Consider the following 72,089-nt stretch of genomic DNA (forward strand, 5'->3'; position numbering starts at 1 on the left):
ATTGGAATGTTCATGTACAAATTGGGGTCAGAGGACCTCTTTAAACACAACATTGGAAGTAATTACACTATCATCTATTCATACTTGTTAAGCGTTTTCCTTAATATTTACAAGTATATTTTGAAAATACCTTACCCTAGAGAATGCTACATAAAGTTGGCCATGAGAGAATACAGGGTCAGGCAGGAATTAAGCAAGCTCTTTGCAAAGTCTGACCCTGAGCCTTGTTAATAGTCATCACTGTATTCTTGGGATGAAGACAATCTCTCCGGAAACGATTTTCTACAAATCGATTACTTTTTTTTACTTTTTTTAAAAACCAATTTTAGGAAACAATAGCAAAATTTAGGAAGTTAGATATGCCGTCCCATGTTCTTTGATAAATTCTGTGCATTTTGGTACCTCTTTTGTGGAGCTTGGTTGCGTATAAGTTGAGAAAAAGGTATCTATACAGTAGAAATAATCTAAAAGATTGTTGATCAGCTCAATGAAGTCCGCAGTAGCGGTAGCAGATGATAGTGTCAGCTCTGAGGTGGAGTGACTCGCACGGATTGAGGTGGTGACGGACAAACTGAATACTTTAGTAGGCAGCTTCACTGACACCTTCGGAAAGGCATTTGGCCTTAAATGACCCGGTGTTTATTTCCACATCGCTCTTGTGGTTGAGCTCAAAGTGTCTCTCCTATAAACACAACGGATACTTGCAAAGGAAATTATTTTTCCATCGTCGACAAAGTCACTAGCATGCATGTTATTCCTTAAGGATTTGAAAAGATGAGGCACATCACCTATGCACTAATTTTGTCTATTTTTTATTTTGAAATAAGGTTTTTCAAATGAGACACCCATGTCTTCAAGTGCTTTTCTGTTTGAGCTTCCCTGATCACAAATAAAACATTGTGGACTTAATCCCACGTCCAAAATCTTTTTGATTAGATCATACAATATCCTTTTTAATTGGGTGCACCCAAGTCCCTTTTTCGGATGTTAAATATGCAACAGGTATTTTTCAGTTTTGTCCCTTACATGAAAGACTGATGCTTACTTCACAACATTTTTTGTCCTGCCAAGATGTCCCAGATGTTCAAATCCCTTGATTAGATCCATTGAGTTTGAATAATGAAAATATGCCATGAGGGACATCTCGCCAAATAAAATTATGCAAACTGCATTTTTGAGACATCACGGACACCTTGAGCGCTAGCTTTTGGGAAAATAACTCTTTAAACTCGGTCATATATTTGGATAAGCTAGCTACCCAGACCTTAAGAATTGAAACAGCTGGAATCGTGAGCTTTTCAAATGGGAATCTTTACACCGTAGGGGACTTAAAATTCAGAGATTTCGCAAAATTCTGTTCCTCCTTACTCCATGGACTGAACTTCTAGTGGCTCAATTGCATTTGTGTGAGGATGAAAGATTCCCTAGATTTGAATTTTCCCCCATTAATTTTAAGTTCATAGATTTCAAGGTTTTTGTTGCCCTCTTGGCTCTCCTTAACTGTGAAATATATGAGTGTTGTCTGGCAATAACTGTTTTACAATTATCCATGCGAGCTTTCAGCTTTTTCTTTTTATGAGTCTCAACAGCAGTAATGTTCATTGCAATTTGTCAAATGGGAGATACATTAGGCTTGAAAGGAGAAGAGGTATTTCATTATTGGCAACAAAATATTTGATGTTATGTATCTTAGGTATTTATTGCCTTTCGCAAATAATGTAGAGGAACGAAACAAATTTTTTGTAATTGATAACAAATTATTCATTACAATATTGATTTTCAACATTAGTATAGGAATTGTTTCAAGTGTGCAACGTAAAGTTTAAACTTCTAACTGCAAACGACCAGTTGACAAGCCTCTCCAGAGATGGCTTCCACTGAGTGGATGAAATGTCATCCATTAATAATATTCGCCAGGCAAAGACCTCATTTTCCTCCATTGTTATGGACTTATTTCCCTACGATTGAAAATTTATTAAGTGTTTTCAGATAGTGAAAAACTTCCACTAAGGGGAAACATTTGTGGAAATGTCTACTTGGTCGTTTACTTTAGAATTGGCCCAATAATGATGCCCTATTTTCAGTGTTCATCAAAAGCGCCTGTTTGCAGGAGAATGCTTGAGTTAATCGAATAGATTGAGATAGTGAATTATTTTGTGTGATTCTTTTCGCATGTTGTTGTGTACAAACATTTCCTTTTTTTATGCTCTTCACTCCTGATATAAGAAACTCCGAACAAAAGGCTCTTACTATCAGTGGCATAACTCTGAGGGCGTATTAGGGGGATAGATCCCCCTACCCGCGCCCCAAACCGTTAGAGAAATTAAAAAAATATTTAAAACTATGGACTAGTTTCACCATATAATAACTGCATCTGCTTAAAGTTCAGTTTTTAGTGCTAAAATGATGTAGAATGTATTTCCTGGCATGTCATTTTTCAAAATTTTCTTAAGGGGGTGTTGTCTTGCCTCCCCAGGCCATTCCATCGCCTCCCAATGCATATACCTAGTTACATCACTGCCTACTGCCATAAATTTGTCTCCACTTTTGCATCAACTTATCAGCATGGTATTATTCACGGACAATAATATTTCATTGCCTCATTTCATGGAGCACCGTGTAGCTTCACAAAGTGGCTTAGTATCATCTCTTCTGTAAAATTACTATTGGCGATATTATCTTTCAAATTTGCCTTCGTACCAGTACCGTATTTCGGAAGGTTGCAGAACTTCGTCAAAGGAATTATGTATTGAGTCATATATTGCTGAATATAAAACCATCAAGGCGCCCATTCGATATCCGTGCACATCTCTTCTCAAAATTTCATCAAAATCCCTGGAGGTCGTGTGGATGTATACTTCCGTGATGTTGTCTAACTTATAGCCTATTCATTTTGTTTGTGAATGTAGAACAAAATTTCCCAAGGGACTATGACCCAGAATGGTGAAGCATTCAGATTATTAAGAATCAATTCTATCAGAAGGATGGATTATATTCTTGCAGAAGCGGTGATAGATTTCAGATTAGATTACAAGGGTTGTTTTTGGAAAAATATGTGAGAAAACATGTAACCAGCATCGCAAATCATAAGATCACATTGTTGAAATAATGATAAAAAAAATACAAATTTTTGCCAATTGTCATTTTTTAAAAAAACGTTCAGCACGGAATGTGTTAGTATGAAAATTTATTTGGTACAGAGTGTAAATAGAAAGTATTAAAAAAATTATGCAAACTTTTGGCTGCTTGGTCAACTACAGAGATATAATTTCTATATTTCTGCCTTAATCGTGGGATTTAGGTCCCTAACTGCAGGTGAATATGGACAGAACTTAAGTCTTAATTTTTACAAATTTCACGAAGCATTTATCCTGAACTACACGCTGCACTACTTTGCACACATGCATTTGCCGGTTGCCTACTTTGTCCATATTTATTTTTGTCGAAGTCTGTAAAACGCAGCGGTTCCCAACCTTTTTTTATTCCCGTACCCCTTTCTAATTATTTAAGTATTTTTAGGCCGTTTTCACACGTACCGGCATCCCCGGGATCGGTGACCAGTTAAATTCTGGTCGTGTAAGAAGAAAGATGTGGTCTGAAGATAGGAGAGGTCATTTGATCTTGCTCTTTACCTTAGCGGAAATACAGGAGACGAGAATGATAGTCCTCCGTGCATCCACTTTTGAAAGTTGGATGTTTGGGAGGAAGTTTCTGTTCTACATATGAAAAACTTACAATGGACGACTCTTATTGTTATTTTTTTTGTATGAGTTTTCATACGAATGATTTTCTCTAATACACATAGGATAAGCTATTCAGTACCAAGATGCAGTAAATAGAGCATATACACTGCCGATATACACCACTGTAACGTTTAATTATAATAGGTACAGAGAAATATTTGATAAGGTTTTGTGAAAAAAAATATAAAAAAAACAAAAGTCCTCGAATTGAGGGGTTGGAAGGTTAGATTTAGAAGCGTGGAATGTGTAGAAGACGATATGAGCGGCACCCAGCTGCTGGTGTCACTCTTAAGATCAGGTAATGATAAAAAAAACCAATCGTAGCATATAAATGAAACACACTGGGATTGAAGAGGATATACATACCTTCCTGGAGTAGATCGAGGTTAATTTCTTCACCGTCCAAGTGCGTGTCACCATGACATCTTTTGTCAACAGAATTGGCTAAAGTCGACGCTGGGTTTCCCTCCTCGCTCTACACCTCCCTGCCCTTCCCTAATGTCACAAAAATCACCTCGGCTGCAGGTCGCCTCCTTCAAATATCATACCACAGCCACTAATATGCGTCCATCTAAGCGGTTGGGTTGTTTATCATATGCATTCATCTTGCTGGAAAAGGAACATTGAAAATTCTGTGAGAGGGAAAATTCAGAATTAGATGTGATACAAAATGTCTTAAACATTTTTCAGAGTGTCTCAGCTGTTTTGAACGGTTAACTCTCTCTCCAATAGTTACAATAATTTTTTGTTCTTGAAGTTCTTCCAATGGATTTATGCCAGAGTATTTACTCTGCTTGCAAAAAATAGTTTTCTTAAGTCAGCTGTTCACGTTTTGTACACACAATTTGGACAATCTGAGAAAGCTGTGTAACTGTTGAGATGACTTCTTCTTGAGTTTCCAACCGAGTAAGTTCTTCTGCTGTTGATGATTTAAATTGTAATATTTAAATTCTTCTCCTCCATTGGGATCTCTGTTGCTTCTTTTATTCTCCACCCCAATATCTTTCTACTGTACAGATAAATTATATTTTGTCAAAATAGGTACAGTGGTATTGACAGTTTTGCCGGCATTGCGGATAGCATCTTCAGGTGCAAAGTGTTTGATGCAGATTTTTTCCCACACTAAGTAGCCCTTGGTTTGGCTAGGTGTGTTCTGATTGGTCCGTTTGGGTAAGAGTCTCTTCCAGATGTTTGAGAGTGGATAGCTGTTCTCCCCGTTGGTATGTGGATGGTTTTGCTAATTTGACAGCCTCTTGTACGTATGCATGCGTAGCAGGGTTTTCGCGTTGACCTCCGCGTCGAATCATCTTCTAGACGACAGTTTCGCCGGCGTTGCAGCTAGCGTCTTCAGGGGGTCTATTCTCTAACTCGAAGCGCGGTAGCTTTCTGGTGGAAAGATGCTTAATTAAGCTACTTGCTCCCACTTGTATTCTCTAACGCTGAAGCTCCGGAGAAGGGAGCTTGCAGATGCTACCGGTAGCTTATTAGGCTCCAACCCTTATTCTCTATGGGATTTGAAGCTACTTCCGTAGCTTCAAACTAGCTACCACGGTAGCTTCGCGAAGCGCGCCCTCGAACCCCGCGCTTCAGCTAGCTACCATCAAAATACATAGGGAATTCCCATAGGGCCATGGGAATTCCTATGAACCGCCGTGAACCAAGTGGCGCGTGTCGCTAATCTTTTGTTCTATCCCATCAGTCTTTCTTGACACGGCTAGCGATTGAGTGGTAAACAAGAAAAGTGTTGACTATTTTTGTTGTTTTGCGTAATTATTTTCTTTAATGAGGTCCGGAATGCTGCGTAAATTATTTGAAGCCTTCAATTATTGTATTCTTAACAAAGTAGTGGGCATGAGTAACAAATTTCGTGACTAAACATATATGTTTCGGAGTGAACTATCGATCGCGTTAACTAGTTGATTTCATTATTTGGAGAAGAAAAATGTTGCTTTCAATCATTTTATATCACGTGAAATCTTATTTTGCATGAAGTCATTACTAGTGAGAAGAAAAACCCCGAAAACAGTGATTATTATTGATGTTGCGAGAGACTGTTGTAGTGACGGTACAAATTGATGCGTTGAAATCATTACCAATGCCTATGTATCCACTGCACAGAGATGGATGTCTTATTTTTGCAAGTGTTTATACATTTATGATTAACCTTACCGTGCATTATTAGCAACGATCTTTGTTGTGAAGTGATTGTGTGAAGAGAGTTTAGTGTTGCATAGATGCAGACCGTAGAGAGGTGGATATATTATTGTGTTATAATGCAATGTAAGGTGTTTCATGATAGTTATTATTAAATTTTTTGCTCTTCCAATGAATAAATGTGTTCATGATATCATTCTGCTTTCATTTGTGTGTCTTTGGCCGTATATACGCATTTCATTTTAGTGCCGGTACCCTGTCGATTTCTGTAACAATAAAGTCTGTTCATTGTCTGTCAGTTGGCTGTTCGTTCCCTGTTCCCTGACCAAGAGAGAACAGGCAGGCTACTGTTCGTAGAATGTAAATTGGAACGCCTTGTCTGTTCCTTGTCTGTGAAAAAAGGGTTACTTGCCTGTTCCCTCCCTGTTAAGAAAGCGGCATTCTCTGTTCCTTACCTGTTGGACCACAGACAATGAACAGGCAGGGGACTGTGCGCTGTCAGTTCATTGCCTGTTTTCTTAGGTTGTTTGTTCCCTGTTCCTTGACCAAGAGAGAACAGGCAGGCGACTGTTCGTAGAATGTAAATTGGAACGCCTTGTCTGTTCCTTGTCTGTGACAATGTGGAAAGACGGTTATTTGTCTGTTCTCTCCCTATGCGCATACTTTGTTCCTTAACTGTTCGCTGTTGCTAAGTTGGACATAATAGAGATAGAGATAATTTATGTTAAAATGGAATTAAAAGTTGAAATTCATTTGAATGATTGTAAGAAAAACTTTTATTGTGCTTTTCAACATATTCCATTGGGTATAAAAATCTTGAATAGTTGCAGAAAAGCAAGCTTTGTCATCATTAACAGAACAACCACTACACCAACAAATATTTCACATGCCTTCATCAAAGAAATATGTACTTCCTTAAATTAATACAACTCGGATTCTGCACTATGTCAATATAATACGTGTGATTTTAAAAGAGAAACACGCCTTTAAAGAATATTTATGAACACGATGATTTCACTTCTCACAAACAAACCTACAAGAAAGACAGTCCTCTGACAATGTTTGTCGGTTCTTATTGGCGACGTAACGCACATACGCATAATACAAATCTCAGTACTTGCTCAAAAACTTAAAGAGACACAATAAATTATTAAATAAAAACACTCAAAAACAAATATCACTTCACGACTTTCACTATCACTGAATGGATGCACGAATTACTTAATTCGTCACTGCGGGCATTTAGCACAGGTTAAATAATACTCAAATAAATAACAGTTTTCTCCGCAACCAACAACTTCACCACAACACAGTCGACCATGTGCTCGTAAACTGTCCGGATAACGGTATCGGTCATAGAGCATCTGGAGAGGGCGTTAGGTGAAAAAAGTGAAGCCAGCAGAAAGCTGTTTACCCGATGCGCTTTTGTACGTCCGCCATATTCCGTTACCTCGCTCGCTCGTTTTCCCATAAAGGTACGTGTTAAGAAAATCACCTGATTTTCAGTATACCGAGGCTGCTGAAGCATTCTGAAGGTATGCTGATCTTCTAGAATTCATCTTAATACTGGTATATTATTATCTCCTTTAAAAAGTGAGTATTCAATCTAGAAAACGACATGTTTATTCAACCTTCGCAGATGGTTTGCTGCGCGGCTTACGGGTGCAGTAATTGCCCCGGTAAAAAGATACGTGGACTCACATTCCACCGGTAAGTTGCAAAATAGTCAATCATTAGTAATATCTATATCATTGGCTTGAAGTGCATGGTCAACCTTGTTAATTGTCTATGTATGTGCCGCGTGCAGCAGGTGGACTCATGTGCGGCAGTGTACTGGTTATTTGTTACTTATCCTTATCAGTGCTAAAATTGTATTATACTATGTTGAATTTTGTCATGAGTGATAATGCTTATCGTAATGAAGTAAGATATTAAAAAATATCCGTTCTTTTTCGGAACTCTTTTCATCCCTGCGTACCATCGCTGGTGAACATTTTTGTGTATTGACATAATGGTACAAAAATTTTTGTGCCAATTCGCGGTACAAGTTGTGCGATGTGAGTGAATTTTGTGCTTCATTGAACACTTGGTGTTCAGATATTAGGTCTATTTAGAGCGGAGATACGCATGGCACTCTTAGCCACCGAAATTCGACATTAGTTAAAAATCATAACACATGTACAGGAATTTGTGGTTCTCAACCAAGCATTGGCAAATTAATGTTGTTTTCTACAAATTGTGGAAATTAGATCTAAAATGCAAAATTGTTAAGTTATTATACTGGCCTTACGTCTGGACTGGCGTCTCATGTTGTGAAAGGAATGCTTAGCAATAATTCAATTATCGACCGAAAAGTTATTATGATCATTAGCGATGACCAGTAACAGCACTTACTCAGCAAAAAAAGAACACGAACTTCTTCCTCTGTTGATGGGTTGACATACACCTTAATTGATCTTATTAAGAAATAAAATGCTTAGTCATAAAAATATTGTTGTAAAAGCATAAGTTGATGTGTATTAATGAACCACTTTACATGCCCAGAATATGTTTTTTCTTGTTTCATAGCCCATTCATGTCAACTAATCTCTTAGAAAGTGGAGGGAACATTCTAATTAGTTTTTGCTGAGTTACAGAAATCTCTAGTTAATATCATTTTTCATTTTGCTCTTGTTCATTTTTTTTGCTCGTAGGTGTTTTTTATATTTGTTTTTGTGATTACAACTTTGCTGAAGCAACAGCTCCTTGCTATGCTGTGATCATGCTATGATCTATGCTATGATCAAGTTGGTGCCTCTTTCATTTTTTTTCAAGTTAGTGCCCCTTTCATTGCTTCTTTGTGAATGTATTCATCATGATCAATCATGTGTTCGTCTTTTTTGCAATTTGAAAAAAATAAGTAATTACCCTGTATAAGGCGATGAAAGTTTGTGGCACATATGGTGGTTTCCTACTAACTACTCGCCCAGAACTCATGATCTGTCAATGAATTTCCCCCTTTGACTCAACATATCTGTCTTTCGTTACAATTATCACTTCAATTTTAATCAATGTGAATAACACTCATTAAGGTTATTGCATACGATACAATAAACAATCTATTTTAGGCTATATGTACACTAGGTGCACGCATATGTCACACCACTACAATACATAGCAAACAAAAGTATGCACCTATATTGTACCACACATGTGCACCATAATGTCAAGTTACTCAAATACTAGCTTGCAAAAATTCAATTTCATTACTTTCATTGTTTTGGCATTAAAGGGTGACAAAAAAATTGCATATTTTAGACAACATTAAATGGAATAGGATTATTTTGTATATGTGTAATAAATTGTTCCCAATTTGATAAGGACCAACTCTGTTTACCACCAGTGTGGAAGTGCGGTGGCCTAGTGGATAGACCATTGGGCTACTGCTTGAAGTGTGACACCTTTTGACACATCCAACAGAAATTCATGCATTTTGTGGTGGTCAAAGAAAGTAATCAGCCCTCCTATTCTGAATATCTTGCATTCAATCACTTGTTTAATTAGCGACGAACTTCAAATGAACTCGAAATTGAAATTTCTCATTCATTGTTCTCCTGATGAAGTAGAAACTTAAGTGATAGCATTTTTCATAAATATCTAGAGGTTTATCTTGATTGGTGATGCTAAGCATTTGATATATCACACAGATTCTGCCCATTGAAATTGTCAAATAATTCCTATTTAGGTTTAATATAGCTAAAGAATTTATGCATATTTTTAATTGCAGGTTCAGCTAATCCAGTAGCCGATGTAATTGAGGTTGTATGAATGTACAAACATTGGAAATAATCCCGGAGGTGTGGCGGCCTTCATCATGTATTCATAATTCTCTTGCCAATCTGAATATATCTTAATAGAATTTTACATCATTTCTGCCTGAGATTTATTGTGAATTTGGTTACTTTGCATTGATTGTATAAATAATCAGTTTCAATAGCATTGTTTAATCATTCTGCAAATCTGAAAATGTAACATTTGATGGGTGTGTACATTAGGGTGGGCCGAAAAAAGTTTTTTTTTCCTGATCAAATTCGCCCTATGCGGGAAAGGTGCGAAATGATATAAGGATCTCGCACACAAAGTTTTTTTCAAATCGGATAATATTAACCACTGCCGCCCGAGCTCTAAAGTTTAAAATTTTGCGAAAAATCAGGCTGATTTCAGAATCAAACGGCTATGAAGACGAATGTTATGAAAATATGGGATAATGGATAATATCAAAGAGTGGATACATGTTTATAGTTTATGAAAATGAAATTTGAAGTTTTTTTGACAAAATCTATAGTTACAAAAATGTCTATGAATTAACAACAAAATTGGAGTATAGACCACCCGCACAACACAACTCATTTTTGCCTACATTTCTAAAACTCCATTTTGGGGGCTAAATTGCAGGTAAAATAATATTTATTTCGATTGAATTTCATTTCTTATCAAATAAGTCACCATATGGTAGAAAATAATCCCACAAAAAGTAATAATAAGGTAAATTATTTGAAATTAAAAGCACATCAATTACTCTGAGAAAATTATTCTATTCTATTATTATTATTATTATTATTATTATCCATTTTATGAATGTTATTGAATATTATTTTTTGAATATTATTGAATGAATATTATTAATAACAGACAACTATTTTAACAATAGCTACAAAACTGTAAGAAATGTAACACACGATATAGGACTCCGAAGTACTAGAATATATAATGTACCTAGTTTCATCAACGCTCACGGGAAAAGAACCTTGGAACACGTAGTTCCTAAATTGTTTAATACGCTACCACAAAATTTGCAATCAATAGAAAATATTTCTCTACTAAAAACGCGTCTGAGACATTGGTTACTAGAGAAATATAATGATACCGATATATGAGAATTATGTTTGCTTATGTGATAATACATTTATTTCTTTGTCTTGTATGTATGTTAAAAATTTGTTATGTTATGTACACATGTTAAAAATTTAATGACATTATACTACTAAAAATGTTAAACATTGTTTTGTTAAAAACTAATCAAAATTTATGGTTTAAACATGTATAAAGAAAGATACATATATTTTGTCTTTATTTTGTCACATATATAATTTCTTTCTTCCAATACGAGAAATATCTCAAATGCAAACACGTTATATATTAAAAAAAAAAAATTTAATACATATATTCCTGTAATGTTAATGTGTATTTATGTATGTACTCTTGCTCCCTAATAATTTTATAATATGTTTTTGGCAATAGTGGAAACATTATTAGTGAGAATTCATGTTTGCTAATGTGATAATACATTTATTTTCTTTTTGCTTAAAGTTATAAGTTACTGTTACTACTCAGTTATATAAGTTTTATTATAACCTTTTCTGCTACCATTTCAAATCTCTGCCATTAAATTTCTTATATTATAAAAAAGTCTATTGTTAAAAAATTTTATTACATTATATTGCTAAAAATTTTAAACATTGTTTTGTTAAAAATTAACCTAAATTTATGGTTTATACAAGTATAAAGAAAGATACATATATTTTGTCTTTATTTTGTCATATATATTTTTTCTTTCTTCCAATACAAGAAATAGCTCCAATGCAATCACGTTATATATCAAAAAAAAATATTTAATACATATATTCCTGTAATGTTAATGTGTATTTATGTATGTACTCTTGCTTCCTAATAATTTTATAATATGTTTTTGGTAATAGTGGAAACATTATGAGATACACAATTTTAAAAGACAATGTACGACCACGAATAAAAAAAAAACTAATAGGCACCTGCTGACAAGCCTTGAAAGGCTTAGCGGGACCTAGACTTTTTTTTCACATTGTATTTCTTGTAAATGACATTTCATCTTTGATTAATGTTATCAATTTTTGTAAAATTTCTAATCTCTGCAATAAATATTATTATTATTAAAAAAAAAAAAAAAAATCCCTCTCTTATGCACGATAATGCCCATCCATGCCTGCGTTCTATACTGCACACGGATTTTGATGCTAACATTATCATTTGTACCACCCTTTCAACTGCTTGTGTATGGCAGGGAAAAGGTACTTCTAATACAGATCTTTCCGTAACAAGGTCTTCCAAGTTTTTGTTTGCCATCCCAGCTACTATTGGTGGTTGATTTACCTCAATTGGTTCACAGTCAACCAAGTCGATATAATTTTGAGCATCGAAGTTTAGAAAGATTTTGTGCTTTCCCGGCGAATGGACTGAGTGAAGAGTTCTCGGGATCGCCACCGGGTCAGGAACTCCATATCTGCCGACGTTTCGATTTCCGACTCGGTCATCGTCCTCAGGGCTGTGAAGTGTTCTTTTGATGGTTCTGAACGATAGTTCATTGCAATGATGCAGGCAAACAAACCAATGCAAAGGTCTTCTTAGGGCCATTTCCATTCTCCTGATTACTCCAGCATGGCTTCCGGTGTTAACCTCAGTTCCATCGCACACAATTGCTTGGAGTCCATCGATAATGATCAATCCCTCCCCTAGAAAATTCGTTATGGAATCTTAGAGCTTTGCTGACACATGGGGTGACATGCCATAAGTAGCGTGAACCGGGTTCTTGAACGAGAGTTACATGCTCCTCACCCATTGTTTTTCACTTTGATTGACTATAAATGAAAGCAGTCTTTCCTCTCGTCGAAGTAAAGAGCTTGCAGTTTAACAGTTCCCATATTCCTCCGAAGAGACGTGCGCAATCTTTCTCTTTCCCTTCTAACTTTGTACTTGTCAACAAAAAGTACATTGACTCCTTGAGTAACCAACCCGATATCTATTAGGTGCGCAGATGCAAGTGCTGCAGAGGTATGGTTTGACATGCAGAATTATTCACAGGATGATGCAAATCTTCGCAATTTCAAATTACTTACACTAACCTTTTTCCATGAAATCCTCTCCTTCACTTGCATCACATAACTCTCCGTTCAATGTCATTTCATCACCTGAGTCTTCCGAATAGAAGTGTTATGACAAAATAGGGTGGAACATTCGGGTGTTCCTTTCTTCCTTCTAACCTGCAAAGCCTCGTCTTCCTATTTTTGGTCTCCTGTACATCGATGTCGCCTATCTTCATTTTCCGTGGGATTATTTTCTACCATATGGTGACTTATTTGATAAGAAATGAAATTCAATCGAAATAAATATTATTTTACCTGCAATTTAGCCCCCAAAATGGAGTTTTAGAAATGTAGGCAAAAATGAGTTGTGTTGTGCGGGTGGTCTATACTCCAATTTTGTTGTTAATTCATAGACATTTTTGTAACTATAGATTTTGTCAAAAAAACATCAAATTTCATTTTTATAAACTATAAACATGTATCCACTCTTTGATATTATCCATTATCCCATATTTTCATAACGTTCGTCTTCATAGCCGTTTGATTCTGAAATCAGCCTGATTTTTCGCAAAATTTTAAACTTTAGAGCTCGGGCGGCAGTGGTTAATATTGTCCGATTTGAAAAAAACGTAGTAGGCGGAAAGTAGAGGTGGGAATTTCGGTTCATTTTGTGGATTCGGTTCATGGGATTTGATTCATGGCAATGATTCGGTTCTTTAAATCGTTCATAATGAACCGAATGAACCGTGTGAGTCTCGAATCCATGATTATCGAATCCATGATTCTCGAATCCATGATTATCGAATCCATGATTCTCGAATCCTTGTAAATCTGTCTACATTTCAAATCTTATGAGTGAATACTGTACTAAATCTGGGTGTCACAAAAAAATATTTTTCGTCATCACAAGATTTCATTCTCCTCAAAACTCCTTCCCCGAATCTCATATAAATACATTGTGATTATTCAATCGATTGGCTGTTATGAATTCTGCTTGATGAACATTTTCGCCGAGTATAAAAAGAAAGCAAGTCTAATCTGCAAGGACTGGTCATGTTATTTATCCTTCTTAAATAATAGTTGGCACTGCATTATACACGACATATTTCTGCTCAATATGATTAATTAATTAATTTTATTTTTCCGAATTTCAAATTTGTAAATAAGGACATTTAAACTTATTAAATGTCCTTATTTACAAAAATGAAAAAAAATTACCGAGCAATTAAAAGGATTTTTTTCTTTTTTATCTCTCAACATAACTCCACAAATAATTTTAGGTTTTATAGCGAGTAGTCCACTATAAAGACTATTTGATTCCTTTTTCATTTAATGCCATTACTGCATAGATGCATGAAGCAACGTTAACAGCTAGCACGCATCACCTGCATTCGAGTTTTCTGTTAACCGAGAATTAAAACTGGAATTTTTCTGGGAAATTACCGCCGCTCGAGCAATTTTGACCAAACGCTGAAGTCCTTACAGATCGCACTTTCTGAAAAGACGATCCTTATTGACTTCTGTATACATATATAATCCATTGCGATTACATATTAGGATTATTTTGGTAAGAGTATTGAGGCATCAAGTACTTAACTCTTTAGTATAGGTGATGAATAAGTGCCATTTATTGAGAAATATATAATAAATCAAATACGTTTATAGTTATTAGACAGGAATTCATGATCTTGAGTTTTTCCAGATGATGGATTCCAAAAGGAGAAGAAGCGAAGTATGGCATTACTTCCAAAAAATATCTGCAGAGTCAGCTGAATACTTGTTTTGTAAGCACCAGTACTCATTTAAGTCTGGATGCACCTCAAATTTATTCCGCCATATAAAATTGAAGCACCCATCTATCAGTCTTGATGGCAATGCCTCAAAAAGGACCTGCCATAGCTCCAATGAGAGTGGGGAGCAGGTATCACAAGTACCATCTACTTCAGCAGCCTCTGCGAGCTCCCTACCACAGCATCCTGATGTAAGCATTGATATTCCTCAAGGAAATTCCTCTGGCTCCACATTGCAAACAACAATGAAGCAGTATATTCACCGTCCATTAGCCTTGAAGACCAGCCAAAGTATTGATGAAGGGTTGGTGAAGTTAATTGTGTCCCAATATCTGCCATTTAGATTAGTTGAGCAGCCAGCATTTAAGTCATTCCTCCAGCTGTTGAACCCCAATTACCATCCACCATCCAGGAAAACTTTGGCCAATAATTATTTAGAGCTTCTGTACTCAAAAACAGCAATGGAACTTAAGGAAAAAATTAAAAAAGTAACTTTCTGTTCAATTACAGCAGATGGGTGGACTTCGGCTACAAATGATAGCTATTTGGCTGTAACAGCCCATTTTATTTGCAATGGGCAATTGCAATCGGCCCTGCTGGATTGCATCTATTTCACGGATAGGCATACAGCCACTAATATTGCAGATGAGATTCATCGCATTATTAGAAGCTGGGACTTGGACAGTAAAGTGGTGGCACTTATATCTGACAGTGCAGCAAACATGTTGGCTGCAGCTAAAATTCTAGGTTGGACACACATCCCATGTTTCGCTCACACCCTAAATTTAATAGTGCAAAATGCATTAGTAGAGGTCAAGGAACTCCAAAATAGGGTTAAGAAAGTGGTGGAATTTTTTAAGAGGAGTCCTGCTGCCCATCACAAACTTGTGCAAATGCAGTCTCCCCAAGGGAGCTACCCCACGTTGAAGCAGGAGGTGCCAACCAGGTGGAATTCCACGTACATCATGTTTCAATCCATTTTAAGAAACAAAGAGCCTCTATTATCCACCCTAGCTCTACTTAAAACAGAGGCAACATTAACACAAAAAGATTTTGAAATCACTGAAAAGTTATGTCATATTTTATTGCCATTCTACGAGGTTACCCTAGAAGTTAGCTCAGAAAAACATGTGACAGCATCAAAATTAATACCCCTCACTCAAGGCATGAAGAGGTACTTAGAGACCCTGAATTTTGATGATCAGGAAGAGGAGGTGTCAAAATTTTTGGCAAAAATTAAGAGTGAGATGGAGAGGAGGTTCTCGCATATTGAGGACATACCTCTGCTAGCCGAGGCATCCATGGTAGACCCTCGTTTCAAAAATATGGGCTTCGATAGTCATAAAGCTATCGAAAAAGCTAAAAATAATTTGATTAGAAAAGCAACAGCTGTTTCTCTCGTCGATGAAGCCCCAGGTACTAGCCAGGAAATTAGAATGGAGCTGGAAACATCTGGGTGTGTGTGGAAGCACTTAGATTCTCTTGTGCAACACAAAATCTGTGATAGGTCCCCAACTGCTGCTGCTATAACTGAATTGGATAAATATTTGAAGGAACCACATCTTCTACGACATGAAGATCCTCTTCAGTGGTGGTGCAAAAATCAAGGAACATTCCCAAGACTTTTCCTGGTGATGCAGAAAAGACTGTGCATAGTTGGTTCCTCTGTGCCATGCGAAAGAGTTTTCTCCAAGGCAGGAAACATCTTATCTGAAAGGAGGAGGAGCCTGAAACCTAACAAACTTTCAAAAATTTTATTCCTAAATTATAATCTCGATTAACCCTTTCCAGCCCAAGTTTTTTTAATCTATCAAAAAAAATTTTTTTTCAAATTTTTCGTTCACTTATACTCAAAGAATGATTTTATTTTAATTTGCACTATTTATCAGTATTATTAATAAAAATAAACACACGTTGCCTTTTGGCAACATTGGGCAATTGTGGTTATGTTTGCCTCCATGTTCCAAAAGTAGCCATATGGAAACATACTGTGATAATGGAATGGAATATAATATATTCTTACTGTTTATTGTAGTTTCTTACTTATTGCTGTTGTTTGTTAATTTACATTGGTTTAATTATGTATCCCCACCATACTTATCGAATTATTCTAATATTAATTAGAGTATAAGAAAATTACCTCTATTTTCTATGCTAATTGAGATGGCATTTAGAATCACATATAATTTAATTGAATCCATTTCCACATAAACAATACTTGGAATTTTACATGGCTACGCTACTGATTGTGTATATTATTGCTTTCCTTAGGGGACTTTTAAAGATTAGTTGTGTAGCGAAGGAGTGCCAAGGAAACACCAATAGATTCGGCGGATTTGAATCTTCGCCACAATTAATTCATTTTGAACGATTTGGATCCAATGGATTTGAATCTTCCTCACAATTCATTCATTTTGAACGATTTGGATTCAGTGGATTTGAATCTTCCTCACAATAGGGTAGTTTCCTTCATCAAAGAAAACGAAAGGCATTGATTGCGATTCGTTACCCACCATTAGTGTATTCATAATACACAAATTATTTGGTTTTTGAAATACCGGTTTAGACGAATGGCAAGGGTCAAATTTTATCCTCATTTGAAAAAGGCCAGATTGGCGCCCATGCGATTCCACTCCGCATGACGTCACAGGGACCTAGTTTCTACACGAGAGGATAGGAGTTATGCATCGTCTGAGGTTACCAATGCAAGCATGAGGCACAGAGCTCAGGGAAACATGTCTTAATAATCACCTATTAAAACTGGCTAATGTCGGAAAGTTTTCTTCGTTTGATAAGGTATTAATAAACCTTTTTTAAGCCAAGCGCTACCGTTCAGCAAGGTACTCAGCTATCCGCTAGCATCCTGCGACGTATCAGAGCTAAGCCTCGCCTCAAGGTCATCTCACCGGGCGGGAGGGGGAACCAGAAATACGACGTACGGAGATATTTCCCGACATTCATACTTAAGCGTCGCGTTTTCGCGCGCTTGAAAATTTTCACTTTTCATTTAATCGCGAAAAATAGATGTTGTCATTTAAAAATCTAAAAGCGCGAAATACGTACTCCAGGAGTAATAATCTTTCGATTAAGGCAATAAAAAAATAATAGGAAACCACCCTATTCATTCATTTTGAACGATTTGGATTCGGCGGATTTGAATCTTCAATCAAATCGTTCATTTTGAACGATTCGAGAGGAAAACGTGGATTCGATTCATTCGGTTCATGCCATTGAATCGTTCATTTTGAACGATTCATTCATGAACGACACAGCTCTAGCGGAAAGGCAGTAGTGTTTTTTTTTGTCAACAAGACCGCATGGGGAATGCTAAATCCATAGAGTTTATTTATGGCTAAATCATTACGTAAGTTTTATTTTCACCTCACCGGTTTATTTTTCTCAATGGTTTAAATCGTATAACTGTTAACTGAGTTCTAAATTGCAGTGTGTATATTGGAATGATTCAAATATGGTGTTGAAATAATTAATATATTAGTGTCTGTTTCATTTTGATGGTAAACATTTCTTTTTTCTGTCATACAGTCATTGGTGTCGATTCAATTAACAATCAGTAGTTTTCCAAGAGAAATATAGCTAAAGTTGCGGCTATCCTCTGAATTCCTTGATTAGCGATATTCTACATGGTAAGTACGTACTTCATCGGTGGTGGTAAATGTTTTTAATTTCCAGTTATACTTGACAGTATTTGATCATCTATCCGATTGTTATACTCAAAATATACTCCAATAATTAGTCTACGACAGCATTATCGTTCCTTACACCACTATTTATAACTTGATAGTGACCGTATTTATTATGCTAAAGTGTCAATTGATTATGGGTCCTTACTTTCTTAAACTGGCAATTTTGGAGAAAGGGGGGCACTATATCAATATTAATACGGTAATCGTGGATGTTTGAGTCCAAGTCTGTCCTTTATGTGAACATGATGTGTTCTTAGCTTCGGTGGTGGTTTTTTAATACTGTCTATTCTTTATTTCCTGAGTGTTATTGGCAATTTTCCAGATATAGTGACGATAGATGTGATAAAAGGCTCTGTCAACCAGTTCCCCTTTCTCTAGAGTTTTCGTGGAGCAGATGGTTTTCCCTCCCAAATTATCTTGAAAATCTTCTCCGACGGATTCATTGTTGTATGGGCCGCGTAAATGTTTCTCTCGTTTTGATAAATGATTTGCTTGAGGTATTAAAGTCGCATCGGAAGTTTTCTCTATTCCCTATCAATTGGGCACTGTTAAAAATGGTTGATAGTACTGCTCTCTGTTGGAATGGATGATGGTGACTGCATTAGGTAAATATGTTATCCTTGCTTCTAATCAGAATATCAGTGTATGGTTGGTTTACTGTGACGTCTACTTCCATTTTCAACTGGATTGTGGGATGTTGTTTGTTCGTGTGTTGAATTGTTGTTTGAATATCTGAGATACATGCTGCTTAATGAAAAATGTGTTGTGACATAACGATGAAAGTATTTCAGCTTCAGTTTAATGGAAGAAATTGCCTTTTCTCGAAATCTTACATTAAAATGTTTGTTGTTGTCAGCAAATGTGTGTGGATATAGCAAATTTGGTCTTAGTACCGTGGTTATGCATTATACTGAAAAGTATATAATCACAATAACCCATAAAAATGCTGTCGCTTAGTGTGTAGTGTATGTCCCTTTTATTCGAAATATCGTTTGCATGTGGCAGTAAAGATTTACAGTGCTATGGCCGGCTTCTTGTCCTAGAATTGTAGGCTATGGTCGGGTTGTATCGAATGATTAATTATCCACCGATCTTCACCAAATTTAGGATTCATGACTTATTTAACATTATAAACAATCTTAGCCATGGAAGAAAGCGCTAGCACAACTATTTAATTATGATACATACGGTACATATCTTGATTAAGAAGTGGCTACTTTTACGAGGAGGCAGTCATCTTGTTTTACAAAAGACGATCGTAAACAAAGAAGAGGCTTTTCAAACAATATTTGAACAATGAGTTTTGAGTTTGAATTTGAACAATGGAGATTTGAGAAGGATAAAAATAATGTTTTTTCACATTAGTGCCCAAACGGAGGATTGCCCGGGCGGGTTGGGTAGGACGGGTTGTACGAAAAGGAACGGGGAATCGTTTAATATCAATTGTATCGATAATCTTTTTTCGCAGGAGTACCCAAACGGAAGATTGCCCGGGCGGGTTGGGTAGGACGGGTTGTACAAAGAGGAACGGGGAATCGTTTTATCAATTGTATCAATAGTTTTTTCAATAATGTTTTGTTTACGATCGCCGTTTGCCCCCAGCTATCGGGATTTTCACCCTGCTAAGTGTGAGATTGTGCCACTTGCAGAATTGTTACCTTTTCCTGTCATTTTTAATTTGCGAGGTGGTTTTTAAAACTGTTTTTAGAAATACTTATTCCGTCTGGATCAATAAATTATGCATGAATATCTTAATAACAAGCATAAATATCATTGGTGAAAACAAGTGGTAAAATAAATTGTCACTATAAGTAAAAAATCTGAAGATTGTTTTGATAAAGCTCTCCTCAATCTGCTCTCCCGTCAACTAATCTCATTATATTTACCTGAGTACCTTACCCTGTGCGAGTCATTGAGGGCTTTAATTTGCTTTTCTTAGTGAATCTCACTTGTCTTCCTTAGGACTTCCCCATGTAATGATGTGGCTGAAATTATTCCATGTTTTCCTATTGGTTTTCAGAAGATTTCTCCTTTCTCCTAATCATCTTGTTACTTAGACATTATTTAACCTTTATTATTAATTTAATTCAGTTTAATGATGTCATATTCATTTTTTTATTTGGCACCACATTTTTGGTACAGTGAAACCTCGATATAACGACACCCCACGGTGCACTAATAAACACTCGCTATAGCGAATTGTCGCTTTACCGGAGGTGGAGCAAATAATAGCCAATATACCTGTTGCAAACAGATATACAGGAACAGGAGTGGTGCGGCGACAGATAAACATCTATCCGATAAACGTAAGCATAAATCCAGACAAAAGGCGATGTTTCTTTGCATCACTAAATTTCCTTACTCAAATAACGACTAACTATTCAAACAATTTATAAGCGCCACACCGAATAAAAATCATGCAAAGCATTGTTTCGTCAATCATTATTATTATCGAACGACAGTTTACCACATAAATTTGAGACTGAGCACTCCACTAACTTCATTTCTAACAGATCGCTAGCAATGACAGAGGTTAAGGAGTCTTGATGAAAGTCTTCCGGCGGTGAAACCCTCGCTATGGCGAGAGCCAACACCGAAAGGGTCTCGTAAAAACGAATTTTTTAACATGGTTATTATAGGGTCAATTGACGGTGCATCGGCTATCTCTCGTAATAGCGGGGGTGTCGCTATAGCCCGTACTCGCTTTAACGAGGTTCCACTGTACTTCTTATCTGGACTGTGCCTAGCTCTTGGTGCCCTGCCTAAAAAATTCTCATCTAACTCGAGTTATTTTCTTCATCTCTAGGTTGCCAGTTGTCCAGGAGTCTAGCCTGATCCAAAGTATATCAGAAGAACAGTTCCAAGTTCACTCCATATTGCAGCTGGCCTGGCGGTTTGGACCACAGAGAGGCTAACACAGGGTCTGCGCTGCGCGGAGTATTGTTGCAGTAAGATTTTTTCCTTCTCTACATTATTGCTTTTCAGTGGACAATTTAACCAAGGTTGCAACTTCCATTATGACTGGGATGATGGATGAGCAATAGCGGCTTATAATAATAATTATTGTATTCTACCAATTAAGGATTTTTTCCACAGAGTTCTTGGAAGCATTCTGAGAAAATCCTCTTTCTTCAAGCACTTCCCTCTTTAGTTCTCAATAGAGCCTACTCCCTTTCATTATATCTATTGTGATGGAACAGGAAACACCACATATTTTATAGGATGAGGTTTGTATCAATAATCCCGATTACTTTTGAGACACCAAAATATATTTTACACCTGCATGGCATACATGGATTTATCAAAATTAATTACACTGATAAAGACGAGGTGAACAAAAATGCAATAATAATATAGGGATGATATGACTCATTTATCCTCCCCTCCAAAAAAAGAACAATACGTGATAATATAGAGAATATGGTGGGCTAGGTTCACAATATGCCCAAATCAAGTCTATAGGCTGCTTGCGTTATCACACTGAGTAATATTTCTGACACTGAGTCAATAGTTTATCGAAAGATACGGCGCACCGGGACAGAGAGAGAGAACCGAAATTCTCGCTCCACAATAGGGAAGTGCACTAATTTTTTTTTATTGCTGAATTTGAAAGTTTAGCCTAAAAAAGAAACATTAGTATAGTCACTTTTATTTTCTGCATCTGGGGTATGCACTTTAAAACGTTTTGAAAGTCGGAAAATTTCATGTTGCGCTGAAACACAGTGCCTCCATCTTGATTGAGATGTGACGTCACAAGGCAGTAGTCACCAGTGGAGTATCGCTGTATTCTGTCGCCTTCTTTAGCGCGGCGAGAGTTTCCGGGAATCGGTGGAGTTTGCTTCCTAAAAATGCCGTCTAGTACCAAAAACATGAATTCAAAATAGAATTATAAAGGATTTTATGTTCCAAATTTCATCCTGACGTCGAAACAAAAGCCTGGAGAGATATTCATTCCCGTGCCTTAAGCACAAGCTATACAGAATAAATGGTTCAAGGCTGGTCCTGACTCTTACCTATCGATTATATTCTGTTTTGAAGATCATTTGAAGGTATTGTAAGATCAAATTGATATTTATATTATAATAATTTACTTAATAGGTACCTCAGTCACATTAGAAACTGTGTTGAGTCAAAATATAGCATCTTCCGCGTAGACCTACGTAATTTATAAACTGAAAGTAGTTTGGATAAGAATTATGGCGCGACTGTTTTTTTACACGACCGGGAAAAATGCGTACTTTGCCCATGATATGTGCATATATGATAACAAACGATTTTTGTTAAAATTTATCTTTATTTGTAGAAATTAGTACATTTATAGTTGATACAGATATAAAGGTACACGGCAGGTCGCGCGGCGTAATTTGTACTCCACTGGTGACGGGTTCATCTTGCTGATCTAAAAAATTAGCTACAATACCTCGAACTTTGAAAACTCGCAATATAGGCAGTCAAAGTACATTGTAAGAATACACGAGACCATTATAGCCCAGAATGTACGTACAATGTCGAAATCCTTGGTTTTCAAAGATTGATGTATTTTATACGCCAGCGCGCCCGGTCCGGGGTTATCAACTTTTATTTCATCCTATTTGTTAGTTGAAATTATATTTCAGAATGGTTCTTTTAGCACTGCTACTGAGGTAAACTGGTAGGTACTGAGTACAAGGTACTGAGGTATGTACTGAGTAAGTAAACTCCCTTTGGAGTAATGTGAATTACAAGTGTTCGAGATATATGGCATTTTATATTCGCTTTGTGTTCTTATTAATTATGCCTGTACGCATATTGTTGCTTGCCGCGAGCCTTTAATGGAATGTGCTCTTGAAAGAGTGGTTTTCATTTTTAATGTGGAAGTTGGTCAGTATAAGCAAAGAAAAAATTAACATTTTAGCGCACACCAACCCTTGTAGTCATCGTATCTCTGCGTTTGTTATGACACTGCTAAAATACCTAAACACCATAATGATGATAAACTTGATGCCGTATGATCATATGTAGACAACAAAAAATAACGCCATGACGTAGTCTTGAACCACGGTCCTTCGGGTGAGATCTTTCCTTTGAATCGTGCACGCTACCACTACCCCAACCGACCCATTAGGAAACTGCGGATATTTTAAATTTATATATATAACTTGTAAAAAGTAACGCATGAAAATTAATTAATTACAGCCTAACTAACGCCCTAACTGAAAAAGATGCAGCAAGGTACGCGGTCTCCCCTTGTTAGCCTTAACGTCTAGCATTTCTATGGAGCGTTGAACCTGTCCTCCTTATTCAAAAATTCAGTAACCATAAATACATCAAAGTTTGGTATACCATTTATAAGTCGTTGGAATTTTCCTTCTCCCAACCAAGATTATCTTTTCTTGAACCCATCCTGGACAGCGAACCATTGCAACAACCAGCCAGCTCGGAAATAAGGCTAACATCCCATGATTCTAGTTGCGAAGGGCGAACGTTCCGGCCGGCGTGAATACATACGCAACGAATAAGTCTTGCAGCAAACGTCTGAAATAGGTTTATTAGTTTGACTCGGTTCTTACAAAGAAGTTTTGGCATGATAAACGGCATTTTGCTAAAATATACCCAGCGAAAAATAAATGCCATCATGCATTTATTAAAGATTCAATGTGCTATTCGTACTACTCTTTCCAAACTTGAAGTTGACACTTAAATGAATATTAATATATTACGCAATGATGAAGTCGTTTACTCAAAAGAGAAGCAGCCACATATATATTCTGAAGATATTTTATGACAGCAAAAAACGGATACCCTCAAATTCTGTAATTTTTCTATGCAATAATAGTGGTAGAACTAAACGGTGTAGAAGCTGCCTTCTGCTACTGCCTTGTGACGTCACGGCCAATATTCAACATGGACACCCGTTTTAGCGGCCTTTGAATTTTTCCATATTTCAGACGGTCATCTCGAATCAAGTATTCACTATTAGGATTTAAACTGTGGTTTTACGACATTATGTTATTCTGAACTCCAATTTAAAAAATTAGTTTGGTGCATTTGAAACACTAGTGCACTTCCCTATTTGGGAAGTGAATAGGGGTCTTGGCGAACAAGCATGGGGACGGATCGCTAACTGCGACGTTCTTGCGGTTTCTGTAGGAGCAGTTAGCAGCAATCAATGAGGTGACGACTCGGACCCAAGTGTTGGCGGGATCGAGGGCTGTCTCCCTCCCGATCACTGGGTGTTGGTCTCGTCCGTTGCCCTTCTGCAATCACTCTCAGATTCAGGTGTACTTCAGAAGATTCTCGTCCTCCACCAGCAGTACTCCTGTGACTCCCAGGATGACAACAATCATGCACGTCACATCTCTCCCTTTCTCTCTCCATCGTCGACTTTGCTATCATTTCTCACCCCTAGGCTCTCTCTCACGGCGGCTATGTACCCATATGGAAGGGAATGACGCCCTAGGTGTGGGGTTTTAGTGCTGAGAGGGGGTTTCACTTCGCGTCTCACGTCGAGTGGGTCATCAAGTGGGTCTGCTTTGACCTGCATATCGCTCAGCAAAACACTTGTGAAGCACAGGTTCACAATGCCAAAGGCATGACATAATCTACCCACACTCACATTCATAGGCACGCACAGTCACATACGCGATCGTCTCCTGCTCGGATTATCGCACGATGAAAACAAAACACCAGACATATGGTCGGCATGTCACAATGCCCCCAACACGAATGAATTTTTCTTAGCGAGTGGTGAAGAGGATCACGCAAAGAAAAATGAATTCTTTTTGCTCGTAAGAAAGAAATTAAGAAAGAACAAATTTTGAAAGCAGTGGAACATAAACATATAGCGGATCCCTTTGCTCCTACAGTAAAACTTCGATTTTATGCACTTTGATTTTACATCAAATCTCGTTTTTATGCAGTGACACACAAATTCGGCCAGAAAGCATAGGGAATTGCAATGGTGAAACTTCGATTTTACATCTTTTCTTGATTTAATGCAGTTTTTCGATTTTGCGCAGCATAACTCCAGCCCCAAAGAGGTCGCTAATCTTGATTTTACGCAGTTATCTTTCGGCTTGTTTTGAAAATCCGGCTGGAGCAATATGAAGTTAGGTTATTATTTCGTCTCAATGAGTTGCAAAAATGAATACAGGAATGGTTGAAATGACGTCGCGCTGTTGAGCTTTAACACTAGGAATACCGGACTTGACACCCCTCCTAGAACTACCAAATGGAGTCATTTTGACTCCTACCTTATAATTGTTTATTTTTCCAGTTTATCTCTGTTTTTATTCATACATTGCCTTAGTTTATCGTTTTTGTTTTTATTGCAATATTTCAGATGTGGTTTTAATAAAAAATTATATTTTTTTAAAATGCGAGATTCGACAGTATTGCTTTGAAATTCTTTTTTCTTGCATTTTATGTTGTTTTAATATGATTTTCAGAGAGGAATTGGATAAAACAGCAAATATAGACATTTCAACACATATTATCATCATGTTTGAATGATCAAAAATATTACCTAAGCTACATGGAAGATGGGAAGATAATTAAATACAGAAAAAAATTGCATTTGATAAGCCACGCATTTGGCTAAGATGCTTTACAGTTCAAGCATTGTCGTTCATTTTAATTGCCCACACAAAGATTTTTGGCAGGTCATACAATTCCCAACAGATCGATTCTTTTTGCACTTTGGTTTTGCCTGGAAATATATTTTTTGCAGAATCCCGTTAGAAGAGCATTGGACACGCCACGCTTTTGTCGAGATCTAACATTAGTATCAGCCAACTCTGAATCGAGCTTTTTCAAAAGCGTCTTGCGCGAAATGTTTTAGGTACCTTGTCTCCTTGTACACTATCCATGAATACCTACTAAGGGCCGGTTGCAGGAATGATGCATATGTATTCAATAAAGTTATGGGACTCATAAGCCATAGCAACCAAACAATTTGCGTTGCAGGAACGTTCAACAACTTTATGAGTCCCATAAACCGTTTCATAACTTATCGGGCCGAATGAGCGGGGTTAAAATAGTTATGAGTTCCATAACTCTTGAAAATGGCGGACGACTAATCAGCTGGTTGGATGATTTCTGAGGTAAGAGTAGAATTTAGCAAGAGAAACTGATTTATAACATGCTCATAAAACCTCTAGCTATCATTATATTGCAGTGTTTTTTGCTTTTGATTGAGTTTTGTCATAATAGAAGGCGTGTGGCGTACAATTTGAAATAAATACTGTGAGAACTTCTTGTAACTTGCAATATTGCACTTGAATCTGCCGCGCTATGAAAAAAAGATAATCGACGAGTGCAAGCACAGATATATGTGAGTGCAAGAACGTATCAACTAGCATCGCCTGTTATTCGTCGTTTTTGTCGTCCGTGACACATGTGAAGGGATGTTATTTCCCTTAATTTAATTTAAACGGGTAATCTGTGTCCTGAATTGGAAATTCATTCTGTGGAATTGAGTTCTTTTGTATTGTACTTCGTCTGTTACCAGGTATGGGCAAGGCAAGGTTGCAGTATTTATCTAGCATTCCATCATTTTTAGATTTTAAAGATTATGATGTCACTCATCTTCTAATTGTAACGATATTACATATCCATGAGATCGTCACAGAGTTTTATGTTCACTTTATCGACTGTAAGTTTTACTATGAAGGAGAGCAAATAGTAAAATTCAGTCAGAGTGTAAACTTTGTGGTATGAAAGTTGTCGTATGTTTATTTTATGAACATTGAACATTAATTATCTGGGTCATCTCGAGTAAACTTGAAAAAGTGTATTTTAGAGTGTTCCTGGAGCAGAATTTTGTGATAGCGGTGTGTAATTGAGGGATTTCTTAATTTTATAGAAGCATTGAGGACAACACTGAAAACTTCCTTCATTATTTAAATTTGGTTTGTTTAAAATTCTTTTTTGGCCGATAAAGTTTACAATAGCAGAGTATGGAATTAATAATAAAATCATGAAAGAGTGATTAACCTGTAATAAACACGGTACAATTGGCATGAAATGTGACAACATATGTGATTATATATTTAGTCCCATCAGTAATTGCCTCAGCTACACGATAATAAAGTATTTTGTTTGGGCAGTGGCAAGTGCTAAGATGTAAGCAATCATATACTTATTTGAAGTAACTTAAATAGTAATAAATTCATATGTGTTTGACGGAGCAGCTACAATAATTCTGCTGTTAGAGAACCTGTGAGAACAGTGTACTGAAGGTGTATTTAGCGATTTTCAGCAAATTGGAATTCATTTGATTTCTATAGCTCCTGTGCTTAATAAAAAAATGATCATTACATAATTAGAAAGTAACCTTGTTTCATACTATCCATTGATGAAATTATCACAAATGTTCGAGGTCCTTAAATCAGCATTTCACTTTCAATTTAGTGTAATATACCAATGCCATGGTTGCATGGAACTTCTTCTCTTCAGAATAAAATAGCAATTATTATTGAATAATTGATTTTCTGTATAAGTTATAGTAATGTTGAGAGGTATTTTCAAACACCATGCCGAATTGTTGTGCATTCTGTTTTCGTCTTCCTTAAACTCTTCCTTAAAAGAAAAGTCAAACATATTTAAAAATACTCATGATGACTGGTAAAATCACATTCATCCAACAGGTTTGTAATGTTCCTTAGAATTTATCAGCACTTTTTCATGGTCTTCTAAAGATGATCATACAATTATATGTCTTAAGACATATAATTGTATGATCATGCAATTGCATTTAGCATTTATGATTGAAGGAAAAAAAGTTGCATAGAAGTTGGTGTACTACTATGAGGACATTAGTATTCATTCTTTTGAGTTGTAGCTACAACTGCTGCAATTTTGCCTGTGGACTTTCTTAATATTTTTAAGAGTAAATATTGTGATAACTTTTTATAATTTCAATTTTGGAGTGAATATCAGTAATAAACCACGTTAATGCCTCTTGAAATTGCTGTGATAGTTTATGGTTATGCTTCATGAATTTTCTGGTCGGAACATGTCACCCTAGTTACAGGATTTCATTTCCAAATATTTTCCCTCATAGCTTGTAATGCTGATTTAAAAAAAAATTAAAACATCTCCATAGCCATAAAAACACGGTTAACTATTGTTATCCCTTTATACCTATGTGCAATGGTGTAAGAGTCTTTAAGTATAAATTTACATACATAGCCTCAAATAAGTGGGCTGTGAATATGTAAGTAGGAAAGCTATCATGGAACCATAAGTGCTGACACGTAATATATTATAATGAACTCAATGATTCATCATCATAGATGTAATGGGGAGCCAATGTTGAGTTTCATGGGGAAACCAATGTAACCAGATGGGGTAGCCCATATTGTGTTTCGTGGGGTAGTCAATGTGGGGTTACAAGGAGTAGCCAACATTGGGCTATTATAGACTTTCATTGGCATTCCATGACCATTGAAAGCCAGCATTGCCATCTTGGTCCAACATCGGCCTAATGTGGTAGACTACTGGGGTATTACTAGAATTTTTGAGTCATGGATGCTACACATATTGGATCAGAAAAAATGAACAAGTTTCTTCAACTAGATAATTTAACACTAATGGACAAGTTTTTTCTCATTGAATATAGACATTGGAAAAAAATTTTAATACAAGCTTTTTTTAATTTAATTTAAAATTTGAATTTAAGCTGTTTTAGCACCTACATATTGTGACCTATGTTCATATAATAGTATATGGTAACATGTTTTTATGCTACTATGCATTGAATTTTATTGGAATATTCACTTCCTAAATATCTTATAATTTCATAGAATGGAGCGGAGAGTGAAGCATCCTCAACATCCTCTGATGAAGAAGTACTTAATATAGTGAGATTTGTACCAAGAATGAGAGTCATAAGGGAGCGACAAAATCCATTCCACCTCTACAATGATGAAGAATTTTGTGAAAGATTCAGATTGAATAAGAATTTGGTTATGGACATTCTGCAAAAAATTGAAAATAATTTAAAGCCACTGACTAGAAGAAGCAAGTCCATCACACCTCTCAACCAATTACTCATTACCCTAAGATTTTTTGCCACAGGAACTTTTCAAATAGTTGTAGGAGATACATTTAGAGTTCATAAATCAACAGTTTGCAGGATTATTAAGAAAGTAACACATCAATTGGCCCTCCTCCGTCCACAGTACATTTGTTTCCCTAAAAATGAAAATTTAGTTAATGTGAAAACAAAGTTTTTTAATGTTGCTGGGTTTCCTTCTGTGATTGGTTGCATTGATGGTACACACATACCAATTCAGTCTCCAGGGGGAGATAATGCAGAACTGTTCCGCAATAGAAAAGGCTATTTCTCCATCAACGTGCAGGTTGTTTGTGATGCAGACCTAAAAATCATCGATATTGTTTCCCGATGGCCTGGGTCCACACACGATAGTACAATTTTCAATGCTTCCTTTATTCATGCTCAATTAGAAGCTAAAGAGTTAGGTAGTGGTTATCTTTTGGGAGACAGTGCCTATCCTTGCAGGCCCTACCTAATGACACCCGTAGCTAATCCAGCCACAGCTGCAGAGCATCGATATAATTCTTCCCATATAAAAACAAGGAACATTGTTGAGAGGGCAATAGGGGTATGGAAAAGGAGGTTCCCCTGCTTATCACTTGGTCTAAGGACTACTATAAATACAACATTGTCTGTAATAGTTGCAACAGCCATTCTGAATAATTTGGCTATAATTCCTGATGATCATATTGATGATGTGGATGACTTTGGGGAGGCAGAAGATCAAGCTATTGAAGAAAACCCAAATGCTCTTGGGAATGCTATCAGATATACAATAATTGATACCTATTTTAATTAAACTTTGGTCGGACACCCCAAACTTACTTTCATAAATAAATGTTAACAGCCCAGTATATTGTATTTTGTTTGCTTATATTGCTTTGAATTAATTATATCACTACTGTTTGAGTTACATACTCATTTTCAGTAAAATAAATGACTGAAAATACATGAAGTTTACTTTTGCCATATGCAGAAAAAAATGAAAATCAATGATAAAATTACATGGGTTGTGTGCCAAGATGTACACTGGGCTAATTGCCTGGCAGAAAGGACCAAGCAATGAGTCTGACTAAAACGATTGCTAAATTTGTGTTTAGGAGTGCAGCATCTTTGTATTGGAGCCCCACCGATTCATGCTAAAGTTATAATGCAGCATATACCAAAGCGATATGAAAGCCCTCATTAGCATTCAAAATGCATTGCAATTGGTTGGCAAATAATGTTAAGGAGATATTGGGTTGGAATAGTCATGATTTATCATGGATAAGGATATTATAATTTGCAATTGAAAATGTCTGATAGTATTTTATTTTTAAAATCTATTCTAAAACATTGCTCCAAAAGTATGTAATGCATGCTTGATGAGGTGATCCACTCACAGCCCCATGTTCTAGCTCAGGAATAGGAAACTTTCATGAATTGACTGCTTGGCCCATAAACATTGAAGCAGGTAGGAAATATCCTCCACTCAAAGTGTATGGCACTAGATTAGTCCTTGGAACAATGATTCAAGTTATAACTCACATGGGCCACCCCTTAAAAGAGTAGGACACTTGTGATATTGAATGAAATTCAGTAGGAATTCAATAGAAAAATTTGTAGATAATGATTAGTGGCCTTTCTTTGAATTAAAATCAAATAATTTAGCACAAACAATTTCATTTAATACTTTTAAATATCAACCCTATATCAATGCAAAATTTGGAATAAAAATTTTACATATATTACAATGCTTAACTCTCTTCATGCTCACAGAATTCATGTAGACTTTTTGTTCTATTCAATTCCAAAATTTTCTTTTCCAGCTCAATTTCTTTGCACCTCAGTTCAACATGCTTTATTTCAATTTCCAAGTCCTTTAATTTTTCCTCCTTCTCCATCATTACTAATGTTCTTCTCGATATATCGTCTTTCATTCTCTACTCTGTGTCTAGAATTTTGCATTTTTTGGTATGTAATTCTTTATCAAATGAAGATTTGATTATTTTTCTCTTTTTAATAGTAGTACTTATTAATTTTAAGCTTGCAGCTGAAGTGTTTGCTCCTTTCTTTGTCTTATTTTGTGCTTTCTTTTGAGTTGTAGGGTTTCCTATTGAAGTTGCATGTGAAGCAGAATTATTTTTATTTTGGATCAACTCATGCATGCATGGCTCTTGGAAGTCTTGTTGACAATTTTCATTTTCCAAAACTTGGTCACTTTCCTCGGTAATTTCTTGTGAAGTCCCTGCACCCTCTAAAATATTAGAATTTTTATGATTGCAGGTTGTGTGCTATGGTTTATGTTAAGTAGAGACATAATTTGGTATACAATGAGCATCTGGCAAGTTAGGTTTTGTGAGGTGTAAGTATTCATAATAAAAGAATTTAATCATAAATGGAAAATTTATGAATCACCTTCTCCATAAAAAGTTGCATTTGAATCTTATGCATTTGCCAATGGTTTGAATTGGGGTGCCAGCATTGATATAATTTTCTCTCCTGTATTGTCGAGTTTTCTTGTAAAACTTCCTCCTCCAGTTTTATATAGTTCAATCTACTGAGGAACAATAACATTAGTAATGAGGAATAACTTTGCATAGAATAGCATACAATTTCAAGTAAAAGGAAATTGATAATAACCGGTCATCGTACTGACCACTTCGTGCCTTCTTCTTCAAAAACTCATAAAGGGTATGCAGCTGTTTTGGTTGTCCTTAACCCCGTTTGGCTTACGGCATTGTATTGCCTTGTTATTTCCTCCCAAGCTGCGATTTTTTCCTTTAGAAAAACGGCGTCTGTCCTTTTATTTTCTACTATGTCTTTCTTTTCACCGACCAGTTCGACAACTAGATTTCTCTCAAAATCGTTAAAGTTTTTCCCTTGCTTTGCCATTTCAGTTTATTTGAGTAGGCTTCGCTTCAGTGGCTTCTTCGCGTGTATATTTATTACTTTTCAAAATTCGCTCTTCAAATTTGTTTACGTTGCTATAGTTGCGATGGTAACGCCATCTGTTGGATTTCATAATAACTATGTGCTCGAAGCAATAACTATCGGGAGCTATGTTATGAGACCGATTGTTTCTTGCAACCCAAAATAAGTAATGAGTTCCATAGCTATCGAACCAATAGCGAAAGTTTCTTGCAACCGGCCATAAATCGGAAGTATTTTCCAACGAGTGGATAGGCCATCGCTGAGTATATGCTCTTGTGGTATATTTGTGATTTCATTTCTTTGGTACTTCTCTTCTATTTATTTAACTTTCCCACAATGCTAGTACCCTAGCTTTCTTGCTGTTCAGTGAGTTTGACTAAAGTAATGTAATTATCTACAGTAATATTTTGCCCTTTTTCATAAACGGTTGCATTATTTTCAGTATTACTAAACGGCAATCTGCATGAAGTAAATTATCTTTTCCATCATAAGGGAAGGCATTTCTAAGATATTTGCTACCCTTGTCAACAGCTAGCCAATATTCATGGCCGTATTTGTCGGGCTTAGAAGGAATGTACTGAGTGAAATACACCTGATTTTACTGGCGAAAATTTGTTCAACAACCGTGATGTACGGATCAGGTTTGTAACAATCAATGTAATTATCTGAGAATCTATCCTACACTATTGAAAATACGGCTAACTTGACAGCTTTGAGCTGCTGGCATCAATTAGATTTCTCATCAAATCTTAGACAGTGCAAAATTTTTACAAACCGGTTCCCAGTCGTTCATTTTAGAAAATGGTATTCCCCAGTCATTTGACCAAATACTTCCAATAGAGAGATCATTTGTACCTGATATTCCGCGGGCATAAAATATGGCTATACATACATCTAGCTCCCCATCGGAAAGAGTAAAATCTTCATAATTTTGCCTGCGTGCTTCCACAATTTTACGTCGCTTTATGTGAGTCAGTATAAACGAATCAATAAATAATCGTAGATAATATCTTTGTTTTGTAACTCCTTATGAAAGGGAAATTAAATGTAAATTGCTGCATATTCTTCGCACGTGTTTTGTCTGAATCTTCAGACTAGATAGAAACTTTTTGAGGGAAAAAAGCTTTGACTTTGTCAGAGACGAAATGATCTTCCTTTTCACATTCCGATTCACCTTCCGGTATAGAATGCAACATAGAAAGGACCCTGTAAACCATAATGGTTGCCACAACGTTGCAGCAACGTCTCACGGCAACCAACTGGGAGTTCCATGCAACGTTGTGACAACGTCTTATTTACTGCCAAACGTCCTCCGTACTACGTTTTCACAACGTCTTCACAACATCTTTGCAACGTGACACGTAACATGATTGCAACCTGCCTGCAACCTTCTGTAAACCATATAGGTTGCCACAACGTTGCAGCTACGTCTCACGTCAACCAATTTACTGCCAAAATTTAATCCTTACTACATTTTCACAAATCTTCGCCACCAGAAGCGTAACGTGATGCAACCTTTAATAAATAATACTTTAAATTGTGTCGTTTCAAAGAAAATTTTTTTATTATTCCTTATTTACAATTTGTTTTCCTTTCCTCCACCCTCTGATGCCTTGACTCAGCGTGCCTGAACCAGTCAATTGCCTTCTCCTTTATGTGCTTATGGCCATATTCCTTTAATGTGGGCTTGCAACGGAAAGCATCTGAAATTAAATTTTAGTAAGGATTTTAGACACAAGTAGTTTTATTGAACAGTTCCCATTTTGAAATAATATTATAAGCACAACATACCAATAATAAAGGCACACGTTCTGGTGGCACAGAACTGGATTTTTTTAGTGTTCATTTTGGAATGGCCGAAAAATGAAAATCTCCGACCAAGGTTATTGGTAAATAGGTGGTATAACATGCCGAAAACACCCTCAGTAATGTTATTCCGACCTCGTCTGCATAACTCTACAGTCTGAAAAATCAGAGGAATTTTTACAACACAAAAAAACTCACAAATAGCTACTTATAAAAGCCCATCAAACAAATGACACTCAAAAGTTTTATTTTACCAGAGCTGCGTGGAATGGCTTTTTGAGGAGTTCCACCTCCAGGGCATCAAATTCTTCCATTGTATCCATGGGGAATTTCCAGGTCAATAATAAGTCGTTGTCACTTTCATCTGGCATCTGGCAGTTCGACTTAGCTCTTTTCAAAGCCCGAATTTCCTTTAAAATTTCCAGCTGCGTCTTCTCAATTCTCTTTAAATACTGAAGAAGGTCTTCAGAAATAACTATGGGACCAGAAGAATTTTACATTACTAAAACATATGTATAATGTACTTTTCATCTTATTATAAAGGTGAGAAGTAAATTGACTATAATATAATTAAGACAGTAGTTTTTATAGGGCCATTTTTAAATAGATGCACATAACCAATTAGATGTGATGGTCAGCTGATGAAATCAGCAGGATTAGTATTGCACTTGCCACCTAGGTCAGAGCCCACAAATTTGGACTTTCTATGAGGCAAGAGTTGGCAAATTACTTCATATGAAATGACAAACAAGGGTTTGAGACACGAGCTTGGCTGCATATACTTAGTCATTTTCTTGAGCGATTCTATTATCATTACTGTCATTACATGAGATCTTGAAATGACCTCGATAATTAAGGCGTAAGCAGTTTATTTTCCCACAAAATCCACCTGATAAATTTAAGGCTGGAGAGTGGTTTCTTTACTTTAGAGAAATAAAAGTTTAGTCCAAATGTTAATGAAATAAGCAAGCACAACAATAATTGAATGTCATTCAAAGAAAACAGAAATTATCTCATGATATTTTTTAGAACAGCCAATCTTGAAAATCATAGGAATGGTAATAAAAATAATCGAATGCTAGGGTTGTATTGAAAGGGAGAGTACTAACTTTGAATACAACCCAAGAGACTAGAGAGCATAATTCAATCCTGGGCGCTGGACAGCACAAAATAACAAAAGTAATGTCCTTGCAAGAATTTCAACAAAATGCAAGGATGGATTGCTGATAGCTCTCAAGGAAAATACCTAAGCTACTGACTTATGTTGGTCTCATTGAAGTATTTAATTAATAGAAATTTGAAAACTTTACTTACAGCTTAGAGCCGAATGAATGTGTGTCTGTCCAAACTTTATGTTCCCTTTAAGGCCTTCCAATAAATAATATTTTGCAATATCATCTAAGAATGATGCTCTCAACCCACGCCTTGTTGCATCTGGTGGAGTAGAACCCCCAACTCTTTTCAAAAAATCAATCTGAAATAAAAATTATTATATTAGGGATAATTCATTGAACCAAAGGCTGTACACATCCACTATGACAATTTTACATGAAGAATACTGGGTGTCCCATTTATCTTGATCACCCGAAATAACTTTTTGTCCAGATGGAAATTCAAAAATGTGTCAAGCAAATGTTCATTAGCCGTCAGGGGGACATTAATTAGCATGATTGATTTCCTTGTAGCTTTATTATTTACAAAGATATGAACAGCGGTATGTCTTTTTAAAATGGCACCCTATATTTTTTTATTTGGCAGTTCATTTCCTCTCCTAAAGACTTATTCAAAAATGTAGCACAGTGGACCATTAACATAAACACAGTGTTATGAAAAATGTCTGACTCAATAGCACTAGTGCAGGTAGGCGGGTAGTGGAACTACTCCACCAGTCATTCATAAAAAATATAGGGTGTCATTTAAAAAAGACATACCACTCTTCAAATCTTTGTAGAAACAAAGATACAAGGAAGGCAGTCATGCTGATTAATGTCCCCCTGAGGGCTTATGAACATTTGCTTGACACATTTTTGAACTTCCATCTGAACAAAAAGTTATTTCGGGTGGTCAAGATAAATGGGATACCCTGCATAATTGGAATCAAGATCAAACAGTCTGCTTGCTTAGAAGAAAACAATATTAGGGAGCCAACGCATCTCAAAGTCTTTGATCACTCTATTGAAAAGTGCTTCAAGCAAACATAAAGGAAGATGAATCTAAACCATTTCCTATACTGGGCTGGGTATTAATAATATAACCACAGATAAACTGATATTCACTTTATCATTATGGCCCAATGGTTTTATCCCTGAGTAATGTGCACAAATAGACTTGCCTCCAACAAATCAAATCCCATTACTTATCCCCTCTTTAACAAAATCACAGTGACATCTTTAACTACAAAAAATTATCAAAAATGAGACACAAAATTGATTGAAATGTTTTCTTTTAATAACAATTACCTGATTGGAACTTTGATCCAAAACTTTTTACATCATCATGAAGATGTTTTTGACATGAAGCTACACTTAAACCCACTACACCTAAATGAAAAATAAACACTATAAAAAATGTTAATAACTTTAAATGACTCAATAAATAGTAAAGCCGAGAAGTTTTTCTTCATAATCCTCCCACACTACGGTGATGCAATGCGTCAAGCATTAAAATAAATTTAAGTTTATGCATATGCAATGTTTTTCAATCCACAGGAGATGGATTGACTGAGCTGTCTCAGGAAGTGTGAGAAGGTTGAAAATATTAAGAATATGCTTCATTTAAAATAAAAAATGTTGCAATAAGCAACACTTCTACTTACCCAGATTCTGATGAAGGAAGCAAAAGTAGAACTTCAGCGGTTGATAAACTTTTGTTGGAGAAGTTTCGCAAACATAACACTACAAAATTACGTAGTAACAGTAGATGATTGCCTAGGTGCTGGTGAAACAAGTAAAAGAAGAACTTAAGAGGCTGATATGCTTCGGCAGGATCAATTCCGCTCACGAAGAACACAACACAGTTCACGTAACATTATTAATGTGCACATGAATACGACAACGGCCATGGCCGTTGGCAGCCGTTGGATTCGGTTGGATTTGAAAGTGGTAATGCGCATGTGCGTATTTGTTTTTCCGACATCGCGGGCGGGAGTCTAAATCTTGGTAGGCGAAAAACTAAGTTTCGCCTTATGACTTGAGGAATAAATCCCACTGGGAAATATATCTTTTTTGTATCATCGCCTTAGTAGAGTAAAAAGCACGAGTGAAATCACATTTCGAAGAACATTCTACTTTATGAAACGAGGAAAACTTATCATGGCAGGATTTTTTTTACATCTTAAGGGAATTGATTGATTTTTTAATTAATCTGCATTTCGTAGCACCCCAGGTGAACGGCGTTCTTGGGTGTTCCGAAAAGAAATGATGAAACACACTGTAACAACTGTGACTCGGTTATTACATACACAAAAGCCTACTTTCAAAATATATACCGCGAATATCCCACAATGGTTCGCAATGTCTCTGGGACGAAATAGGAATATAAGGGATCAAAATAGGATATTCCACGAATATCCTCTGCTGTGTGGGTACCTATTCTTTTAGCTCAATATTTTCATATTTTAATGAATGAGGGAAAATTGTTGTAAGGACGTTGCAAAGCAACCTGTCTGCAACGTTGCAAAGAGACCTAAGTAGCTCTGCAACCTCGTGCAACCTGTCTGCAACGTTGCCAGGACGTTGCAAAGAGACCTCAACAGCCCTGCAACCTCTGCAACCTCGTGCAACCTGACTGCAACGTTGCTGCAACTCATTGTGTTTACAGGGGACTTCCTCACGCTTTAGCCTACTTCTTTTGGTCATACTTCCAGTCAGCCTTACTTCACAAGAGTTCTGCCGTCCACTCAAGTGTTCACTAAGCGAAGGACAGCGCACGGTTTTCCTGTACGACGCACGACAGCCATCGCTGTCAGAGCCGACAATGCTAGGACAATAACTTTATTTCATTCTACTGATTTATTTTCCTGGTTCATCATTATATCAATGGAAGGATACAAAGGTACTTTTTCAGGTTTGAAAATCAACTTCCAAGTAGTCAAGGCTGAAATATAAGCACTGCTGCGCAATACGGTGTATACAGTATTGTGCTGTGCGAGTCTTGCAGGTGGGGAGAAGGGGGGGGGGGGTAAGGGAGGATGGGCAGACATGACGGCTTCTAAACCCATGAATTTGAAGATACTCGATATGAATGGCATATTCACCACTTTATCGCAAGATAAAATGATATGAGGACATTCATACGGTTTGTAGTTCCAAACACGGATCCGTAAAATTAGAAATGCCTTCAAAGTCTCGAAAATATTGGCATAAAAGCGAAATAATAACATATTTAAGCCATCAATAGATTTGAATTAATAATTTACATAAGAAGAAATAAACTCTTGAACAATTATTACTATTTGGCGAAAAGACAAGCAAAATACATTAGGGAGTCAAAATGACTCCCTTTGGTAGTCAAAGGTAAATTTCGAAAAATGTGTACTATTTTACTTTATAGAACTATTTCGATTGCAAAGCCTTATTTTGTGTCAAAAATGAATAAAAGTCACAGAATTGCATGCCGGAATTCGGAAAATTTTAGTCAGGGGAGAGAAATAAAAATCGCGAGGAGTCAAAATGACTCCAATGGTAGTTCTAGTGTTAAACTAAAAACATTGCAAAACTAATTATGGCTTCCCTGTGCGCCCTCTCTGTAATATTTCAGGCTCCTTTACGAATGCAAATGTCGCTCTTAGTTCAAATTCGCCATAGAAGGATATCGAAACCTAAAACACACGGCAATCGCCGTGTATGCGTAACTACTTTTGAATAAGAAAGATGATCGCCGGAGGTATTAACATTATCACCTTTCGTTTATTATTCGACTTATTGATCAACACTGTTTATAACATATTTATTGTAATTACAGTAGATGGTTGTTAATCCAGAATTATGAGCTGCGGGATATCTATTCCTAAGGGAATGTTTTCTAGAATTTTTCCAAATCTATGTTTTCCGTTGCCCCAGTGAAATATAACAGCAAAATGAGTCATTATAAATCCTCCCGTGCCAAAATTTTGGCTTTCAAGGTGATCTAAAAAGGATAGTCGTACTTCTAGTATGGACGTAAGTCGATGGTGATTCAACACGATGGCAAAAGCAGCATGCATTGTCTCATTCCGCGGGCTAACAGGGTGTAAAGCCTTTGTGATGTAATAGCGAAATTTTGCTCCCTGTTAATGGAGTTAATTTGAATGACTATCCTCAGATATCTCATTTCTTCAATCTCCAATCTTTGTTTGTCTGCTGGTGGTTAAACAGATATCCTGAAAACTACTTTAAATGAGAATATTTTCGAAAATTAGTTTCTCTGTGAGCATTTAGTATCACCATTCCGAAATTTCTCCTGGGTAACAGAAGTAATCTTAGGGCCAGAAATGCTGGCAATTCAACCATTTTATTGAACCATGGGAAACATTTTTCAGCAATGCAACGTTGTTTCTCTTGAGGTAACACGTCATCTATGGTGTTGCTTGTGAGTAAATAAGACTATTAGACTTCATTTTCTTGCCTCAAAATGAGTAATTGAATCCGGGAAACATATATCTGAAGCGATTGAAAAGGATTTCATGCTCATTTACCGTAAAACCTCACACATGAGACTTATTCTGGTTCCGGTTCTGGCTCAAATCAGAACTATATGTACAAAAGTGTATGACTGAGCCTTCTAAAAATAATGACCAAGTGTTATCCTGAAAACTATACTCCTCCTCAATATCAAATCTTGATTTTACACACTTTAATCTTACACAGTGCTTCATAAGATGGCCGCCAGAGTGAAGACACGCGTTTCTTTCTCCCTCGTGTTTTTATATCTTTTTGGGTTAAGTTGACCTTTTCTAGTGGTTTTGCGCACCCATGCGAGTGATAATTTTCGTAGTGAATCGCCCCAATCAAAAGTGGTTCCGGTTCCCGTCACCAGCTTCAGTTACAGAAAATTTATATTTTCTGGCTTCGCGTCGTGTGGTTCGTCAGCGGCCTCCCTGCAGTACCCCATCACCTCGTCGCCAAGGTCCCGGCGAACCCCTGGCCTCTCCGCCGCAACCTCGACGCCGTACCCTGGAAACGGACTCATCCTCCTGCTTCTAGTGATCCTCTCTGGTGATGTGAGCGTAAACCCCGGCCCTTCCAGCTCTTCCCTAAGCATATACTATCAAAATGTGCGAAGTATCAAATACAAATTATCCGTTTGCAATTTCCACGATCATGAGCTCTCCCCCTTCGACATAATTGCTCTCTCAGAGACATGGCTGACTCCATCTGTCCATGACGATGAGCTACTTTTCTCGAGATCTCATTCTATCAATCGCAGAGATCGTCATTCGAGAGGAGGCGGAGTTCTACTCGCCATCAATTCTGTGCTCCCATCCAAACGAAGAAAATACTTAGAAACTGATTGTGAAATTTTGTGGAGTGAATTATCGCTACCTCGTGCGAAAGCTGCCAAGGCTACCAAAATACTCATTGGGTGTTTTTACCGTCCCCCCGCAAGTGACATAAGTGTTTTAGAAAAATGTCTTGAATCAGTGTTTCGAGCTATAAACCAGTGCCCTGTGATTCTAGTTGGTGACTTCAATCTATCCATTCGCTGGGAATCTCCCTCGAATGGCCATCCACTCAATCCCCATGATAGATATTTCATTGAACATTTTACCAATGCTCTCCAACTCCCCCAACATTGTCTTCAGAGCACCCGCAATACGGCAACCCTGGACTACTTGCTCTCAACCACGGCGCCCGAGGCAGTCATCCCCGGCCGAAATATTTTCGAGTCGGACCATGAATCCATTGATGCTCATTTCCTTTTCCGTGGCCCGTGGAAACCCCGTGGATCTCCCCCCTCCTCTCCAAAACCCTTTCCGTCGTGGTCGAAGGTTCATTGGGAGGACGTCAACCGTGCCCTAGACCTTATGCCTTGGGATTTATTATCCTCTTTGTCCCCCGAAGAAGGAGTGGACTTTCTCCACGGTGTCCTCGAGGCCGTTGTAAAAGATTTTGTTCCTGTAGTAAAACCGAAGACAAAAAAGTTCCCCCAATGGTTTAAACCGGACACCATTCACATTCTCGGGAACAAAAATCGCGCTTGGTACCTCCACAAGGCCGTCCAAAATGCGAAAACTCGCCGTTGTTTTGTTGACCTCCGCCGATACTCCAAATTTCTTATCCGGCGAGACTACGAAAATTACGCGCGGTCTGTTTCTTCAAACATATCTTCCAGTCCCAAAAAATTCTGGACCTTTATCAATCAACGCCGTAGCCGTCCGCAGATTCCTGAAGCAGTCTCCTACAATGCCACAAATGCCTTGGGCTCAGAGAGACCTAATCTCTTTCTCAAATTCTTTTCCGATTGTGTACAGCCTACTTCCTTCCAAAATGTAACCCCTCCTAGGTCCCTCCAACCGCTGTCTAGCGATTCCCTATCATCCGCGCAGACAGATTCCAGGAAAGTTTATAAATTCCTTTGTAAAATACTCCTTCACCGCTCACCCGGTCCTGATGGTCTCAGCCCTAAACTCATTCGCAACTGCGCCTCTTCTCTTGCACAACCTCTAACCCTTTTGTTTAATCGCTGCTTTTCATTAGGAACCTTCCCTCCTCAATGGAAATGCGCCAACGTTATCCCGATACTCAAAGCGGGAAGCAAAGCTGACGTCACAAACTATCGCCCCATATCTTTGCTTCCAATACTTTCTTCCGTCTGTGAGCGCATAATTCTCAATAGGATTTTCTACTTCACCTCTCCCTTTTTATCCCCCCAGCAGTATGGTTTCCTCCCTGGGAGATCATGCCAAACAAATCTTGCTGTCTTCCAGCACCACGCCGTCACTGCAATAGACAACTCTCGTCAACTCGATACCATCTTCCTTGACTTCTCCAAAGCTTTCGACACACTCCATCATCAACTCCTCCTTCATAAACTAAACCAGCAATTTGGCATACATGGTAAGTTCCTTAGCCTTCTCACAAGCTTTCTTTCCCACAGAACCCAGCGTGTAATACTCGCTGGTGGATCTTCTTCTTGGTCTCCTGTGACGTCAAGAGTCCCTCAGGGCAGTGTCCTAGGACCTTATCTTTTCAATTTATATATTAATGATCTTCCGTCCCACCTTCTGTCCTCCCAAACACAAACTCTTTTATATGCGGACGATTGCAAGATCTACAAGGAGATAAAAAACACCTCTGACTGCAGAGATCTCCAAATTGCCCTAAATAAAGCTTCCCTGTGGTGTGACACTTGGAAATTAATGCTCAACCCTAAAAAATGCAGCATCATGACTATTGCGTTAAAAACACAGCCCATCACTTTCAACTACACCATAAATTCATCTCCCTTGACCAGAGTTACGACGATGAAAGATTTGGGCGTTATAACCGACCCCAAACTAAACTACTCCGACCACATTCAGACTGTAAAAAAGAAAGCCATGTCTCTGTTAGGCCTTCTTTACCGCTTCACGGAAATTAAGGATCCCATTGCACTTCACTCCTTTTTCTCAACGATTGTCCTTCCCATAGTTTTGTATTGCTCTCCAATTTGGTCCATGTCAGCCCTGACTAACCTAAAATCCCTCGATTGCATCCCCCACTTCTTTGCCAAAATAGTTAGGCATAGAATCCCTCACTTACGCAATATGTCCTCTGATGCTGTATTGTCTTCTCTTTCCTTGTCTAATCTTCAGAATCTCAGACTTAAAACGGACTTCAACTTTCTACACAGCATATTGAACTCGACTTTAGACTGCCCTGAACTCCTCTCTCAGTTGAATTTTAGAATACCGACTCGTTCCACCCGCTCGCTCTCCCTACTCCACCTTCCTATTCCCAGAATCTCCCTGACCAAGCGCTCACCTTTATATCGCCTCTCCTCCCTTCTAAATTCGCTCCCGCCTTCCATAGATCCTTTTTACCTGTCACGCAAAAAATTCACCGCACAAGCTTTGACCCATATGTCTGCTAATTGAATGTTATACTTCCCTACTGGTTAATTCTTTGTTTGTTTTTATATTGTTATTGTATTGTGTCTAATTTATGTATGTCACTGTAAAAGTTTCACTGTAAATTGGCGTCACGGCTGTATGTGAAATTTACTTAAATAAATAAAAATAAATAAATAAATAAATATTTGGGTCCCTCCAACTGCTTTAAATCGAAGTTTTAACTGTATAAGGAATCAAAGAAAAAGCATTGTGGATGCCCAGTTCGGAATCATCTTCACGGGTTAACATAAAGGCATTGGGTCCCACCTTTTTAGATAACCTGAAAGGACCAGTAAATTAATGAAAAAATTTTTGTGGTACAAACTGAGCTTTGAATCGGACACTTGGAGTCCTCAGAAGTGCCTAATCCCCAATTTGGAATTTAGAATAAATTTTCCTTTGATGTTTATCCCTGCGTTCCACGGATCTCTTCAAGTTTTCCCCAATTAAATGATAATTGATTCCCTACCGAGTACCTTATCTTCCGTAACGGTCAATCCGCCAGGAAATCAATTCGGAGGTTTCTTTCCAAAATGTGCCTGTTTTGGAGTTATCTGAATAGACTCATGGACCACCTCATTAAACCACCGGTTCACGAACAGTATTACCTCTACTCAGCTTTGATGATTTCCATTGCAATATATACGAAAGACTCTTGACCACTCTTTCATTACCTTTCACTCAGATTCGATTGCGGATGACGTATGGATGAATACACCACTCCAATTCCCAACTCCCCCAACCAGTTTTTCCATTGATTACATGTAAACATAGTACTGTGATCCTAGAGAATATAAGTGGGAGTGCCACATTTTTAAAAATATTTATTTATCAGACAACTGAGGCAGGCTTTCGCCTTCAGTCGGTTTATAGGGTATACCTCCACATATTTTGAAAACACATCAATGCATAAGAAAACATATTTATTGCCCCCTTTGTTTTCGGCAGCGGTCCGTAGATATCTCCTGCCACGAGCTGACCTAACGCACTCGGAAGTGTGTTGGCCATAGAACCCTGAGAATCCCTTGTTGGGTACTTTGTCCTTTGACAAATATCACACTCGGCCACACGCTGCCTGATTTCGTGGTCCATGTTAGACCAAAAATATCTCGACCTGATTTCTGCAGCTGTTTTTGCACCGCCAAAGTGGGACTATTGCGAGTGCGCAACATATATGATGATTTCTCTGAGTCTGTTTGGAATCAATACTCCATAAATAACTCTCTTGTTCGGTGAAAGTACCTTCTTAAATAGAATTCCTCCCAGTAAAACAGCTATTACGCCAGCTTTCTGACTCGCGCTCCTACCATCTGATTCCAACCCGCATAAACCCCTTGTAACCACTCTATGACTGGCCTTGATGACGGTTCGTCATATTGAAATCGTCCGATATCCCTAAATTCGTCTTCGGGAAACGGTGTAAAATCTATCGCTCTCCCTAAAATCATTCGCGGCCATCCAATAATTTCCCAGTGTTTGTAATTACTCTGACAATTGATCTGGCGGATGTCTGATCAACCAGTCCGCCACTTTATTTTGTATTCCGGGTCGATATTCTATCTTGAAATGATATTCTTGGATCAACAACGCCCAACTAGTTAATCAACAATTATTGAAGTAGCACTTTGTCAAAAATGTGAGCGCTTTATGGTCGGTTATTATCACTATCTCTCTCCCTAACAACAACGTTATGAACTTAGTCAAAGTCCAGACAATAGCAAGAGCCTCCTTTTCTGTTGTCGAATACGCCAATTCCGGTCCCTTTAATGAATGACTTGCGAAGGATATAACTTGATCATGATTATCATAACTCCTCTGGAAAATGACAGCTCCCAACCCAGTATTGCTACTATCTGTTTGCACGTAAATCGTTTTAGAAAAATCCGGAAATTTCAACATCACCGTTTCTAAAAATCCCCTTTTCACCTTTTTGAATGCTTCGCGATGTTCTTCCGCCCAATTTCCAAGGGCTTCCCTTTTTCAATAACCGCTGTAGCGGTAACATCTGCCTCGCATACCCTCTTTGGAATTCATTATAGAAGTTGCACAATCCCATAAAACCTCTCAATTGCTTTACGTTTTTGGGTGGTGAGACTGCTTGGATTGCCTTAATTTTGTCAGGGTCGGTAGTGACACCATTTTCTGATATGATGTGTCCCACAAACGTAACCTCCTTTTGTCCGAAATGTGATTTCGCTAAAGTTATGGAAATATTTGCCCTCGCAAGCTTCTGGAAGAGGAGATCTAAGTGTTTCATGTGCTCACTAAAAGTTGACGAATAGATTATGATGTCGTCAACATATATGACCAAACAGTAATTTAGTTCCGTACCCAAGATTTCATCTAAGCACCGAATCAATGCGGACCCACTATTTTTTAATCCGAACGCCACGTGTTTGGAACACGTAACTACATGAATTAAACATAAAACCAGTCTATTTTTCGTCGTTCGGGTGCAATCCAATTTGCCAATACAAAGCCATAAAATATACACACGAAAAGTATTTGGCACCGCGAAAACTTTGTAGTATTTCATCTATTCTGGGTGGAACATTAATTTTTCCGGGATGGTAAGACTATTTAATCGTCTTGCATCAAGGCATAAACCAACGGTTCCATCCCTTTTTAGTGACAAACAGCTGGTTAATGTACACGGTGGTTTCCTTGCAGATAAATCCTGGTTTAACATTTCGTCAATTTTCTCTCGAACTTGCCCTCAATACGCATAAGGAATGGGGTACAATTTCTGAAGGCAAGGTTGGTCACTCGATAATTTAATTGTGTGTTGAAAGCCCAGCATTTGACTTGGGATAGTTGAAAACATTGTCTGGTATTTTATTAGGAGTTGGCGTAACTCCGTCTTTTCCCCGTTTGTCAACTGATTAGCAATTCGTATAGCCTTCTGTACTTCTTCCTCATGTGATAAGCCATTTACCACCAATATTTCGGTCGAATCAAGTGATTGATGAGTTTTTATTGGCAGCATTATCAAAGCAGAATCTGAGCGCAACACATTTCTACTGTATTTTGTTCAAAATTAATGACTATTTTGTGGTCTGTCAGGAAATCAATTCCCAAAATTAAAGGTTTAATAAAAAATTTACACCACAAAACAGACCACAGTTTCCCTCTTGAATTCAGGGTTTGGGAGTTTTTTGTTTCCTCTCAATACATTCACCTCCTCAAGGAGGAACTCCGAGAGGAAATCTGAGATCCTCCTCCGAGAGGGGAGAATAGGAGAAGGGAGAAAGTCCAAAAACTCTCACGAGTTTCTGAAGCCAGAATACTCCCTCCCGATCGAGGAAGAGGACATTTAGTCATGGAGGAAGAGCTATTTTGAGGATTATTTCAGGTAACCAAATGTTCTCCTCTTGTTAGAGCTATGCTGTGAGGACTCTGGGAGGAAATGAAAAGTGGGTCCCAACCGCCATTAGGGTCCCTCGGCGCGAGAGGTCCGACCCTTTCCTATTGTCCGTGTGGGGATTACCGCGGCCCATTCCGGCTCTGTGTCCCACTCAAGGAAGGGGCTCATGGTCACTTATTTGTTTATAAGTTAAAATAACTAAAAACTTTCATGTTGAATTTATTGAAAATCAATGCGAGGAATTAAATTCTGTATGTTCTGCTGATTGGTTCCAAATTTTAAACGGAATTCTAGCGTTCATATTAACGGAGTTGATCATCACCTAGAACAATTTTTGGAGACGCTAAGGTTAGATGTTTAATTATTATTTCTATAACTCACTAGCAAGTTTGTAGGAGCGATATTGTAATGATTTACATCTAAAAATATACGTTAATTTGTTAGCTCCATTCCAGATGTACATTTGCGGTGAAATTCGATAGAATATTCGATTTAACTTCTATGAAAAAAAGCCCTCGTAATGTAATAAAATATGATTCTCTCAGTTCTTTGTCGTGAGCCAAAATTACAGCGACTATTTTTAATAACCTCTTACCAACCTTTGAATTCAAAGGTATTATAAACGAATTTCGCTATAAATACTGATTAATGCATATCCTAAAAATTCGTAAATTTAATGTACGATAATGTATGATAAGGAATGTTTTACGTAGACACATGTTGTGAGAAGCATTCCATACCATTGGAGGAAAGACAACTGCTCTACCCAGGTAGTTACTCTCATATCTTGGATCTCTGGTCAGGTTGCACCTCACAGAGTTAGTTCGGGACACATTAGCGCATTGATGTTTTCTTGGAAAAACTTATTATCCTCCAACTGGAAGACCCAAGAGTATATTGGTGTAAGTATTCTCCTACTGAAATATGTACGTGGAAGGTGATAACCTCACTCTTCTCGGAATAGCTCATTTTCTTTTCAAAATTTTCTTGGCGTGTATTCAAATTTAGCCTCTGTACGCATTCCGCTACCTATACCAGGGATGGTTTTTGTGGAGCCCTGCTGTGCGATGCAGTCCATACCATGAATGAAAGAGAACTGCACCACCCAGGTAATTACACTCATATCTTGCTTCTCTGGTCAGGATCCAGGTGGTCTGCTTTGTGCCCCTCACGGGCTTATTTCGGGACACATTAGCGCGTTAATGTTTTCTAGGAAAAACTTATCATCCTCCAACTGGAAGACCCAAGAGTATATTGGTGTAAGTATTCTCCTACGGAAATATGTACGAGGAAGATGATAACCTCACTCTTCTCGGAAAAGCTCATTTTATTTTCAAAATTTTCTTGGCGTGTATTCAAATTTAACCGTAAATGTTCTGTATGCATTCCCCTTCCTCCTCCTGCAAGGATTTTTTTTCAAATGATGTTTCGGTGGAATTACATTTTTTCTTGGAATTATACAGCCAGGATTTTTTTCTTGAAGTGCCTTTCGTTTCGCTTTCGTTAGTTTTGCTTACGTTCTCGACCTGTTCGGAGTTGCTTGGCCGAGAGGAGCGTTAGGCAAATTTCCTGGACTTAACTTGCACTGGGAAAATGTCCCGGCTAGTAACGGATCAATCGATCCTGGAAATACTTACGCAAACAGACAGTGAAGACGAGGATGTGAAAATGAGGAGTGTGGATTTTGGCATCATGGATCTAAATTATGTTAATATCATAAATCGTAAATACCTAGAAGTAGGCTAGGAACATTGAAATATTTAATTCCCTTTAAAGTATTTGTTGGTCTATGATATAATGCCGTTTTGCTGAAAACCCTAAAAATAACCGTAGAACTTCGTTTAAAAGTTCTACAGGCATTGCAAAATGAAAGGAATACATTGATGAACTGACATTTAATGCAACAGTAACAATTAAAAAAAATTAAAATTGCACTGGTAACAATTAACTGACCGCAAAAGTACGCCGGGATGGGCTGCTCTCGGGGAAAAGGGTCGAGGATTATCCCCACTAGGAAAGGTCATTATGGGGAGGAAGCGACTACCTGGTCAGTCCCAAGCCGAAAAAAAACTCCGTACGGGGCGAAAAAGAAAATCTCAAACCCTTCGTAGAGCCAAAAACAAATTCCCGCGAAGGAGCATTTATTGTTAGTCATCGGAGAATTTCGCAGTTGTTCACAGCCCTGCGTGTCTATGCCAAAAATGTCTCCAAAAACTGTCCCATATGGCCCAAAAACTGCGCGGAATAATTTATAAGTGCTCTCCAAAAATGTTTCAAATATAGTTAAAGTTACTAGTCATTTTAAATTCAAAGTTTTGCCATTTCTATCACTTCTACAGTTAACTCTTTCGCTGCTGTTCAATCTCCGAAAATCTTCTCCTCACATGCTGCGAAAATGTTAAAATGCGTTTCGTGGCCCCATGGAGCAGGTACTTCCAGGATGGGTGTGGTGCACACTCCGAAGGGTCGCTAATCCGCGGCCCTATCCTCGACGAGCTCATCCACGCAGGACCGTCTCCTCGACCCTACCAGCGGGGGGCCTACCTCCCGAAAAATGACCACTCTGACTGCGATTTCTAATTCAATTACTCAATGTGATCATCAAAAGTAATTGTTTTCATCGCACTCCTGCCAATCAAGCAATCAAGTACGTCTTTGAACCGTGTTTCTACGATGAAAAATAACGATTTGGTTAACTTTTCTAGAAACGTGGCTGCGGACAACCGGAAAAATGGCCATTTCAGCAAAGTTAACAAAATCTTTATTTTTCATCGCAGAAACACGGTTCAAAGACGTACTTGATTGCATGATTTTCGGGAGTGCGATGAAAACAATCATTCTTTGATGATCGGATTGAGTAATTGATTTTCAACTTGCAGTCGGAGAGGTCACTTTTCGGGAGGTAGTCTGCCTGCTCGTAGGGTCGAGGAGACCTGCGTGGGTGAGCTGGTCGCGGATTAGCGACCCTTCGAAGTGCTTCGGCGTAAGTGCTGACCGCATGTCTCCACTCTGTCCAGAGCTTTGCCTCATGAGCCGTAAATACTTTTTTTGTATTGCTCTAGCTCATTTGGGAGGAAACTCTTTTCGGAGGAAAGCCTTTTCATTCTCCTCTTCACATATGTTGGAGGAGAAAAAAACTCTCAGAGTTTTTGTATTTCCTCTGAACAGAGTTCTCCTCCCAAGAGTTTCGGAGGTAAGGAGTTGGGAGGAATCCCTCCTGACTTTCCTCCAAGGAGGACTCCCAAACCCTGCTTGAATTCCCTCCCCTCTATTGGCATACATAACAACACTTGTCAGGTTAGTGGTAACGATTTTACTATCAGCACTGATAACACATGATCGATTTACGCAAAACATCGGTAGGTTGACCTTCGCCACTAATTCCTTTAAGAACTCTTCAGAAATGGCCGATATCTCACTTCCCGTATTCAGTAATGCTACGGTCGACACCTCCCGAATGGTAATGCAAATTTCCGGACATAATCGCTTTCCAGAGATAAGCCCTTCCTGTTTCAAACCGTCCTCGCTTTCTGGCGTCATTTCGCAAGTTGATATAAAATTACATATCACCTCCATTGTTACCTCATCACCCAGTTCACGGAGGGTGTTTGTCCCAGGCCTTTGGAGTTTGAAGGAACGGTTTCCTCTCTATCCTTAAGGTCGTCAGTGCTAACATGATTCATCGATTCACTCGCATTATCCCTCACAAATGACTCGCCCTGCCTACGCTCGGGATAGCGTTGCGATCCACGGCTTTACAGTGCTTTTTCCTCTGATTTCTGTATTGTGGTTGCCGTCTTGTATTAGCCGGTGCCATCTGCATTGAATACTTTGCATTACCGAACGCTACGGGGGCACATCAGAAAAGATTGCCAGAATGCTCAGAAAACACAATGTAATTACACGTTTCAATGCGTGGCAAAGATATCAGACATGCTATCCGGAGCGAAGGACAAACTCCCAATGGACCTTTATGAGGGTATATATCGAGTGCCTTGTTCATGTGGTAAATATTACAATGGCGAGACCTGCAGATCAATGAAAGTCCGATTGCAGGAACATCGGAGGGCTACAAAAAACAAGCAGCACCAACTCTCAGCCATATCTGAGCATGCTTGGAGTGAACCTGGGCATAACATCCTCTTTGAAGACGCCAGGATAATAGCTAAAGAGAATAAGTGCTTCCCTCGCTTGATCAGAGAAGCTATTGAGATAGCGAAAACGCCCGCAAATTTCAACAGAGATCAAGGCTACAGCTTGCATACTGCATGGAAGAGGATTCTCCGACCACCAACAATGAGAGATGGACAACCGGCCAATGAGAGAGCAGCAGCGGATCAGCAGCCGCCGCCGCCTATATGAGGCGAAAAATTTTATGCCTATAAAAGGCGGAAAAATTTTCCAAAAATTTTACCTTTGACCTGAAGACGCCGACTGTAACGCCGGCAAAACTGTTGTCTTTAAAATACAACAAACGCGGTGAAAAAACCGGAATAGAATGGAAAGATCAAGTGAATGATCTGTTGCCTAACAGTTGTCCCAGAAAAATCCCTGAACGGCATCTTTCACAATGAAAGAGAAATTCTCACCAAAGTCAAGTAAAATTATTACCTTATCGATATTCAATTCTTCTAAAAAATTTGGCCTGAGATACAGCAGTAAAATGATTAATTTTAAGGTCTTTCACCATATAGGCAAGCCGGTCTATATAATCATGTACAGTCACTTTCAAAAGTCGGTCCCCATACCTGGCGCAGCCGTCTTCGTTATTCTCCGAAGTCGACCTTCGCGTATTGCTTACACGTTCCTTGTCCACTGGGAATCTATTTCACTTGATCGGGTTGTGCAAATGGTGCAACTTGACTACTTTAACCGTCGTCAAGAGCCCCACGCACGATTTCAGAGGTAGGAAGGCCGCGTGAACCTCCTCCCCCCCCCACACAGCCACACAATTCCACCACCGAAGAAAGCGGAGAAGAATATATGGGTTTTTCCGGCAAGTAACCCATCGCACGAGGAAGAGAGGAGACATCTGTGTAGTTTGGTAAACTTATACAAAACATATTGTGCAAATAAATTTTCGGAGCATTTCGAGCATGTTACTCCAATATTTTTTCTTCACATCGCCTGGTGAAAAATACGTAAATATATACGCCTATGTAAATATTGTCATTTGCGTCACGGTTACCATCCGTCATCATGTTCATCCATACCGGCGGTTAAAGATTTTGAGACATTTTTTCAATGTTTACAAGTTAAATAGCAGTCACTCCCCAAGTAGTAGGTTATTCGGACTACAAGTAGTGCCTACATTTTGAATAAAGCAACTTATTCCCATACTGTGAATAGAAAATCAGAAGAAGTTTTTAAATTTTTACCGGTCAAAACTACCGGTACAGCAATTTTTTATGGGAGAAGATAATTTTGCATTTTTTTTCGAATAAGCAATTGGATTGTCTTTAAATTTTATTGAATTGCTTTTAAGGTAAACATAAATTTTCACTAAAAGAAGCAGCGAGATGTTTATTGTCATCAAGTGAAATGGCAGGCTGTTAGACCATAATGCGTCGTAGGAAGTGTTGTCCTTTTGTTTATGGGAAATACTCTTACATTAATATTGTTTATTTTTTTAAGAAAAACAGTACAAGCAACATGTGCGTGGAGTTATGATGATGAGTCAACCAGTTATGGTGGTCATAGAAAAACATCATTTACCTGCCCTTCTGAATTGAAGATTTTACGAATCACCGTGCCTGCGCCCCTCCCAACTTGAACTTACCCCTTTAATTAAAAGTGACGCCCATTCGCATTAGGCCCTTTCATTCTAACCATATCCTTACTTTCATCCTTCCCCTCCCCCCTTACCAAAAATCTCGACCATGGATAGCACTTCTTCTTTTTTCCTCTCCATCCTTCTCACCTTTTCCTTTCTTTTTTATACTCACATCTCGGACGCCTTCATTCTTTTCTTGTCCCTCTTTTGTCGTCGCCTAAGTCTCCACACTGTCAAACGCTACATCCCAAGCAGTATATTTGGCAGCTCATAAGTTTATTTGTATTAATAATGCAGAAATATTCATTAGGTACCCAACACGGTATATTTTTATCGGATGAATATTATGCGTGCGTAGTTTAGTGTCAGTAGGAATATGATCAGTATTTGTTCGCACGTAAGACTGACTCAAGGTATTCATTACATGAGTGTAATTTCTATTTATGATGTAAAACCACTTATACATAATAATGTGTAGGATATTGCCCTGCATGATATCAGCAGGCGCCAATTACGACTGGTTTTAGCAGAAAAAAAAGAAACGAAAAAGGGGGAAGACTTAGGTTAACCTCTCAATGAAGGGGCAAAGATAAAACATATAGTATTAATGTGCTTTTAAATGGTAAGAAATAGGCACAAAAGTCATGTAATTAATGCTTCCGTTGGTGTTTTCATTATAGAAAATATATTTATGGTAACTATTAAGACATTCGAACTTTCGATGAACATAAAGATGTCGGTTAATTACTTCCTGATACCTTGAATGTATAAAGCATTATTTAAATATTTGTTCATATAGGATATGTTAGTAACGACTGGAATAAATATGATACAGAATTAAACATTACAATTTAGCGCACATTAATATTTTTGATTTCTCGCGTGATGAGACACGTATAAAAATGTAGTATAAACCATGGTAAACATATGTATCCTAAGAAAATGGTTAGGAATAATGAATGCGCCAAACAGTGTGTTTGAAATACTTAAACATAGAGCAATATATATTGATGGTGTTGGTAATAATGTGTTAAAGGTATAATCTAGAAGGTTATTTTGTCGGAAACTTTTTGAATACTCTTTCAGACGTAAATTCCAATTTTCGTTTCTTCCTCATATGTGCGTTGCGACGCAGATACGTCTCGTTATTTTTTAGTGCAAGCCAGACTACTCGGAATATCCATCTCAGAATACTATCAGGGTGGGAATCCCATGACTGAGAACATATGCTTCGCCTTATGTTGTGGCACTGGGAGTCGGGGAAGTCGCGAAGAATTTAGGAATAGTGAAGAATGCCTCGGGAAGACTTGCGCGGACGGTGAGAGTAAGTCAAACTGGCCCGTTCAAGACACAGAAGGCATAGCCAATACCCGAAGTTCGACCTCCGAGAAAAACGTAGTTGCTCGCGCTGGCCGTGGGGACCTACTTTTGAAAGTGACTGTACATTAACTTGTATGTTCTCAGTTATTGTACGATCTGTATGTGTCCTCTGAAAATAAGTAAGAGTTAAATCATCTGATAACTACTTAGCTAAATGGTTACATAGCAATTCACGCAGCTGCTTTTTACCTGGGCACTGCTCACACCTGTGCAACATACACTGATTGTTACCAATGTCACAAACTATACACTTCATTGCATCTTTGTATTCCATTTTAACTGAAGGAAGTACATATAGCATAAGCGTAATATTCTGGTGTTCCATACAAAACACATACTGAATTTAAAATTTAATTACACCTATTTTGATATTATCAGCTAGCTGTTTTCCTTTTTTCCAGGTCACATCTGGAAGTATACCTTTCCTTTTCCTCAGATCTCGAGCTTGCTTTACTTGCTATTTAGTTACATTGCATACCTACTTAAGCAGTTTTTGATATAGACCATCTTGTTGGCACCCGTGTAAGAACTTACGACTGCTTTTCCCAGTTTGATTCTTCACATTTTTTGAGATCATCTATCATTGCATTGAAATAAGAACAATTATCACATTTAAACTCTCTGTCTTAATTATGAATACTATGCCCTGGTACATCAAAGCATGTGCTCACTTCTTCTTCCAAGAGGGAATTGACTTCTTGACAGGAGTGAATTTTTTTCCTGCTATAACTTCATCTGTTAGTCTTACTCAAATTTGAAATTTTGATTGGGGAACAGCTAAGACTTTCATAACTTGTATTAACATGCTTCAATGTATCATCATGCTTGATACAATGAGGTGGGCAGTATGCATCATCAACCTGAATGTCCTCAAAACTTGAAACCAAAGCTAAACTTTTGGGGCCGTATTTTTAAACAATACTCTGGAAACAAAACGCCGGAGTGGGATGAGATAGAGTTGTATCTCCATCTACTATTCGCAGTCAAGAACGTTCCTACAGCAACACCAAACTCTTCCTCTTCGAAGTAGTGGGTGTTGAGTTGATCGCTGAAATTCTCATGTCTACGTCATGCTTTGTGTGACGTTTGCTGCCCACAGTTCATTGCGGAAGGAACGCATCAACAAAAAGAAGGATCGCTTTCATTAATTAAAATGGAGGACACGAAGATGGCGAGACTAACAAGGGAAGAGACGAAGTTGTTGTTTGACATCATAAATAAGCGTCGGGAGGTTTTGGAGAGCAAGAAGACGGATGCATTATCGAATGCAAAGAAGGCGAGAGCCTGGTTGGATGTGCAGGACGAATTTAATTCGAATGAATTTGTCCGGAAGGTAAGTATGTTTGGAAGTATGATGGTGATAAATGCGTTGTTTGATTGTTGAAAAGATATTTGTTTCAATGAACGGTTTATTATGGGAAACGGTTACGGATTGATCGCTAACTATTTAACTTAGTCATTATTTTAAAACTATCGAGAAATTTGGAGACATTTTCACGAAGGGGCATTCTGCGAGCGCGACTATTTATGCTCCGCAGTTCGCCAGGTAGATTGCTCACTTTCAACGAAAATCTGACATAACTCGTGTAACTCTGTTGGTAACATGTACGTATTTTAAGTTGCTGGCAATCATTCATTGGTTATGGGGTTTTAAATCAGGAAAGTTTTTTAAAAATTCTTTGCAGAAATCCTCATAAAGTGCATTTGGGTGGTAGATTACAAAAAAACCTTCGTGATTATGTCTAGGCCAGAGATTTTCCATGAAACGTATTTCTCTTGATTCCATTACAAGATGAGACGTGATTTGCGCCATGCAATACAAGTAACTCTTATTTTCCTGCGCCGAAATTAAAAGTTTCACAACAACAAGTCCAAGTTTATGGAATGTTAATGGAATTATTGTTGTGAAGCTTTTGGTTTCGGCGTGGAATAGGTGGGGTAGCGGTAACAATTGCAACGACTCCGCAATGGTGGCGCAGTGGCTGTCATTGTTATTTCTGGGCAAAGTAGGTAAATTTTTGAATTTATCAATCAATCAATCAATCAAGCATTATCAACTGTGGCTGTAGTGATAGATATTCATTTTTTGCTTGTTTACAAGTCCAGCGATTTATTTTGTGTTGTAATTCTCAATGTTACGGATAACTTTTCTACCTTACAGCGCACCGCCAAGCAATTGAGGAAGAGTTGGGATAATCTCAAGATGAGAAAGCGGAAAGAGCTGGCTAATGAAAGGCAGGAGAGGATGAAGACTGGTGGCGGGCCAATGCCGTCCACTAGCAGGGAGGATTTCCCCCTCGAAATGGAAATAGCCGTGCCGTCAGTCTCCTACTCACCGCCGAATGCGGGGGACTGTGATGAGTTCGCGGTCCCTAGCGTTTCTCCGGTGGGTAGGGATGGGACCCCGGAGTGTTTGCTTCCTCACAATATTTCTGAAATATCAGGCAAGTTTATTAAAAATAGTGGTTATGTACCTATCATTAGTGAACGGAATTCCATAGTGTCATACTGAGATTATTATGAATCAAAAGAGATTATTATGAATCAAAATCTGTCAGTCAAAAATTATTAATGTTGTACACTGTCATGATTATGTATAAGAGAATGCAACCATCGTTAAAGAGAAATTGACTTGCATCATATTAGCCTTTGTGCATTATGTTGCTACTTTTTTGCTACACTTTAAAATTGTTATTGCATATGAAATCTAATCTTAATGACTTAAGTTGAGTTTCTTGATACCATTTCCAGGAAAGTTATCGGATGTTTTTCATTTATCAACGGTTCACTTTCTAATATTTCCACAGGTTTGGAGGTTAGACCTGTAGAGGAAGCATACACTCCGAGGATCCAAGGTGCAGGGACCTCTTCTCCCTAGTAACACAAATCAGTTTGCCCAATGTTGGGTAATGGTTTTTGTCCACGGTTGGCCTCATGTACGGATTGGCACTCTGCCCAACGTTTTCCCAACCAACAATTTCCCAACGGTGGGCCAATGGAAAACCGCAACATGATTCCAACAATGATTTCGTTGGCCCTACACTGGGCCTACCAAAGAATAACATTCTTACAGCATGTTGCCTGCAGTGATTTTGATTTACTATGATGTATAAATCCATGGGTAATACATTTTTCTGTGGAATTGAAATGAAAAAGTTGAACTACTACATATTAAATTGAAACTTTTAATTGAGACTCCACCTTTAGTTTAAAGTATACAATGCTAATAAAATAATCTCATTTGACAATATGGTATAACTAAATATTTGGACTAATTCTTAAAATTTGGCAACAATAAACACTTTTTATTCAACTCGTCAGAAGTGATTGAATAATTTGATAGAGGCGATGAAACTTGGAAGATTCCAATCTTAGAGCTTTTAAACGGTGATGTGAAATAACTAGTTTTAAGCATAAAAATGTCACAGTTGTCGGTAACAACCTCCTTTTCTGCCATCAATACTGACTTCAGAATAACAACTCTTGAATCTTCAGTGATAAAACAGGAATTACAATTAGATTTTTAACTGACAAAATCTGATATTTTAGATGTATCCACACAATTGCCACCAAAATCATGCTGATTTCTTTCAATAATCTTATTGGACAACTGTTGTAATGGCAAATTTGGGGACCGTAATAATATTTCCATCCTGCCCATTAAGCTTACCCACACAGCACACGGACACCTTTCGGACATCCGGTGACTGTCCGTCAAGTGGCCTACGGACGTACGAATTCATGCAAAAGGCTGTCCGCTGCAAGTCCACATGTCAGTAAAAAAGGTGGCCTATGGACACATTTAGGTTAGGATTGCATTTTGTTCGATACAAATGAATAATAGGTCCAGACAAGAATTTAAAAAAATAACGCATCAATTTCATGCACAATATTTATTTGGCTTCTTAAAATAAAACAATGCAAGAAACTACATACAAATTATTTAATTTTCTTCTTCCCCTGCAACCGCTCCTTGGCGTGCCTTAGCCAGTTTTGGATGGCAACCTCCACATCTTTTTCACGGGCTGTCATGCTCTCCTGCACTGCTCCTGTAATAATGAAGTATACAAACATTCCATTGTAGCAAGAAATTGTATCTTGTAGGTAACAAGCAGATTACATAAGACAGGATGCTACAGTCTTATTAGTCACGTGTTTAACATTCTTAAGGTTTCAGAATTAGAATACCTGTCCATTATAGGCTGAATACATTTTACAAACTTTTCTTTGACTTTTTCTTGTTCTTAAATAAGAAAAGATTTTGAGTAAAAATATTAATATGTTAGTAATGTATATATTATGATTAAGAACATTTTTCATAGAGCAATTGTTGCACTACATTTAATCCCAAATATGAGAAGACTGTTTGCCTGTTAGACCCTGGTGCACTTTCTAGAAAAAAATCTTTGATCCATCCTTGCCAGACAGCTAAGTAGAGGTCTCGAAAAAGATATTGGAAAAAGCATTCAAATGGAGGATGATATTTATGAACAATTGGTCTCTGCTTGAAGATTATGACTACACTAGAGTGAATTGTGGAGGAAAAGATAAGTGTTACATAAGCTGGAGCTAAGGAAGACTATTGCAGAAGAGCTGAATAGGGTATAGGAGTAAAAGAAACTAGAAAATTTAAAGGAGGAAGTTTAAGTGGACTAGATCTCTTGGGATTAGTGTGAAAACAGCCACACTGATTTGGCACACAAACCACTAAGGTGCATTGGCCGAGATGCAACTTAAAAAAATAGAAACTTTGAAAAACTTGCCGTTGTTCAGGCCATTCCATGATTTAGATCTCCGAATTCTTCCAATCTTAATATGTAATTAAAATAGATCTTCTAATGTAGTCTGGTATCGAGGCATAAGTGACAACCTAGCTCACTGGCAATATTCACATTTCGACAGGGACATAACAGGGGAATAGCAGCTAAGGCCTGCTATGAGCTACTGAAATTTCTATAGCTCCTACAATAACACCTACTTCAAAACATCTTAGTTAGCTACAGCTACTACAAAATAGTAGCTTCTGTAGTACTGTGCAACTACCATCCCTGTTGAATAAGTTATCCCATTCTTAAGTTCTACAGGTGTTATACATCGAACTTTTATAGAGCATGAGATCCTTTTCAACCATGTTTTTTGAAATTATACCTCCCATGTGCAGAACAAAAATTGTTTTCAAATGTTTGAATGACTTGGTAGTGGAATCTGCATCTGAAAATAATACATAATAATACTATTTTCTCTACCTTTAGCATGGAAGGGTGAACCTTGTATTACAAGATGTTTAATAATTATTTAAATTTACTTTATATGAGCTCCCTAAACAGGAGAAACTTGCCAAAAAAGTATCCAGACCAAAATTATTCCTCCATGCCCAAACCCATATATTAATCAAACGAATACTTACACCTCTCTCTCATGCCTTGCTTTAGCATGTTCCAGCCAACTCTTCACTGTAACTTCCACGCTAGAATTGGTGGCTGCAGCGTCCTGGTTCAGTGCAACATCTGTAAAGAATGGAGACAAATAAGTATACAGACAATTAGAAGAAGAGAGACATACAAACTTATAAATAGAGATAGGAACTAAATAAAAATGCAGATAAGCTACTTATATTCAACTCCACTAAATGAAAGCTATAGTCAGTAGATGCCTCCAGGTAAATATATCAGGTTCAAGATACTCTACACCAAAATGTGTACCGATGGCTGTAAGAAAAGATGCACAAGTTCTATTTTCTGGGTATAAGATTTCATGCAGCAGTTTGAGCAAATAAATGAACCATGAAACATAGCCGTAAGGTTTGTTTACACAATATATCACTTACAATTAGACCTTGTTTAGATTCATCCCGAGTTTCTTACAGCCGTCCTATAATTTCCACTAAATTCAATGCATGGATGAATAATAGCACAGTTGCTTAGTTTGTGGTTAAATTAGTTCATAGTCTAGCAGGTTAGCAAAGTTTGGCAGAAAAAATGTATTAAACGCTATAAAGTTACGTCGGAATTGTAATTTTTTAATCCCTAAGCCTTATCTTTACTGACATAATAGATCATTTATTTATTTAGGACCTACAATTTTTAATTATTAGCCTAGTTCCATCAAATAGATAAAGAGTATAAAAACTTTTTGTAAAAAGGCTAAACATTGGTGGTTATCCTATCATAACATTAATGTCTCTTTTTTTTTGATGCGTGCGTGAATACGCATATCGAAAGAAATGACACGGTGTAGTCCGATTTCAAAAAATTAATAATTTAGGTGAAACCTATTAATTATTCATGCGTGTTGCAAAATCCCCCGGTTGCACGTACCATTCCTAGTTATATTTATTGCCAAGAAGCCTACTTTATTGCACTGATTTAGGAACGGAACTAAACGGAACGTTTGGACAGGTTTGGACTTCAACAAATTCAGGCTACGTTATCAAAACAACAGGTTCTATTTGACACGCTAGCACTTACATTATTTCCTATACGTTCTCGCGTACAGAGACTATAGTACAAGAACATCCACTTTAAATTATATCATGTAAACAAGGAACAAAAGCGAAAATTTCACCATGAACATCGGAAAAAGACGCTACCTTTTGTTGCCAAGTAACGGTTTTACCAAGACGGTCATATTGTTCCAAGCAGAGCCATATTTTTCCTCGAGATATAACAGGCTGAGTTAAAAGAAATATAAGGAGCATGCGGAAACACTATACTGCCGCCAGTGAACGCCAAGAAAAAAATTATTTAGATGTCACATGAAACTTACTTGAAATTTAGCTGCATCTGCTGCTGTAACCAGCCAATCCACCATGAAACCATGCTGTCTCCAGTGTTCCGTTCCAGTTCCTCTGTTGGAAACAGGGAAACAGCTGGAAAGGAGGAACGGAGGAATGTGGAGAACACCTTCCTGTATCGCGGAGTAGCGGTAGATTCAAAATTCGTTCGCCACCAAAAAAAAACTAGAATTTCAATATAAAGTAAAGGTACGGCAGTACTTACCTTCTATTGCCTATCCTTAGATTGGACAATCACAATGTTTAATCTGGGAATGATGCCATCTATGCCGTGATAATTTTAGGAGAATTCTCACCATTTGAAATTAAAATAAATTTAAAGCGTTTTGTTTCATTAAAATACTTTCCAATCAATCGCCTCTGAGATTTTTTTTTAAATCCCTAAGAGTAAATATCAATTAATCAATAAGTTGAAAGAGTTTGTTTAACCTGAAGGAATAGAATGTCCCCAAGACGGCTACGCGACGTCCGCAGGACATTGGTACATAATATAAAATTTCAGTAAAAATCGATAAATTCCATTATTCCTGTTGTTAATTTTTGTAAAAGTTGCTAATTTTTTTTGATTTAAGTAATTTTATAATCATGAAAGAGTACGGGTTTATTGTTCATCCAACGCTTCTCAACCGTACAACATGTGGAAATTTTAAATTTTTTGAAAGTTGCTAAATTTGTTTAAACTTTAATTTTTTTATAAATAATTTAGAGAGATTTAAGTTAATTCAATTGTTGTTTTTTAACCTGTAAGGCATGTAGAAATTTTTAACGCTCGTAAATGTTACTAAAATTGTTGCTAACTTTGTTTAAAATTAATTAATATTTATAAACAATATAAAACTTTAAAAAAGCGTTACTTTTTTTTCATGCATCAGCTGCTATAACCAGTCAATCCACCATGAAATCATGCTGTCTCCGGTGTTCCGGGTTAATGTCTAAATGTATGAACGTGAGAATGAACGCCAAAATGCACCGTGTAACCTCCCAACTTGTGCAAATGCATGCACAGAAAATAGAACCTGTTCTAATTTGGTTCATGCATTCACACATGTTCCGTTCCGGTCCACAAAAATCATTCACGCAAACGTACATTAACTCGTACGCGTTAACGTATCGTGTAAACAGGCCTTCATTAACTGCTGAAATATAGAAGTTGGCCCAGCGTTGGCCGTAAGTTGGCAACGTAACGAATATCCCGTTGGGAAACCTTTGTTGGCCCATCGTTGGGATAGTAGAGGCTCTCCAACCAAAATGTCCCCAACGCTTTCCCAACGATGCCTACCAAAAAACTACGTTGGGCCAACAGACTGTGTTACTAGGGCTAGTTCAAAAAGGGCACGATTTACCAGGGAAGCGGCCATTGAGAAGGAGATGGAAGCTAGGCTGGAGCACATGGCATCTTATAATGAAAAGGAGGATGCCATCCAGCGGATCCGGAAGAGAGAAGCAGAGATTGCATGTGCAATTAAGGAGCAGGAGCTAGCCAATGCCAAGGCTGCTGGAAAAATCATCCAGATGGAGGAGGAATTTAAGAGGTGTATCCAAAGCAAACAGCTTCAAACAGAGGAGGCGAAGTTGAAGCGTGTGGTACTTGTTATGATACATTACTATACTGATGATAAAAAAAGTTTATTAACAGCCAAATACATGAGTAGAATCTGAAATGAGCACATGAGGTAATAATCATTCATATCGTGAGTAGTTCAAAATGTTTCAGTGTTCATTTTAAAATTATTCATGCAAATCGTAATGAATATTTTTTTTACAAATAGCTAACTTTCAATAAGAAAATCATTCCCTTCACCTCTTAGGACTATCCATTGTTCCTTATATTTTTGTTTGTTTGATGATATGCCTGCAATAATGAATAATATAACGTTTATAGCATGAAGTAATATCTATACCAGTGATGGACGGCTGTTGGAGGGAATGCTATGCATCCAGTTCTTCATGAACACATTTCTGTTTCCACTCATTCCCTTTGCCTGTTATTGAACTTGTTATATCATCCTGCATTAAAATATTAAATTCTTTAAGGTATGGAGTACTCCCTCTATTTTGGTATTTTTTTAAAGTTCACTGAAGTAAGTATTCACAGGAATTGACAATGAAGCTCAATGTACATTCTCATTGGTACATACAAAATGCATGCCAAGGTCACATCCTCTCTTTTATTTTTTGATTTCCATATTTTCTCTAAAAAGGTTTTTGTTATAGGACTGACAGTTCTTTTTTCTTCAATATCATTAAAATACTGGAAAAGGAAAAGTTATTTCTCTCTAGAGTGCTTAGTTATTCATTATCCCTAAAGTGTATGTTCTTTTGCCTAGTGAAAGGTGTTGCCAATGCATTTCATGTTAAAATTCTCCCTTACCTTGAAGTTATCTTTAAGTTATTTGCCTATGTTTCTATTCTAAAGGTTGTTCAGGAAAATACATTCATTGAAATTAGTAAATTTTAGGGATAATGAAAACAAAATACATCTATTTTAAGTTTCATGCACGTTTCAGTTTGAACGTCTGCAGAATTGGCAAATTAGTGATGGGATCTCAAACATTCAAATGCTAGCACTAGCTAACTGTTTAGTATATGAAGTCTTGCTGTTATTTAACCCAGTATGCCTAAATTTAATCCATGTAATGCTCCCTTAAATTAATAATAATAAATAATTAAAAGCATGTGAATGACCTTGCATTTGCATTTTGATATGAAGGTCTAATGCATGATTTGAGGGGCCTAATTATGTCTGTATTGTTGTTTGGAGTTCATATGTATCATATGCTTATATGCCAATTTCTTTGTAAGCTTTCAGATACACCTCTATGAATTCCTCCTCCACCTTGGCATTGGTTTGCTCCTCCTCCTGCTTCTCTCTCCTGGACTGCTGGATACCTCTGTCTCATGAAAGATGCCATGTCTCCCGCCTGCTTCCATACCTTCTCATGGACCATTTCCTCTGGTAATGGTGCCCTTTTTGTAACTGGAAAGAGATCCTCTGCACCTGCACGGCTATTTCCCATCCTGCTTGACTCCTGCCTTTCATTAGCCATATCCCAACTCTTCCTCATGTAATTCTGCACATCCAACCAGCAATTTTGCCTTCTTTGCATGAGAATTTGCATCGTCTTCTTGCTCTCAGAAATATGTTTTGTGTGTCAACCAACAACTTCGTCCTTCCTTTGTAATTTATTACTATAAATTATCATACAATAAAACAATTCGATTGAACATGGCTAATGTTATTTAACCGCATTTCCCATTCCTTTAATTGCTCTTTTTTTCAATCTGTCCAGGTAATTCGGAGGCATGGGTAAAGGCAAGGTGTAATATAATAATTATTCATAATTTTATGCATTCCTTTTATACCATGAGTGGTCAACATCAAAGGTGTAGTGTGCAGTTCAATATGAAGCAATTTCTTTTGGATAATTTTAGCATGGTACTGAAGGTAACACAAACTATTCTTTGGAAAAACTTTTGCATAGGAAATTAAGTGAGTAATAGTTATGTTGTCATAACAGTTATTACTGCCAACTTGTTATCCATTGCTTCCCTAGTATATATGTAGTTGCTTTCACATGAAATCGTCAACTATGTCTGATAATACCATCCGTGAATGAACATCATTTAATACTTATGAAATACTATGTTTACACAACTCCACTATAAGTAATTTCAATCCTTAATCAAGGCATTGCTATCATTGTAGAATCAAAGTTTTTAAATACTTCATCTAATATTCTACGTAGTTTCAGTTGCATCTGTCATCAATATGAAGGTTGATGTAACTCATGACTATTCTCCAATGTACTAGTGCTCTATTGCTGACATCAGTTCCTGATATACATTATTGATTACCTGCTCCATGTTGTAAAACATGTTTGCCTACATAGAATATGTAATTATGGAAAGTTGGAAAACCTTCCATCACCTTCATCTGCAGCTCTTCCCTTCGATCAGTCACACATCAGACATTCATAATGGGACTGACAACCATTCCAATTTTTAATGAAAAGTAATTTTGCTAAGGTTGTTTTAAATGATGCTAAATTTAAGACATAACTATTGGAATTAATTAACTTCCTGAAATTAAATTGTCAATACCATTTTTTTCATCATTAATCTGATCACTTATGTGTCATTCATGACTATTTTCCAATCCATTGAATGTATTTCCTTGCATATATGAAATGGAAAATGTTAAAGGGCATAACATGGTCCTTGGTTTTGCCTGTGAGGTAAATTTCAGTATAATAAATTATGATAAAAAAATAATTGTCACACAGATAAAGGTCTGGAATCAGGATTATATCCAGGAAAAGAGATTATTCTAGCTGTTCTCACTCACTGTATTTTGCTATCTGTATTTATCCATTGCAAAGTTAGAGGGTATTTTTAAGCAGAGAGGGAAATGAAGGAACTACCTACATAGTTTTATATCAGAATAACAATTTTATTAACAACATAAACATACATTTCAATTTAAGAATACAATATGAAGGTACGTTATGGAAGAGCCTTACATTTGTGTTGGAAGAATACATTAAAGGGATAGGTAGAATCCCATTTATTCAGAAGAAGAATTCCTCAGCAACCGCAGTTTGCCTCGTCTGGATATTTTCAAACCAAAAATTGCCTTGAGATGAAGTTGTCAAGTTCAGAATAAGATACTGCGCAATGCAAGCAGTCCTGGAGTTGTCGATTGTACAGCAACCATGCTCCTCAGTAGGCGAATTGTTCATAGATGTTTTTCCAAATAACAGAAATAATGAATATATTTACAAATGGCAGGTTAAAGCTCATGATGCAAAATTTTCAAAAGTAAATGACTTACGAACCCCAATGAGACAAATGACATCCTCGGAGTTAGTTAGTATCCTCTATACCTCTGGTCTGCTTCCTTGGACAAGGTGTCACATCACATGAAGTTATTTACATGCCACAAGAATTCATGGGTCATGAAGTTCTTCCAATTGTGTTTATGCAGAATCATATCCTACTAATTCTAATGTTCAAGAACATTGACCTATTTAAAAGGAAAATAACATTGTATGATTTCATTGATGCATATCATGCTTACCTTACAATTACAATTTTAAGGGCTCCACATATTTAATAATCTAAGTAAATGGAACATTGCTGCTAAATGTGAAGATTAAATTGGTGTATTTACAAGAATTCAGTACTCTGAATATAATAAAAAATCAAATGGAATCTTATTTTATCTCTTTCATAGTAAATAAAATGTTTGAAACTTAAAATTAAAATCTTTATAACCAGTTTCATACACATTCCCAGTTTTGAATATTATTTCCTTCTTTGGTATCACATAAACTAAGCCAAATACCTACAAATACTAATGGAACTGTTTATTTCCATATCATATTAATTTTTTCAAATGTAATTACCTCGTCACCAAAATGCCTTTCTATAAATGCTGCCCGGATTGCATTTGGGCGACCCTGAACGGGTTGCACTCTTGCTGCAGGGACTTCCAACCTTGGCATTGCTGGCATAGGATCATGATTCTGCATAGCCACATTGTGAAGAACTGCACAAGCCAGAATAACCTTCTGTGCAGTAAGTTACTTCACGCGGAGCTTCATACTGAGGCATGGAAATCTACGTTTCCACACCCCAAATGTACGTTCCACGGTGCACCTTGTCCTAATGTGGGAGATGTTGTACCTGAAAGGAGAGTTTTCTTAAAACACCATATTCAAGGTATTGAGATGCTGTAATTTTTGTCAAAATTATGAAATTAATCACAAATACTCTTATTTTTTACCTCCTCTCGGAAGCAGACACTGGTCTTAACACTGGAGTAAACAGATATGGTAATAGAGGATACCCACTATCTCCTAGCAGGATGCCCTTCACCTCATTGGTTTCAAGTCTTAACTTAGTCGACTGTTATGGAAAATTCTAGCATCATGAGCTGAACCTTGCCATCTGCAAACTATATCCATTATTTCCATATTTGGACCGGCAACAACCTAAGTAAAAATGAAATAATAAGGTACGACTTACAGCACTTGTTAACTTGAAAACAATAAAATTAAATCATTGGATTCTAAATAATAGTGCAGAAGAAACTTGAAAAAATAAATAGTGTAACATAGAGAAATCTATCATCTTGCAGCAACGTAATGATGATAAATTAGTAAATACACATATACATACCTGCACATTTAGCGAAAACCATCCCTTCCGGTTTCTGTACAATTCGCCTAACTCTCCCCCCGGACTCACAATGGGAACATGGGTGCAGTCAATACAACCCACAACTCCAGGAAATTGACCTTTCTCGTAAAACGATCTCTTACATCTAGCAGTATCTTCATCTGAACTTGGCAACTTCATGTATCGAGGTAATAATGCCACCAGGTCATTACTGATGCTCTGTAACGATTACGAAATATTTTTCATAAAATACTTAATAAGTTTTCCCCTACAAATGGAAAGTTTACGTTCATAAAAATACCAAACTAACGGGAAAACAAACCTTAATTACTTTTGACACCGTCCCCTGCGCAACTCCGGCCAGATCGCCGCAAACTAACTGGAAACGATATTTAATAATGTATTTCATGGTCAACGGAACAAAAAACATTTATAAATCTTACGTAAAAGATACCACATACCTGGAATGACCCGGTGGCGTAAAACCTCAAGGCAATTAGCAGCTTCAAAATATCCGGAATCGGCAAACCACGGTTGCTTAAACGCTCACTCCTCACATAAGGTAATAAAACGTCTGAGACCGTTCTCTTCGAGAAACGATACCTCTGGAGGAATTCCGCTTCCGAATAATACTCAATAGGATTCTGCCTATCCCTTAGATGCATTCTTCCAACATAAATATACGGCTCTTCCATCGCGTACCTGGCAAATTCAGCGTCCATTTTATCGTAATTGTTGTTAAGTTGTTTACTCATTGCTATTTACCACATTAATATTATTAAATTATTATTAAAATACTATAATACGGACTTAACTTCTTTCATCCTTTTTATACGTGTCCTTATAACAGGCATATACGATGGAATAAATAAACATCATCAAATTAAAAAAGCGTAAATTTAACTAAATTTTGATCACATACTGCGAAATGAGTCTTTAAAAAAAAGCCAAAGTCCGGAGGTTAACGACGCATTCCGCCATATCAGGCCTTGAAACAGTTCCTACAATTTTGTAGGGTGGTATAATCCATGCTCAAAATAGTAGGGAGAAAATCGGTATGCTTGTAGATGGAGTTGATCCCACAAAGAAGGAGGTACGTTTAAAAAACGCTTGGAGGTTGATTTCCCCCTAGTAACGCGTCATACAGGAAGAGATGTTCCTCTAGGAACGTCTTAAAATACGGCTCTTGAACAGGTTTAACAGATTTTCCGCTGTGTATTTCAATTTTTCTTACTGTCTGCACACTAATTGCCCATAAGCTTTTTCTGAGTGGTCTAGTCTGTGCCCCAAATGGAATGCAGCATTATTGGAAGAATGCATATTTTTCCAAATATTTGTGGAGGAGACAAACCTAAAAATCTGGTGAGACTGTTCCTGTAGAGGAGATATGACGAAACCCCCTTCTCCATACTAAGTTACCTTTCAATTCCAATCGAAGATCATTTATGTAGCACAGTCCTTGTTCTTGAGTTTAATTAGTCTGGTGACATTTGTCTTCCAAAAGTTTTCAAGTAAAGCCGATATCAAAACCCTCAATTACATAAAACATGGAAATTCAAACTAAAAAGTTTCACAACCTCCAGGAATGTCCAAATTCATAAAATTAGAAGTCGACACACCAGAACTCTAATCTTCAATTTCAAACACTCACGGTCTAAATGATGTCTACTCTGTGATGAGAGTTAAAGCATAACAACATGAAACTTGGGATTCCAATGAAAGTAACTAACATATTGAAAGTGCTCAAACTCAAAAGCAGACTTGAACTACAAGTGTCTGAACGTCTCCACTTCCCATATATTTTCACCATACACCTGGATATTATGTCACTGCTGTGTATGAAAACAGATGGTACATTGGGTGTGTTGTTCAAACAGTTGAGGATGGTATAATTCTTGTGAATTTCATGACACCAGATGGTAAGGCTTGGTCAAACATTTTGCCGAAACATTTGGATTAGTGCTGGATAATGTTGACTGATGTGTTAATGCATATACCAGAGCGTAAGACCATCACAGGAAGGCAGTGTACCTTGCCAGATTCTACAGTCACCGCAATTGAGACGGCCTGGGATGCTTACCATCAGGCTTAAGAGGTCAGAGGTAAGTGCTTATCCTTCAAATAGGTACATATTCAACCAGTTTTTGCCTAATTGCAAATATCTAGTAAATACACATACCTATTTGCTAAACTGTTTCCATTTTATACTATTTGGAAATTAAAAATAGATTGCCTGCTAAATTTAAAGAATGATAGGGGTTTACAGGAACTTTGATACTCAAATACTCCCCTTTTGGGGGAAGCCCTGAAACATAAGTGCTGAAGCCCGCCATTTTACAATCATCATAAAATAATTGATCATAGAAGCACTATCCATCATGGGAGCAACTTCAGCAACTTTAATTTTCCTGAAAGAGGGAGTATAGTGCAAGTTATATTAAAAAACTCAGTGGCCTAATTGGTGTCCCTTTTTTGTTATTAGAAATTGACAAAGTGGCATTTTTCAACAAAAAACATTAGCGGAATGATGATTTTCATAAGATTTATTAACAAATAAATCCAAAATTACCCAAAACCTCACCCTATATTAAAGTAGGTGGTCTTTACCATGCTTACAAAGATTGTTATGGCTTTCATTTGATATATGTGTTTTTTACAAGTATTTGAAAATGTCACTTTTTTGTCGAAATTTGTCAAAAGTGCAATTTTTTAACATTTATAGAAAAAAAAAGTTTTCAAGTGAAAATCGTTTTGATAACATTTTTGGAAACTATAGCAGCATGTTTATAGCCTCTAAAATTTTTGCTAGCTTCACTCGTTTGGTATAGGTTTTACAGGAGCACAAATATGGTAGTTTTGAATAATTTGACCGGTGCGCAGAATTTTTGTGTGTGCCTCATTGACTTCAAACACTCATATCTTGGAAAATACTTACAATGGGTCTTTAATATTTTGTTTTTTTCTTAACTAAGGTTGAAACTAACAACAGGGATAAAATTATCAAAATCTGAGATGGTGAGCCTCATTATCAAAATCTGAGTAGAACCCCCCAAAAATTGGTTGAGTTGACATGGAATGACCCATATAGTAGACATGCATTCAGACAGTTATTCACATAAAAAAAAATTCCTACGAGCTTTTGAAATTTCCTCCTGTAGTGCTGGTGGGCTAAAATCTGCAATCTCAGAGGTTCATAATGCATTGCCAGCAATTGGCGAATTTTCAACCCAACCTTAAAACAATTACTGTATCATCCAGGCCCCTTTTTCACTCATCCTAATAACAGGCTATTGCTAATTTGAATACCACTTCATTGCTCGCAGAGTTTGTGAATGTAAAATCATAACTGGCATACACCCTACACCTAGAAATCGCCTGATAACCTTTGATGGCAAAAATTATGTCACAAACCATATTGTTAAAAAAAAACTCATTTCCTCAAGCTCCACAATTAATGATCTAAATTAACTAATGTTATTCTGTTAAGGAGACGAGATAAATTACTTCGGTAGGCCGGCTATATGGACACAATGACGAGTAATGCTTTTGGCCATTGCTCAGCAATGGATTTCAAATAATGTATAAACAAAAAAGAAGATTTGAGGCAAGCACTACTATTAATATGCGTAAAATGATAGCAATTTCGTGCGTACGTAGCGCAAGTTCACGTTTTATCATTAGAGCGTAAAATTTTTTTAAGGCTACACTGCATTGCAATGTTTCCCCGAGGAACGAAAATGCGCAATATCGAAATTGCGCTATACGAGGCATGCGTGTACAGCAGATTCCAGATTATCCAGATTGAGGATTATCCGTGCTTCAGTTCACACTCCTTCAAAGTTTTCCCGGATCCTTATAAAAAAAATAAAATAAAATTGTACGTGAAAGCAGCTGGATATTTGCATTCTAATGTAAGGCTACACCGGAATTATTATTTCCGTTAAAATCCCCTTTGTAAAATGAAATTATTTTATATACTTGCTCACGAGGAATGTTTCAGTTGGACGTCTGCTATAACATTGCTGGTGATGATCAGCAGCAGGAAAAAACTCTTGATTGATTTTAGGAGATTTTTTCAATGGTTAACCCTTTTAGTGCTGCGGGCCGATATACACAGTTAACTTAGATCATTAATTAAGCGTGGGGCTAGTGGAAATGAGTTTTTTTAAGCAATACGGTTAGATAATTTTTGCCTTCATAGGTTATCTGGCGATTGACTTCCAGGTAGAGGGTCTATGCTAAAGCCTTCAAGGTCATCGGTATTCACGGGGAGAAATGGAGCGGTGGCCGAGTTGTTTATGAATAGCATCAACACATAAAAGGGTCCACTATAGAGTCTCAAACATGATGGCTTCGTTCCCTCCCTGCAGTTGTAGGCCCTCTGCGTCTTAGGAATACAGTTCAGCAGTAGAAGGTGATTTCGATAGAGCCATACAGAGTAAAAACTAAGAGAATATGCCAAAAAATAGGAATGCGGGTAGAAAAATCAAGAATGTATCAAGAAAAACCATAAACCTAGAAGAGAAATTGAAAGATGTCAATTGCTTTGAAAATGGAGAGCTTCAAAGCGATATTGCGCGGAAGTTTAAACGCACGATGCCTTATTCTGAATAAAGACGAAGTTAAAACATCAGTGACCTCAGCCGCACCAACTTCAACCAAGCGGTCTACAGTTACGGAAAGTTCATAGTGAATCAGTACAAAAAGACGAGAGTGGTAATCCCTCCGAGACATTTAGTGAAAGCTCCGGTTGGTTCCAGAATTTTAAACGGCAAGCAGGTATTTTCAGTGCAGCGATATCAGGTGAATATTTAAGTGTGGATAGTGCAGTCACTGCAACATTTTCTGATGAACTTCAAGCTGTGATTGAAAGTGACTCCTTTCCCCCTCGACTAGCTTTTAGTGTTGACGAAACAATGTTGTTTGGAAAAGAATGCATTCTCGTTCATTCATTTTCAGGGAAGGAAAACCTGGGTCAGGTTTCAAGGCATTTAAAGACAGTTTCACGAAGCTGCTAATGCCTCGGAGGACTGTAATTTAAAATAGTTTATCATTCATAAGCTCCGCTAGCTATGAAATGGCATTCAAAGTAGCATTTGCCTGTCATTTCGATGAGCGACAAAAGGGCCTGGGTGTCACAATAGTTGTTTTAAGAGTGGTTTAAAAAATCGTCAACTGCCAGCAAAGCATTACGAACCCTTGAGATAGCAGATGTTAGCCCACCCGCATTACAGGAGGGAATTTCAAAAGCACAGACGAATTTTTTTTAACGGGAATAAAAGTCTTTGAATACGTGCCCACTATCTTTAAAGATACTTTCAACGATAAAATTTATATAAATAAGGTATTTTAAGGCTATTTATGGGAATATATATGGTTTAGAGCAGTGTTTCCCAAACTTTTTCGAGCCACCACCACCACTTGGATCCATAAATCAATCATAAACGCCCCCCTAATCGGTGTCTTTAAAATAATAATCAGAATCATATATTAATTAACGAAA

The 72,089-nt window shown here is 37.4% G+C and overlaps 3 protein-coding genes and 2 long non-coding RNA genes across 5 annotated transcripts; 4 read left to right on the plus strand and 1 right to left on the minus strand.

The window, feature by feature from the left end:
* Positions 1–7,347: 7,347 nt before the first annotated feature.
* LOC124170171 lies at positions 7,348–9,737 on the plus strand. Its single transcript, XR_006867339.1, has 3 exons — positions 7,348–7,432; positions 7,537–7,607; positions 9,664–9,737. It is a non-coding gene; the product is annotated as an uncharacterized LOC124170171 (long non-coding RNA).
* Positions 9,738–14,480: 4,743 nt separating this feature from the next.
* On the plus strand, positions 14,481–16,346 carry LOC124170046 (E3 SUMO-protein ligase ZBED1-like). Its single transcript, XM_046548729.1, has one exon. It carries the CDS (start codon positions 14,481–14,483, stop codon positions 16,344–16,346), a length of 1,866 nt encoding a protein of 621 aa, XP_046404685.1.
* Positions 16,347–27,865: 11,519 nt separating this feature from the next.
* LOC124170047 (putative nuclease HARBI1) lies at positions 27,866–30,106 on the plus strand. Its single transcript, XM_046548730.1, has 2 exons — positions 27,866–27,895; positions 29,054–30,106. Exons 1-2 carry the CDS (start codon positions 27,866–27,868, stop codon positions 30,104–30,106), a joined length of 1,083 nt encoding a protein of 360 aa, XP_046404686.1.
* A 24,466-nt stretch (positions 30,107–54,572) lies between these two features.
* Positions 54,573–56,491, plus strand: LOC124170048 (myb/SANT-like DNA-binding domain-containing protein 3). Its single transcript, XM_046548732.1, has 3 exons — positions 54,573–54,946; positions 55,775–56,057; positions 56,421–56,491. Exons 1-3 carry the CDS (start codon positions 54,767–54,769, stop codon positions 56,489–56,491), a joined length of 534 nt encoding a protein of 177 aa, XP_046404688.1. The 5' UTR covers positions 54,573–54,766.
* Positions 56,492–66,331: 9,840 nt separating this feature from the next.
* LOC124170141 lies at positions 66,332–67,250 on the minus strand. Its single transcript, XR_006867332.1, has 3 exons — positions 67,048–67,250; positions 66,909–66,965; positions 66,332–66,805 (listed from the first exon to the last, which is right to left on the minus strand). It is a non-coding gene; the product is annotated as an uncharacterized LOC124170141 (long non-coding RNA).
* Between the last annotated feature and the right edge of the window lie 4,839 nt (positions 67,251–72,089).

The sequence above is a fragment of the Ischnura elegans genome, chromosome 13, assembly GCF_921293095.1.
Source record: "Ischnura elegans chromosome 13, ioIscEleg1.1, whole genome shotgun sequence".
Taxonomy (NCBI): domain Eukaryota; kingdom Metazoa; phylum Arthropoda; class Insecta; order Odonata; family Coenagrionidae; genus Ischnura; species Ischnura elegans.

What these genes read in the sequence shown, in the direction of transcription:
- LOC124170046 (XM_046548729.1), top strand. Translation starts at nt 14,481, where the DNA reads ATGGATTCCAAAAGGAGAAGAAGCGAAGTATGGCATTACTTCCAAAAA.
- LOC124170047 (XM_046548730.1), top strand. Translation starts at nt 27,866, where the DNA reads ATGACTGGTAAAATCACATTCATCCAACAG. An exon ending in AAATCACATTCATCCAACAG is followed by an intron (nt 27,896 to 29,053) that starts GTTTGTAATGTT and finishes ATAATTTCATAG; the next exon opens with AATGGAGCGGAGAGTGAAGC.
- LOC124170048 (XM_046548732.1), top strand. Translation starts at nt 54,767, where the DNA reads ATGGAGGACACGAAGATGGCGAGACTAACAAGGGAAGAGACGAAGTTG. An exon ending in CGAATGAATTTGTCCGGAAG is followed by an intron (nt 54,947 to 55,774) that starts GTAAGTATGTTT and finishes TCTACCTTACAG; the next exon opens with CGCACCGCCAAGCAATTGAG. An exon ending in CAATATTTCTGAAATATCAG is followed by an intron (nt 56,058 to 56,420) that starts GCAAGTTTATTA and finishes ATATTTCCACAG; the next exon opens with GTTTGGAGGTTAGACCTGTA.